This window comes from Ochlerotatus camptorhynchus, unplaced genomic scaffold (genome assembly GCF_037179485.1).
Source record: "Ochlerotatus camptorhynchus isolate MF236.1 unplaced genomic scaffold, CSIRO-AGI_Acam_v1.1 ptg000130l, whole genome shotgun sequence".
NCBI lineage: Eukaryota > Metazoa > Arthropoda > Insecta > Diptera > Culicidae > Ochlerotatus > Ochlerotatus camptorhynchus.
In genome coordinates, this window is record NW_027040620.1 from 3,860,992 (window position 1) to 3,933,080 (window position 72,089).

At 37.6% G+C, this 72,089-nt stretch overlaps 2 protein-coding genes across 2 annotated transcripts in view; one reads left to right on the forward strand and one right to left on the reverse strand.

The window, feature by feature from the left end:
* The first annotated feature begins 3,340 nt into the window (after nt 1–3,340).
* Nucleotides 3,341–34,640, forward strand: LOC135700242 (UNC93-like protein). The gene is made up of 9 exons (XM_065220686.1): nt 3,341–3,609; nt 30,377–30,427; nt 30,501–30,617; nt 30,680–31,085; nt 31,152–31,383; nt 31,447–31,748; nt 31,804–31,935; nt 31,995–32,191; nt 32,817–34,640. Exons 2-9 carry the CDS (start codon nt 30,401–30,403, stop codon nt 32,940–32,942), a joined length of 1,539 nt encoding a protein of 512 aa, XP_065076758.1. The 5' UTR covers nt 3,341–3,609; nt 30,377–30,400; the 3' UTR covers nt 32,943–34,640.
* An 11,749-nt stretch (nt 34,641–46,389) lies between these two features.
* Nucleotides 46,390–72,089, reverse strand: part of LOC135700241 (acetylcholine receptor subunit alpha-like) — a 513,136-nt gene continuing 487,436 nt past the window's right edge. Inside the window, exons 9-11 of the mRNA XM_065220685.1 lie at nt 69,543–69,671; nt 56,601–57,270; nt 46,390–48,218 (exon numbers count right to left, since the gene is read on the reverse strand). Coding sequence (XP_065076757.1) covers nt 48,018–48,218; nt 56,601–57,270; nt 69,543–69,671 — 1,000 coding nt within the window. The 3' untranslated portion in view covers nt 46,390–48,017. The remainder of the gene's footprint in view (nt 48,219–56,600; nt 57,271–69,542; nt 69,672–72,089) is intronic.

The window sequence follows — 72,089 nt, forward strand, 5'->3', positions numbered from 1 at the left end:
TCAGTCCGTTGATTTCGGTCAGACAAATAGTGTTCGATCCATTTATATGCAGTACTCGTAATTCCAAAGCGCTTGATTACTCTTAAAACTAAGGTCATAGAAAAACAGCATAAATTGTATTTTTACGTTTACATGGTGTCATTTATTTTTCTGATATGAAATTCTACACAGTTTCACAAGAATGACCTTCCGGATATCCCGATTGTTCTAGTATCAACAAAGAGTTGCTATTTAAATACTCGTTAGTTCTAAAATTGTCGTAAATGTGTGCAACATGTTGATGAGATTTTTAATCATTCAAGCAAATTTTTGTATGGGAACATCTAAGGATCCTATCCAGCACGTTGGTCCGATTTCACGGAGCACTGGAAGACTCGTCAGAAGTCAACTTTGCCACTAGGTGCCCGTACAACCAAGTGAAACAGGTACATGTAGATCCATCAACTTCATCATTTTTGGGCTTCCCACTGGAACATCTGGACGTACTGCGGCCGATCGTTGCATGTTTCGTAGGGTCGATGTCCCTTACGCAGATTTTTGGCCCGATTGAATAAATCCAATCAATAGTTAAGAATACAGTCACTCATAAATGCTACTTGAAGTAGAACACTGCGTGACGGGACACCGCGACCTAAAAATATCATATTTTTTACTTTAAGTCTAGTGTAATGGAAATTTTTCGGTTAGTAAAAATGTTTTGATATTACTAAGATAGCTTAAAAGATGATTTTCAAGTTTTGTCTAATGTTAAACCTCAATTGAAAGTGATTACAACACAGTAAATCAGCAATGTAGTTGAAAAGTCGCGGTGATGAACTTCTTGGAATGGGTCCGATTGGCGATAACCTCAAACTTCATACTTAAGCATGATAGGGTTAAACGCCACTTTCTCGTACTCTACTTCGAATCGTCATACCATACTTAGCTGATAGCAAGATTGCACTTGGGGATTTTTTCTATCGGACAAAATTGGCCGAAGGGTTTTAGAATTTTATAAAATTTTGCCCATGTCAGGGGCAGGCATGGAAAATAATTTTCATTAATTTCGTGCATTCATTTACATTAATTTGCCTCTAACTTTTTTCATCAATTTAATTCCGTTAAACGATGTATAAAGCTCTCGTAGGTTGTGTTATTCGTTACAATACGTATCTTTTATGCAAGGTGAGCTAGAGATAGAGCGGTTATTGTTTTTCAGTGAATGTAATTAACATTCAATGATTTTCCATACCTGATTAGGGGTGTTCAATTTAACCAGAAAATTTGAGTTGAAGTTTCAAATTTTCCTAGACATCACTTGTTTTGAAATTTCATAATTCATGAACCAAGTATCGTAGAAAGAAAATACAGAAATGATATGGAAATTATCTTAGCAATCCATTAAAATATACCGTAATTCTCCGAAGACCTGAAGATTTGAAAATCCGGACATTTCAGTTTATAATTAAATATTACATCTACTTCACATCATAATAAACATGTGTATTAATTTTGAGCGATACCACAAGACCATATGCACATTTACGTTGAATGTCCAGATTTATGGACTTAGTGTCTGGGTTGGGCTGCTGTACGATAATCTGAAAAAAAAAATTTACTCTGAAGAAATATCACAGTGGTGGGAAAATCCAAAGATAAACAGGATAAACCATTTTCAGAGTAATAAAAATTTCCACAAAAAATTCTCATTTGAAAATCTGCAAACGTTCATTCCTCAGATTTATTTTTACCATATCTGCAAAAGTTTATAAAATTCTATGACCCTTCGGCTCATTTTGCCCGATAATAAAAGAAAACCCCGAGTTCCAATATTGTTATCAGCTAAGTACGGTGCTGGGTATGACGAATCGAAGTGGAGCACGAGGAAGTGACACTTAATCGTACACAGCAAAAATAATAACTTTGATATCACATCAAAGTGGATGCACTTCAATCGTGTCAAAAATATGGTGTACTTGCCAAACAGGACAAAATTATCATTAATACAGTGCATGAACTGACATTACGCTGCTTTTACTGCTTTTGTTTATTTTTGTGGCCATAAAAATTACATGAGATTTTCGACACGATTGAAGTGCATCCTCTTGTTATTTTTTGCTGTGTATCATGCTAGCGGTGGTGTAGTGGTATGATTTCCTCTCACTCCAAAGGGCCTGGGTTCAATCCCAGTCGGTGCCGTCGGGATTTTCTGAGGCATCAAATCTCTGATCACGGGAAATATAACCGTTGGTCCCATGATTTGATTTCTAGGTAAGGTCCAGGTGTGGGAGCTGCCTTTCTGATGTATGTAGTATTAGTACTCAGTACGGAAAACAAGATCGACGGAAAACAAATCAAGGGAAAAAAACCTTATCATGCTGAACGTTACTTATTCAAATCCTATTCTCGGTCAAGTCACTAATTGATTTTGTATTTTCAACTGATTGGTCTATATCGTCTAATTTTGATTTCAGTATTTAATCTCAGAGCGTTCAAATAATCAATGATTTATGATTAATCGATAATCATAATCATTAAGCATGAAATTTAAGACATTTACCATAAATCTTTAACCATCGTCACAATGAGACAATAGATTAAGATCTAAAAAGTTCATAGATAGACATTGTGGATAATCACTAATCATTAATCAATTAATGATCTGGTTAATCCCGTTCCTTCCTTAATTTTCACGCCTTTTACGACTCAACTGGAATTTGGTGTTATTTGAGTACTTCCACATATAATATTTAAAGCCATCTAACTGTTAACACCTAAACCTAAATATCACAATCCTACTCTATTTCCAGGAAAATCGAGAAACATTTCAATTCGATAAAATTCTCGGTTTAATCCGAAATCGAACCCGCCACCTATACCATGGTTTGCATTGAAGCCATCCCTTTATCGACTAGGCTAAGGGAGGTTTTCCACTCCTCCGTATTGATTACTATTCATACTTCCGGTTCCGGGAGAATTTTTCGGATACTTTTAGTAAGTTGTCGGAATATGAATTGAAGCAAGCCCCATGACCAACTATCTACCCGCCACACCTGACTGTATCGTATGCCTATGAACCAGAAGATCGCTCTACAGTTCTCCCCCTTGTAATGGCTGCAACGTACGATCGTTACCATAGCCGTATGAACGTGTAAGTGACATAATAAAATATGTGACATGCAGTGATAAATAATTATATTTTCATACACATTTGTCTTCTTTTTTTGTTTCATACATAGGATGGGTGCTCGTTTGATAAAGCAGCTCTAGGAGAGTGATGTGCGAGCGCGGGAATCTGTGCGAAAAAAAAGCTTACCTGCGGAAGACAACGCTATCAGAGATTTCAGTTATTTGTCGTTAGTCGGAGAATGAAGATTCGCTTCTTGGGTGCGCTGAGAACGAAAAACATCACCACCTCCTACTCTCAGTCTGTCTGTCTGTCCGTTGCTACTGTTGGCTTCCGGTGTGGCGCGATAGATGTAAAACAGTGTACTTAACTGATCGAAAGCTCCGAGGGCCACGCGGCGCGGTTTCAAATCTGATCAGTTAATCGACGCGAAAGCTTCTTCTCGAACTGTCCTGTCTCGATCGGGCGCGAAAGTGGTGGAGAATATTTTGTTACCCTAGTTGGTGAGTGGAAAGTATTTAGCTAGTTACTTAAAACGGATTGATGACATTTAGTGGATCAGCCTGGTGGTTTGTTCAATGACGTTGAAGTGTTCAAGTGATCGTGAAGGGAAAATAATTAGTGAAATTGTGCATTTATTTTTTCGATAAATTTTTCATCTGTGGGTTTGTTAGATTTAAAGTATTGCAACTGTATGCTCGTCGACGGTTCACTGTTCAGTGTAAAGTACTTTTGATACCAAAAATTGCAAAAAATGGCTTAAAACTCGAATTTGATAAATACAAATTTGATTGGAAAGTTTCATTTCGGATCCGTTACACCGTAAAATCTGTACAATTATTTGTGATACTATTAAACTTTGACCAGACTGAAGAGTTTGACATTTTATACGACTTGGTGACGTTTTTTGTGGATAATTATTAAAACAAGTTATAAGACGGTAGCCTTGTTCGTTCATGGGGAACAGTACGTACTATTTTATTTCATTAGTTAATTAGCAGATGTTAAGATGTCCATCTTTTTTCTCCCCGGAGTTTAGTAAGAGCAAATTTTACAAAATACTGATGAATATTAATTATTTGCACACGATATTATATTTTTGAAAGATTGAGATTTGATGTCTTACCTATGTTGTTTATAATTTGGTACATACAGCTTGAAAGATTCGTACATTGATAATATCTGTAAATATACAATACTATACAGTCATCTCTGCACAGCTATCAACCTATAGAACCATAACAAAAATTAATTTCATGGCTACTTCGATGGTGATTTCCTATTATTATTCTATGCCTCAATAATTCTAGAACTCAATGCAATGGTCCCTTCAATATCAAGTTGTAGAGAGTTCACTATATTGTGCAAATGCATTTGTTAATTGATTTTCTAAAATCAATTGAATTTAGATCATTACATTAAATCATGTCAACTCCTTCACGTTTAATGTTTTTTTTCGCATATCAAAATATTAATTTTGCTTCACTCCACTCAATCAATCCCAAATCAAGATCTGATCATTCTCCCAAAATTTAAACTAATTTGGTTGCGATCTCACAGTGCACTGGTCCTTTCATTTTTATACGGGGAAAGTAAACCTTTTGTCGTCCTAACCTCTCATCATATATATATTTTTTCTTTTTACTTTATTATATAGATTTTTAGCCGTAGGCTAGTTCATTTCTTATCTTTAATCATAATAATGTATGGATAAACTTGCTCTCTGTATTTATAGGAAACTTACTGAGCTTCAACTTTGCCAAATACCATTTTTTTTAGTTAATTAGTTATTAATAAATAGAAAGATGATATGCTTCTGACATGCTCAATCAACTGCATAGCAGGCAACAGTGGTGTAATCGGCGCAAAGCTCACCCGCTATTTTGAGGATACTCATTTTTGAGTCAAAAACGCCTCAGTCCAATCAAAAGGGAAGTTACTCAAAAATGAATAAACATGCGTTTACTCAAATTTGAGTACACGTGTCTATGGAGGAAACTGGGTAACGGTTACTCAGATGATGACATTTATCAACTGAGTAAACCTTACCCATTTCGATTGAAACGAATGAATGCCCCATGAATGCTTTAATGTATAAATTATTTCGTCCAGGAAGAATATTAAAAAAAAAAACATATTGAAATGATAATTAAGTAACATGAGTGCGATTTACCCAGTCACTGAGTAGTCTCAAAATAGCGTGTAGGGCAAACAAATCCAGACTACTATGTGCAAGATATAGTGATAGCAGTCGATCCATCCTTTCAGAAAGCTATCGACTCTGAAATCAATCTTTGAATAATTTTCTTGACTTTAAACCAAAGAGCGGTCTTCAGGAGTAGCAATTGCAGCTGATAAAATTTCACATCAGCTCAAATAGCAAGCTGTCAGCAAAAGACTCACAGAAAAACAAAACTACCCACCGCTTGGGTTTTTTAAACTCAAATTTGAGTTATTTGACCTCAGCCCGTTTCATTTTCTCTCGCTATTGTTGTCAAAAATAGAACAAAAGATTCGACTCAACCGTCTAGTTCCGTACGAGAAGCCAAAATTGAGTAATATGCGATATACCCAAATTTGAGTTAATTGAACTTAATTTTGGGTAGAAAAAATTGAAAATAACTTAGCGATGGGTAATTTTTTTTGCCGTGCTTAAATGCAAACTACTTTGAGCCGGTTTACCCAAATTTGGCTTATTGTACGGAACATGGGAGATGAGTGAAAAGAACTTAATTTTGGGTTGTTTTGAATTTCTGTGTAGGGCAGTAGGAATGAAAAGTTCATTTTTCTCATAGCAATTTCCATATAGATATTTCAAATGGAAAGTGCAGTATGAGATTGAAACCAAATGTGCTCAAATCTTGCGTGAATTATCATGACTTTATTTGAATCGATTGAGAGTAATCGAGAAAAATTGATATTTTAGCCAACCTAATAAATAGCGATATCTTCAGAATATTATCAAATCGACATGGATTATTTCTTACCAGCCATGGATAAATTAGTGCAGACCAAGATGAATTTTTTATTGAATTAAATTTCAAAACAGGCGTGCTATCATGCGACGGAAAGGGAAAAATAGTAAAAGCAGTGAACTGGCAAAAACTAATCAATACACTTGTTTCTTCCGTTTTGTGTTTTGACATTCCATGCTGTTGTAGAAACGAGTTCAGAAATCAAAGTAGGCTAATAGACAATAAAGGCAATATCGTTCACGGTAACAAAAAAGTATCCAACGGCCAGTTCACTTTTACCTACTTTTGACTAGTTTGTCTCATTTTCTCCTTCTAATGTTGTCAAAATAGAAGGAGCCAAACCACCCAACAGGGGTAGTAAAGTGTGGGAACCCAACGTTGGGTATAACAATATTTACCTACTGTTGGGTACAACTAACTTACTTTTGGTTATAATTCCATACGAACTGCACACAAGTAAATGAAAATTACTTTGACCCGCTTTACCTACTTTTGGGTTCCTGCACAATAGTGCCGAGATGAGTGAAAAGAACTTAATTTTGGGTACTTTTATCTAACCGTGTAAGAGAGCGGAAGGAAAACGGATGAAAAGTAAATAATTATTCTTTTTCATCGATTCTGATCCGGTTTCGAATTCGATAGAAGCCAGGCCAGGATAATCGTTTTGTTAGCGTAAGTAAATTTATATATCCAACCGGTATTATCCTCGGATTAAATCCCGATAAAGAATGTCCGGTTGCTTTGATGTTAAACATGACTCTAAACAAACCTCGTAATATGTGTCATGAAGATGAGATCATCCTAATGAAAGCATGGACGCTGCTTAGATTTACGAGAATACGTAAATTCTACTATATATTTTTAACGATGATTGTGGTCACTACATGGCACTTAAACAACCAGCACCGGTTCCGACGAAGCACCAATGAGAAAATTATCAGTTCCTCGCCTAAATCTTCCATTCGACCTGATTGATGATTTTCCATTCATAAGTGTTTTGACATCACCGAAACCGGTTCTAGTAGGGTCCCAATGAGGTCACTTTCAGTTAAAGTGACTTATTTTGATCTAAATGTGACAGTCGGCCTATCAACCTTCATGATGTGTATTATTATTGTATTGGCATCTTACCAAGGTCCGATGGATGAACTTGCCCATATACGGATATGTTGGAACTGGTTCTAGTGAGGCCCACTTTCAGTTTTTTTTATCCAACTTAATTATTTTTCATACGAACCACATTTGGATACCTCAGAACCGGTTCCGGTAGGGCCCTCTCGTCATTTTCTTACAGAAGTGTTCTGGTATCTTGAGTCAAGATTCTTGACCACATCCGAATGCCTTGGAATCTCTTCCAATAGTGCTCCAATAGTCCTTGAATAGGGAAATTTCATGTTCTCATCTGAATGACTCGTTTGCTTGATCTCCTACTGGAACTTTTCGCCAACTCTCTTCTTAGTGTTCTTAGTTGAGAGCTTTGCAAGTCAGTGCCATGTTTGCATTAGTATTATTGTGTGGCAAGTATAATCATTCTCCCTGCACAGGGATGTCAAGATATTGTTCAACCGGAAAAATTTCAAAAAACCGTCCTGGACCCAGTTACTCTTAGGAAAAGTCTGTACGGTTTTCTAAAGTTTTCTTTAAATTATGAAGTGTCACATAAGCTGTTATTGCTTGAGTTGTATAGTGGTAAGACGGGCATCTTTGCATGGGGTTGGAACTGAATGCAAATAATAATATCTTGTTTCTGAAATATATCAGGCTTTTTCGAAAACATTTGTAGATCTGTCGTCAGAATGAATTCGGAACCTTAATATCCCAAAAAGGGGTCAATTCAAGAAACTAGGTTCTGGTTTTATACGAAGTTTCATTTTCCGGAAATGTTGTTAATATGTTCAAGGCTTTCTAAATGGTGATGGTGAACAAGGAAATGTGAAATTCCTTCACTAATGTCGTTTTCGTTTTTAATACACTACACCGGTGTAGTGTAAGCAGCAAAAAGCGTGAGTCACTGACAGCTCATCATCATTTGTTTGTTAGCAAAGGTGCAACCTGATTTTTTCCGGTGTTCGGCGGTGTAGCTACACCGCAAAAACGAAAACGACATAAGTGGCGTCAGTGTCCAATATGTCCATATGCATTTCCTGTGCCTGTATCTTGATATCCTTTCCATCTAGGAATTTGCTGTTTTCGGAAAACTTGGTCAAATAATCATTGCATTTTGAATGATAAAGAAATAAGTTCTAAATTTTCTCCCTACGTGGCGCTACGACTGAGACTTTCCTGATGATAGGGAAGGAGGAAAATTGTGAACTTATCTGCTTCCATACAGAAGGTTTCAATCACCTGAACATATTTTCAGGAAGCAACAACTTCTTTTTTATCCTTTTTTATTAAAGAGATTTTTGTTTTTTTTTTAATTATTTGAGAGATTTTCAGCCTCGGTCAACTTCTTAGATGAACAGGGCATCATCAAGACGCCAAGTACACATGCACAGTAGAACCGCGTAGTGAGAGGATTCTGAACAAACATGCAAACACTTTAGAAGATCATGGTCAGCTGAACACCTATCCCGAAGATCAAGATCCTATGATATATTTTATTCTGGAAATTTCCAGGCCATCATCATGTGATATTGAATGAGACAGTTTTACCCCTGGGGTGGCTCCGCATGGTTTTTTTTACTGCATTATCTAAACTTCATTTGGTTCGTGACAATACATCATCAAATGAAAAGGATTTTTTTTTGAAAATAATGTAATTAGGAAAAGTACTCTAAAGATCAATATCAACTGAATTCATCGTGGAAATTTCATGTAGTTTTGTATTAATTTTACTTTAAGTTTAAAGTGGCCTTCTTACCCCATCGTCCCCTCCCAGTAAATTTGCAAATCTCTTGGTCAAATTATTAATATACAATACAAAACAATCAATGAGACATGTCATGCATATGTGCAAATATATCTAAAAGAGTGGTTCAAAATATCGAATTTACTCCACCAAGCTAATCGACTTCAAATCCGGGTAATTTTCCCAAAATTTGAGCTCATTTGGATGCGAACTCATACTGCACTGCCCAAGTAAGTATCAAGCCCGTTAATCACCCTTTTTGCAATATAAAGCTGACATACAGTTGATATAAACTTTGGAAACCCTATATTAACTTTATATTGGGGACTTTGGTGGCCCATTGAAGAGATATGGAAATTACTATGGAAAAAGTAAACTTTTGTTCTCATCGTTCCAGCCCTTTGGTGTAAGGATCTGAGAAAAAGTTTGTGAAGTTCTCCCAACTGCAACTTTGATGAAGACCGCATTTGGATTGAACTTCAGGATAATTGATTAATACTTAATTATGAAGATGATATTCTTCTGACATAAACTGCTCAGCAGGCAACATTAGTGTACTTAACGCGAAGAATAGGGCAAAGACATCCACATGGCCAATGAGATCAATCCAAATTTGAGTTTAGTTTACTCATAATCGCAAAAAGTGCAGAAACTCACCAATGAGTAAATTTGCCTCATGTTTTTCTATGTTTTTCCAGGAAAAATTCCCGAATATGAGAAAAGTATAGATTGGATTCTCTCAGTAAATTGGTATTATTCCTAGAATGAATAAATTTTTTGTCAATTTTCCTCACAAATCCCCCGCATACCGGTGCCGTCGACACATAGTTATTTCTCGATTGAGCTAATTTTGTGCAGATTAACTTTTAGTATCAACCATAAACTTTCAGAAAATATGATCAATTGGTAGCAGGACAGACGAGAAAAAGCGTTGGTTGGACGGAACCACCCACTACACTATTTGGGCGATTCCTGTATGTGGTTTTTTCAAAAGATTCGTAATATTCATGCGTCACACCTTATTTTTCACTAAATCATCGTGCATTGTTCATCAATCAAACCTGAAATAATAGACATTACCCAAATTATATTTTATAGATAATTTTCAGATTGTATATTCTCGCATATTACATTCATTAGCATTATGACGTGGCTAGGATTTCCTAGAAATAGCAAACGTCAATCGTATATGGTAGACAGAGAACAGTAGCAATCAAAATTAGATGTCTATCTATGTCTGACAGCAATGACAAAGCAAACAGATGCTGGCATATTATCAGAGTATGTCACGACAAGAGATTCATTCATCTGATACAACTCAGTGATAACCATCACCATGATTCCAACGTATTTGGTTGCAATTGATAAGCATCCGTTATCTTTGAACTCGTTTACGGTAGCTTGATTAAGTTTGTATGGGAATGCTCCGGTAAAAGGTAGTTAAATCTCAACAAATGCAGAAGATACCCTGCATTTTGCAATTGATTAGACTAGTTCGAGTTTTTTTGTTTGTGAAACTTCCATTTGTGAGTCACAAAATTTTACTGAAAAACAATTGTCTTTTTGAAGGACGGAAAAGATTACTCAACTATTTCAATTTGTATACGACTAGCAGAGCTATAGAGGTTAACGTTTATGAGATTACATTTGTTGAATGTCTGTAAATAATATTATTTTGATAAATTGTTTTACGAGCTGTGATAAACAAACGTTTCCATTTAATTCAAAATAAAACTCGTTCACTTACTTAGTCGTCTATTTCTTGCTCGTTTATCCAAAAGCAGATGAATAATTTTGAACATAATTCTGCACATGCAATTCATTATTTTTAATAAACATTGCTTTAGTGTGTTCGATGAATTATTCAGTTTATAATTATCATTGAGGTCGTTTAAATAATTTTAATTAAATGATTATTTTCTCAGGAGCTCAACCAAAGAGCAACAAAAACAAACGACTGTTGACTAGACTTACAGCTTTTAACCTTGTTGTCGTTTAGTTATATTACTCATTCATATATTATACTCTTATACGGAGTCATCTCATGTGACTTGACCTCAGGTATAAGGAACTGATATGCTTAGAAATCTGATAAGACTTCATCGGTAACAAAACTCACGAAAACTACCCGTGTCCGTGCATTTTGTGTTGTTCACATTTAAATGCACCAACCAGACGATTCCTATGTTTACATCCATTCAGCAGTAGTAGGCTTCGGAAGGTTTCATCAATGGATTTGTAGCAGTACATGTACGAACAGTTCAGAACATACTTAGGTAATCAAGCTGCGTGCCTTTTATTTTCGCAAACAGATTTGTAATGAAACCGGTGCGCGGTGGCGTTGCCGGCTCACGTCAAGGCCGAAGAGGAAAGACCGGGCAGAAATATCGGAAAGTTACCCATGAGCCCAGGTAAAACGGTAAACGACAATCGATGAAGCGCAATCTTTCTCTTAGTCAGCATGACAGTCGTTAAGGGGGGGGAGGTTCATTTCCGTACTGTTTTGGTTATGCATAGCTCGTGCAGAGACGATGCAGCGTGCGTGCGATGAGAACAAAACAAAAAAGCTTGTTACAGAAATCGCTTGATTGCACTGATATGACCAAGTTATTTCACATTCAGTCGCCACGCTGAGTCAATTACCGTTCTTTGTGAAGATCGCGTGATACATTTCGTGACCTTTCTCACAGTGCAGACTTTTCCGGTTGTTCGTGGGCAGAAATTAAGGTGGCAGCTTATAATCGTTTTCGAAAACGTGCATTAATGGTATGTTTGTTTTTATTCTATTTAGTGTTCATTATCAGAATATAAATGAGATAAACTGTTTGAGGAAATTGACGAGCAATTCTGGAGTCCTTTTTGAGTAGGTACTATGTCCATTTGTAGATCAAAAACGAATTAACTTGATTCGCTTTCTACTGCGAACTGAGCAGTTAATTTTCAATATAATACCGCACTGGGCGTGGTAGAAAGCGAATCAAGTTAATCTATTGTTAGATCGAGAATCGAGAATTATTTTAAAATGTGAAAAAGTCATTAACATAATTGTAGATGCTTAACGTCAAATAACGAACTTAAAGTGGTCATTTTATATCAGATTGAGGAGATGATCTCCTCATCTATCATATAAAATGACCACTGATATTTGACTCAACTGCGCGCATGAAGTAATACAAACATGATTGGTTAATGTGAAAAATGATGCTATGTTTTAGGTTACAGTCATCATTTGCGGGTTTTCTTGGTGTGGTACTTTTTATATAAGGGTTCGCTAATTGGGTGAATTCCCTACTGAAATGCCTGTCGACCATGAGTTATCCTTATAATGCCATCACCCGTTTTTTTTTGTTAAAAATAAAAATAAATAATTTTTCTTATATGGTTAATATCCCTAATGTCGGCCTCAATATTGGGCCCATACATAAATTGCAAAGAAAAGCATTTTTTGGCAATTATTTACTTGCAATCTAAAATATCCATTTATATTGTCAAGATGACGCATTGTTACAAGACAAATTGAATGACAGGTCATTTTTATCGATGGGTCCAATCTTTAGATCTATGACCCAACATTAGAGCCATTTCCCTTATCTGGCAACAACCAATATCTGCAACTTATTCCCTGCTGTAAATTCTGCAAACCATCACTCTGCAAACCATCAGAACTTTACGTTTTCCTCCAATTATCAATTTTTTAGTACGATAATTACTGTAAAACATAGTGAAGTTGATAATTGAGGCGAGGTTGATCAGTCTGAATCGTGCTCTCTTGTCGTGTGGATTTATTTACTTTTTGCTGAAAGAAGTGTTCCTACTACCTAAAACTACAACTAATTTAAACAGCACTTTTCAGTGCTCAATATACCAGTAAATTTTCTTCCTTGTTCGACTCTTATTTATCTTCGTTCCTCTTCCTTGTTTAGACCCTACCCGAGGCAATCCTGCTTGGATATCGATTTGGAAAATTCCTCTTCAATCTTTCTGATTCTTATAGTAATCTACTTGGAAGTCGATTTGAATAAAAGTTTTACTGCCTCCATAGCGCCTAAGCGCAAAATTAAAGGGCAATCTCGTGATCCCCCTTCTGGTGAAATTAATTTGAGCAATCAATTTGATTTCCTCATGGATGATGAGTATGATTCATCATCCAGGAAAAATTCTAGTAAACTTTTCCGGCTTAGTGCCAAGATGATTCCTCCTATTGTGATAACCACTTCAGATTTCCATGCTCTTCGCACGGAAGTTTTGAACTTCGTGAAATTTAAGTTTTCACTACAAATTCGCCGTCGGGGTGAATGCCGTGTATTGGCCGAAGCCTTGGACGGATACAAAGGTCTTCTCAAGCAAGGTTGCAAATACTCATTTCAGCTAAAACAATGTTTTTTTTTTAAATTATGAAATAATTAGATGCTATGATCATATTTTGAATTGGTACGATACAAGAAGAAGTTGCAAAGAATGTGTTTGACATATTAAACCTGTTTATTTCACTTCATGAGAGTCACAATCAGCGATTTTTCACACACTCACTCACTTACTCAGCGATCAGCAAATCACTGATAGTGACTCATAGAAAGCTAAATTTACAGGTTTTATGTTTCAAATGTATACTATGTAACCTCTTCTTGTAGGTTACAAGTAAAACATGTCATCATACCATCTTTTGAAATGAGTATTTGCAACCTTGTTCTCAAGTACCTTACTGAGAAGCAGCATATTTTTTTTACTTACGACACCAAAACTGAACGAGCGGTGCCGGTGGTGTAGTGGTAAGCGTGATTACCTCTCACCCCAGCAGGCCTGGGTTTAATCCCAGTTGGCACCGCCGGGATGTTCTGAGGCATAACATCTCTGATCACGCCTTACTTCGGAAGGGAAGTAAAGCCGTTGGTCCCCGGTTCATGAGTTGATGGGTCGATAGGTAGGGTCCAGGTGTGGGAGCTGCCTTCCTGGCGTCGGTAGCATTGGTGCCCAGCACAGAAAACAAGATCGACGGAAAACAAATCAAGGAAAAAAAAAACCAAAACTGAACGTGTGTTGGAGGCAATCACGCTTACCACTACACCACCGGCGCCGCTTTTCACGCTACGGGATTTCTAATGATTTTTTTTAGTTCACTTCAAGTCTAGTGAACTAAACAACCTTAAGGCCTTAGAAAAAGCTAGCAAAACCTCCAAAACCTCACCCAGTGCCGTAAGTGCCAGGGATGGGGTCACGGAACTAAAATTTGCTACATGCCAGCTAAATGCATGAATTGTGGTGATTCCTCTCACGCAAAGGACGACTGTCCTGTGAAGGAAGATCCTATCATATTTAAATGTTCAAATTGCGGTGAAAAGCACAAATCCATTATTTGGGAATATAAGACTCGCAAAACGATTCTACAATCCCGTTCTAAGCGACAGGTAGGAAACGCTCCACGGTAAAAATGTATCTGATGTTAACAACGGCCAGCGAGGAACAGATTCTACATTCGTATCTGTAGGTACAAATATCACCCCTGCTGCAAATTCTTCATCTATACCTGCTCCCCTCGCTGCTAACAAAGTTCAGTGAGTAAATGGAGTTACCTATGCTGTTATTGTAGTGGATATAAATCAAAATACTTGGAAATTTTGATAGTTTTGACTTAGCATTACTGTTCCTAAAATGGATTTTTTTTTACAGAAATCATTAATTGACATGATTATTGATAGGCCAGCAAAAGAATTTTCTTAGGGGTGACCTTCAGAAACTTACCCGTCATAAGTCTAAATTCTCCATTATTGCTGATTTTAATGCAAAAAAACCGCTCATGCAATAATGCTCAAATGGTTATATTCTGTTTGTTGATTGTTCTGCAGGTTATTACACTATTCAATATCCAAACAGCCCAACATGCTTTTCTTCAGCAAGAAATCCCTCAACTGATTCATGTCAACTTTGTAGCCAATTGGTTACCCATGCTGACTTCGGTTCTGATAACCTTCCAGTAACTTTTAAAATATCCCAAGAAATAATTTCTAATCCGAACAGCTCTACTTTCAATTATTTACCATAGAGCTGATTGGGAGCATTCGATCCAAACATTCCTTTGCAAACCAAAGATGATGTTAATTATGCACTTGAATCTCTGACTTTTTATAGTTGAAGCAAGATGAAGCAGCTCTGCGAGGTTAAATTCGATTCAATTATAATAGACGATGATCTTCAGCTCTTGATCTGTCTTAAAAATGTCCGTAGGAGGCAATATCACATAAAACGCAATCCTGCCATGAAATTTATCTGGCGGGATTTGCAAAAACAAATTTAAAAACGATTATCTGTCCTGGGGAACAAAACTTTTGAAATTAATGTTTTGAAATTAGACTCGAGTTCCAAACCTTTTTGAAAACTCACAAAATTTTAAAAAAAAAACCTCAAAAGCCTATTCCAGCGCTTAAAGAAGGTGGAAACATTTTAATCACGATTCGAAAAAAAGCTCAGAAACTTGCTAAGCAATTCGAGAATTCCCATAATTTCAGTTTGGGTCTTACTAGTACTATTGAGAATCAGGTTTCTCGGGATTATTTGAATATTTTCTCTCGAGAAAGTATTTTTGATGATTCCTGGGGGACTGATTTCGACGAAGAAAGATCTATAACTAAAAAGTTTCATAATATGAAAGCTCCAGGTGATGATGGAATTTTCAATATCCTCATAAAAAACTCCCAGAGAGTACCTTGTCTTTTTGGTTAAATTATTTAACAGATGTTTCCATTTGGCATACTTTCCTAATAAATGGAAAAATGACAAAGTTGTTGCAATTTTGAAGTCGGATGAAAATCCAGCTGAAGCTTCTAGCTACCGTCCAATAAGTTTACTTTCTGCAATAAGTAAACTTTTTGAAAAGATATGTTGGTGCTTCACATCAATACGAACTCATTTTTTGCAGATGAGCAGTTTGGATTTCGCCAACTACTCATCAAATCTTAAGAGTTACCAATTTAATTCTTTCAACAAATCTGAAGACTGCTCAACTGGAGTTGCTCTTCTAGACATAGAAACAGCATTCGACAGTGTTTGGCATGAAGGTTTGATTGCTAAATTGAAAAAGTTTAATTTTCCACTCTATATTATGAAATAAGTTCAAAATTATTTAACTGACAGAACGGTGCAGGTAAATTATCAAAATTCCAAATCTGAACTACTACCTGTTTAGAGCAAAATTCCGTCCCTACCTGCTGATTTGAAAGGTGCAGAAGACTCAATCGCTATTTTCACCCGTTTTTCTGTAAAAATTGTATTGGCCAGATTACGAGTGTCTTTCCTGGCAATCTCTAACCCGGCCGATTAATTCATTGTTCCGTCCTAGTTTTTTCAGAGCCAGTTTGCGCTGCTCATGTATTCTGATCTCCCGATAGATTCTGTCAGTTTCCCCCGATTGTTTCTGGTTATTCTTTAGAAGTTATTTTAAACAAATTCGATAGATATCCCTTAAAAAAGATGACATATACCATTGAAACGTTGGGAGCAGAGGAAAAGCATCGTTCTACTCGCTAAAAGACTGAAAGCCGATAAAATTTATTTAGAAATAGTCCACCATTCGATAGCATTACTTTAGTTTTTTAAACCTATCAAAAGGTTTTTTTTAGAGGCCGAAACGTGATTTTTGGTCAAATTCGTGAGATTTGTTTCCCTAGAATGGTTCATGGATGGTAGAAAACACTTAATACAACTATTAAAACAAATGTTCAAAACTTCAACCCAAACTGTTGAGCAATGGTAAGTTTGGATGTTTTGAAACCTTAAATTCAACAATGGCATCGCTCAAACAAAAGCACCGTCCTAGTAGGAACATAATAAGCAAGGAAGAATTTTATTTATTGAAGAATATTAGTTCTGCTGCATTCGTAATGCTGTCTTAAATCGTATGAGAGCTACAAAAGCTTTCATAGCATCCATGAGAATTATAACACAATTCATTTTATGTTTAATGTTTTGAAAGCTATCATAACATCAGTAAAAAATAAATAAAAACTAAGAGAAGAGCGAAATTCGCAATAGTTCGTCGCAGTGCAGAAAATGACGCCGTTAAAAGCTGGCATCAAAATTCCCGTTAATCTTACGATTTTTTCTCCACCTGGTACAAATTGCCCGGAATCACAAGCAATAATTTCCTCATACACTCAAATGCCTGTCGCAGATGCCAGTTGCGCGTCATCGTTGTTCAAGATGCGGTTCCATTATTTTGTCATAAGCAAAAGTTTGTCCCACGCTTTTTTTTCCTCCGCCCAATGAACTGTAAGTGTGCAACAACTGAATGAAACACATGAACAAACGGCATGTTGGGAACATTACCGCGTATCGGTTATCACGTGTATTGCTTATGTACGCCCGGAAATGCTAATTATACATGATACGCGGAGACAATACATCTATCACATTGACAGTGCAATGTAAATCAGCAAATTCAGGCAGCCTGTCAGAGCGTTGGTCGCGGAAAAAGAGTGCAACAGAATAAAGCGCCGAACATGAGCGAATTTCCATATCGCTGCCATCACTTGTATGATATGGCGAGCATGGATTTTCATTGAGAAAAACTCTCGCGTGATCTGCTCTGCCATCGCTGACTGATGCACTGAGTAATAGCTAATAGTGTACAGATATGCTTTGTTTGGGAAGTGTACGCGAATGAAGTGATTACAAATTCAAAAATGATGCTGCATGTTGTGGAATTGTTAGTTAGTTAGTTTTCTTTATTATCAAGACTTTCAGTCCTGTGGCTTAACCTACACACTTAGAAATTACTAATTTTAAACGTGACAGAATCCATCTTTGACATAAAAGATGAGACGTAAACAATCATGTCATGTAATATTAAGTGCTCCGAGACTGAAAAGTTCGTTGCTCGACGAAATCTACGTTTGATTGCTTTAAATTTATTATTTTTTTCACGCCTGATATGTTTTAAATTTATGTCAAAATTGGCGCTCGTATATAGCACCTAAATTTACATGAATTTTTCTAAGTGTGTAACTAATTAGGAATAACCTTTTTTTTGAAAATTACATTTCGTAGCAAACGCTTTTACAAGTATTTCCAATTAAAGCAACGAAATGGTTTGTGTTCATTCATTTGTGCTTAGCGGCGCCGGTGGTGGAGTGGTAAGCGTAATTGCCTCTCACCCCAAAGGCCTGGGTTTAATCCCAGTCGGCGCCTCCGGGATGTTCTGAGGCATAACATCCTTCGGAAGGGAAGTAAAGCCGTTGGTCCCCGGTTCATGAGTTGACGGGTCGATAGGTGGTAGGGTCCAGGTGTGAGAGCTGCCTTCCTGGCGTCGGTAGCATTGGTGCTCAGCACGGAAAACAAGATCGACGGAAAACAAATCAAAGAAAAAAAAAAATCATTTCTGCTTGAGTATTTGCGTTAAATGATACATCTAGTGTCATGCGATGGAAAGTACTGCTAATAAAGTTTCTTTGAAATGTATTTTTTAAAGATTATTACTAAATCCAGTTGCCTTTGAAAGTTACTTAGGGTAGGTGTACCAGCTATGGCCATACGTTCCTATTATGGTATTTTCTATTTATGAACTATAATTGGAGCACATCATAATAGGACTGAATAGCCATTACTGGTACATCTATCTTAGAAAGTTTAACACTCCGAACACGATGCCTCCTTTAAAATGTGTAACGGAAAATTGACAGTGTTTGAAAAATCCTTGTTCAGCAATTTATAGATAGATTTTAAATCTATTGAACCTAATAAATCTTTAAAGTTTGTAGATCTAAATGGCGTCAATAGATTTGTCAATTTGTCAGTAAATGGGTGAGCGATGGTTTTTTTTTAAACATTCCAATTTTGCCGTTACCCGAGGCATCGTGTTCAGAGTGTTAATATGAAATTTATTTACCTCTACGGTAGCGTTCCTCAATCTATGGATTGCGACTCACTAGTGACCGGTCACGGTTCACTGGCAGCACATAACATATGTGGAACTGCATGCAAAATAACTTTCTAAAAGTTGACCCCTTTTTATGTTGCCTCAGTGGTATAAGTGGTATAGTTGGCCATCGATCTGTCAAAACAAAATTGTCGGGATTTCGACACTGTGCGTTCATAAGGACCAATGTCGGAAACGTAAACAATGGCTTCTTCCGTATATTTCTTGTAGTTCAAAGTCATTCCATGTAACCCATTAATTCCATCGGATATGTGGAGTCTCCCTCTACACAGTTTACATTTGGTTGACTTGAGTGGTTTTTCATTCTCGGAAAATTTGCAGAAAAAGTTTACGTTTGCGACATTAGCTCTTATGAAAGAAAAGCAGATACATGGTTGCATGCTCAGTAAGCATTGACGTTGACGACGACCCTGCAACTCGTTACTCCTTGGTAAAATCCCATAAAATATGTGCATGAAATCTAACAGACTTTGTCTTATCTCTTCACTCCACCATAGAACCAGCGAGCCACCATCTCTTCACAAAAAGCTTGAAAGTATCTTATGCGATTTTCATAGGAGTGAAAAGATAAGGAAATGTCCACCAGGTTTCACGCACAGACTGACGATTGTGGATGGGATTTTACCATAAGAGTAAAGAGATATAGAGTGAAGGCGAATTGTAAATTGCCAGAGTAATGCGTGATGTCAATCAAACAAGGTCTGGCCCAACTGACTTATTGGTATTACACAGTTGAATGTGGAAGGTGGTATTCGTATTTCACCTAAGAGTTTATCTTTTTACACGAAACAGCTGTTGCCTATGATGTCAAGACTGCTGTTCGCAGTATGGAATGTTGTGCTGACGTAACGTCATCATTCGCTTGCGCAGCAATGTTTACAACATTTCTGCTTCTAACACCAGCAAGCTGCCTGCTGTTACAGACCTTGTATGATTGACATCGGATAATGCGGTCTTTCTTTTTTCGACCAGCTCTACAGGGGGCTTATCAAAGGTTTTTTTTTTAACTAGCATTTTCAAGCCGGTCAAGAGCGTTATTAACCAGTAATATTGCATATTTACAGATGCAATATTTTTTAGTCTCTTTGACCTGATTGAATTCCATTCGATTCATTGCGTAAATTGTGATAGTTGAATGTAATTGAATGCAAACAATTCGAAGATTTTATGTTTGCGTTGAATAGGTGTAATTAAACATTTTATTTGAATAATATTGTTCACTGTGCTATTAGTAAGTCAACTAATGAGGGTCATGAAATATTTTGTTGACAGTTATAAAAAGTTGAAATTTTTCTAAGAAATCTAGAAACATAACTAGGATATGTGTACCAGTTTTAGGCCCTAGTGGTCGTCAAATTCACCAAATCTTAAATTTCACATTTTAAAATTCTTTCTAAATTTGTTTCGATACAAGGTAAGAACATATGTTTTGGCAGAAATCTACGCAAATAAAGCCATTAAAATTTATTTCAAATATGGCCCTAGGGCAAAAAACTGGACCACTAGTGCCAATACTGGTACACTTACCTTATGTAAAATAGATTCAAACGATTACGTTCGCTTGTAAATAGTGCTTATTGTTACTAGGAAATATAGCTGTTCCCTTCCTTTGCCTTTTCGATCAATCTTTCACCGTTTTTAGTGCAAAATAATTGGAGTAGATCCTTTGCTCAAAACATTTTCAATTGGCCGAAGCCTCGGCCGCAGCTGAGAATCATATGGAGGATTGAATCCTTAGATATTACAGGTATCGATAAGCACTCAATTTGATTTATCATTCTGCTTGCGAAATTCTTGCGAATGGAACGATGGTCAGCTCAAAACACTGCATAATTTCCGCATAAAACAGGACACTTGTTGCAAAATGATGCTGCTTCTATTTGGACTTCAAAGTGTATGCAGTTAACTCCTCATTTTCGGGGTCGTATTTTTCCTCCTACGAATCCAAAATAAAATCAAAGATTGATGCAATTGGCTAAAATACATTTAAAAAAAAATTTAATGAAAAAAAAATGGTCCATACATTTTTCTTCTAAGTATACATTAAGATTAGAAGAATTATTGGCGTGGAATTTCCCCACTTCTTTGCCATAGCTACAGAAGAACAATACGTATGGTTTACAATGACATTTCAGGATTAATCGTAGGGTGGCACGTCATTACATACAAAATCAGCGAAAAATTTAAACTTTTTAGATTGCAAACGATAATATATTTGTTTGCTGTGTGACGCAGGGTGAGGAGCTAGCTATTTAGTTATAAATAAAGGACGTAAATAGTTAAGGAAAAACCAAGACATAAGTTCAAAAGTTCTAAGAAGACAGATAATTATAACCCACGCTAAAATTATTTTAATAGAATTTGTAACGTGCCAGTGCGGTGTTACTCCCAGCACTGATGAGACCCCCGTCTCCAAGCCTCAGGGTCGGCACACGCTCGTGATTATTCCGCAAACCAAGAAAACACTCAAAGTTCACTTAAGACAAACTCCCACTTTATTCGTTTTGACGACACTCACTTCACGGACGGTCTCCCACTTCCTTAGATGTCTACTCCTACCTTGTGCTAGCACTACTCTTCTTTTGTCTTCGGGGCCCCTTTAACTGCCACTGCCGTCGTCGTCGTTCCTCTCCTTCCTCTGGTACCGCATCACCTTCTTGGGCCAGGGGTGGACGCCTCACATGTCCCGTACGCCCCTCGAGTATGGTGACGGACTCGAGGTTTCAGCGAACCACAAGGGTAAGTTGACTTGCCTGGATTGGTGGCGCACACTGTAACTGAGGGATCAGATTCTCGAGCTGCGATTCGGACACACTGGCGTGGTCGATTCCGGAAAAATACGTTGTATTCACAAATGTTACGGCAAAACCGCGAGGTCCTGGCTGTCCAATGGTATGTGGCAACTTCCTCTACAACTTCTTCAAACTTCCAACTTAGCTCACTTTAGCACTTTAGCTTTAGTTTTCACCTTCAAACTATTAATTTTTAGCTTTGACTTTCGCTATGTGACCATAGTCTATAATGATCACCAGGCTTATGACTGTGCCTCTTGGTGGACGATGACCCCGAACCATGACCGTTGAACCGTCGTACGTGCCACGAATTCTCCACGCAATGGCCCGATTACGCCACCCCTATGGACGTCCATTCATGACTGCACACAGCGTGCTCTGGTGGTGGCTAGTGGCATTGTTCTACAGTTTATAGGGAAGTGTCTCCTACTGGCTGCGTTCGTGAGGATTCTGGGATGTTTTACCTTTTACGAACATTTAAACTTTTTCTTGAAATTTAATAACTAAATATACGAAAACTATACGCGATTAATCTCACCAATCTTGGACGCAACCCTTACACTTGTTACTAATTGACTACCCCCTTGATCCCCTTTCTCATTTTACAGCTGGTATAATTAATTTAACAGATCGATGTCTTTCTATACCACTTGAAATCACTGAAATGGGATCTATTCCGATTATCTACACAGAAAAACAAAACTACCCACCGCTTGGGTTTTTTAAACTCAAATTTGAGTTATTTGACCTCTGCCCGTTTCATTTCCTCTCGCTATTGTTGTCAAAAATAGAACGAAAGATTCGACTCAACCGTCTAGTTCCGTACAAGAAGCCAAAATTGAGTAATATGCGATATACCCAAATTTGAGTTAATTGAACTTAATTTTGGGTAGAAAAAATTGAAAATAACTTAGCGATGGGTAATTTTTTTTGCCGTGCTTAAATGCAAACTACTTTGAGCCGGTTTACCCAAATTTGGCTTATCGTACGGAACATGGGAGATGAGTGAAAAGAACTTAATTTTGGGTTGTTTTGAATTTCTGTGTAGTTCCACATATGTTATGTGCTGGCAGTCCGTAGATGGGTCGCAGGGTTTTATACAACTTGGTCATAGGGTTTTGAAAGTCTTTGTAAAACTTATCTTATCTATACAGTTAGTGCCTCTACTGTCACCTACAATTTCCGGAAAGCTGATCACAATAGTATCGCTGAGGTCTTATCAAGCATCGATTGGGAAGATGTGTTCGATAGCACCGACGTGGCAATTGTCGCACGGACTTTTGCTTATGTTCTGTCATATGTTATCGATAGGCATGTGCCAAAAACGAGAGTCTTCGTAAGATGAAATTCATCAAGAGAGCTGCGTTTAGACAGTTTACTATATACCACACTAGATCACTTCGAGACTATTACGTGAGGATACACTAAGTAGTATCTCTATGAAGACCAACATGGATTCGTTTCCAACCGATCAATGACTACTTACCTGCTATAACCTCGTACGTTACGAGAAGCCTAGTTGGGCGACATCAGCCCGATGTAATCTACACCGACCTATCAGCAGCATTTGACAGCATTTGGTTCCAGTCGTATATTATCGAGCACCAACTTTGCGTGTCTATCGAGGATTGCAATTCGATCGCTTTCCTAGCAACTTCAGGTATTCCTCAAGAAAGGCACCTTGGACCAATAATTTTCCTAATTTATTTCAACGATCTGAACTTTGTACTAGAGACACCTCGTTTGTCTTTCGCTAATGATCTTAAGATTTTTGTCAAGATTCAAACGCATGCTGACGCTATGTTTCTACAAAATCTGATTGATAGATTCGGTGACTGGTTGGACTAGAACCGTATGACAGTCATTTGAAGGCGAACCAGCCACAGGCTGAAAGCCTCCTAAATAAAGTTAAATCAACCAATCCGTATGACAGTAAACCCTAACAAGTGCTCACCTTCCCTCGCAAAAAAAGAGCCCTTAAAGTTCAATTACACACTCCTGGGTATTTCAATTGAACGAGTTAATCACGCGAAGGACCTGGGTATTATCCTGAACTCACAACTAACGTTCGAACAGAACATTTCATTCATGGTAGACAAAGCCTCGAGATCTTTGGGGTTAATTTTAAGGATATCTAAGGATTTCACTGACGTGTACTGCCTTAAATCGTTATACTGTTTCCTAGTACGATCGTTATTAGAATATTGTGCAGCTGTTTGGAACCCTTTTTTATCATAATGGAGTTGAGCGAATCGACTCAGTTCAACGCAGATTCATTCACTACGCACTTCGGCAATTACCGTGGCATGATCCTTTTAGCCTGCCTCCATATGAGGAACGTTGTTAATACACCTAGAACCTCTCAACACTCGTCGTGACACTCTAAGAGCTATGTTTGTTGGTGACGTTCTGCAGAATCGAGTTGATTGCCCAGTTGTATTGGATCAAATGAACATCAATGCACAGCCTAGGTCCTGGCGAAACAATCAGATGCTTCGCTTACCAATTATTAGAACTAACTACGGCATGCATAGCGCTATCGTCAGTCTTCAAAGATCATTCAACAGAGTTGCATCTGTGTTTGACTTTCACAAGTCACGTGAGTTACTGCGACGAAAATTCACAGCTCTATTGTCAGTAATTATTGTTAACTAACCATCATTGAGCCACGAGCCTGTTGATGCAGTAATTTAATAAAAATAAATAAATAACTAAATTACGTCACGAGTGGCTTATTTTGATCGGCACTTAAGCACTGCATACATTAATTTGATCTATATTCACTAAGTTTACCTATCCCTCCTTATATAGTGCTACCTTTGACACTGTTACATAACTTATTTTGGTAAGTGAAGTGCGACCGACACATTACGATATTTTTGGATGATCCATTACTAAAAATATGTACTTCAAGCACATATTTATATGATAAATCCAATATGGGTTCCACTTGTCCCGGTGAATGGGAAAAATGAGGCCTGTTGTGTTGTTTATTTATTTATTTTTAGATTGTTTTCATATTGAATGTTTGGTTTTTTATGTGTGTAAACTTGTGAAGGAATGCCAACACATAATTACTGTGCTTTTAAAATTTGAAAATAATAATAATTGTACATTACACAAACTTTAGGACCCACTTGCCCTGGTGTACTTTAATACTTTGATTTAATATTTAGACGGTTGGTGTCTTCGGTGAAGATTTTGTGCTAAAAAACTCCCACCTTTTGGTACATGTCAACATTAGGGTGGTCCTCAATTTAACGTGTATTTAAAAACAATCTTTAATATTTCTGAAAACGGAGACGTATATGTGACCGGCACAAAAAAAAAATCCATCCGCTCAAATATAAGTTAAAAGGCTATTATGCCTATTTATCATATTAAATCTTTTTCTAAAACGTGTTTTAAATTTACTCTAGCATTATTTTTTTTTAATTTCACAGCACTTTATTGAAAAAAAAAAAAAAATAAAACACTTTTTCCAGTGAACTGTAAATTAAATAGAAAAGTATACTCTGCATCCGGTATGACGTAAAAAAAGATCCACTGCGAAAGAAATATTAAGTCGTCTGAATTACATTAACACACCTCTCGTAATTCATAGTTTTGACATTTCATTGTTTATATGCATAAAATAAGTCTGTAGAACTCTGACGGTGACCTGCTGTGCTAAGGGCAAGTATTTTTGAAGCAGCAAAAATAGGTGGAATGAAAATTTCTCTGCAGGTCCTCATCGTGCGTGTTTGAAAAACGTATCGGATCGCAAAATAGCCGAAAAGTATGGGATAAGTCGTGGTGCAGTTCAGAAGATCTATTTGAAGTATAAATTGCTTGCTGATTAATATGGAAGAGGACAACAAAGAAAAAGTGATCCACGAACAGACATAATCCGTGAGATTAAGAAAAATCCACGCATCACCATCCGCGCAGTGATGAAGAAAGAATGAATCTGTCGATTTCTGATCGAACCATTTTGGCGACGCATTGCAGCCATTTTGCCAAAATGAAGAGCCATTTTGCTCGGAAGCTACCATTTACCAGGCCAACAAGAGAAAATGGCTGATCTTCGCAAGGAATCACATTAACAAGCCTCTGTAATTCTGGAAACGTGTTATCTGGTTGGATTAATCAAAGTTCGAGGTGTTCAACAAGAAACGACATCTAAGAATATTTATTTATTTATTACACCATCTTCGACTTAGTCGTATAATAAAACTTATTATTATTATTAACTTATTATTTTTAACTTATAATTATCTTTAATCCTATTACTAAACACATTTTTAGACACATTCAAATCGAACTCATCGCTAACGTCATTGAATGCTCGAAGACACGAGTCGAATGGATTATTATGGCCGTAGTTTGTCCTATGATAAGGAACCGCTAGGAGTGGCGAGTGGCGGAAGCGTCTGAGTGGAGCATTCAGTGGAATCTGTTCGAGAAGTGCAGGACAATCGATGGATCCTTTGATGAGGTCAAAGACAAACAAGCGTTGCATGCTGACTCGCCTGACAGAAAGAGGTTCGAGTTTAATCAGCTGGCATCGATCGACATAGGGAGGAAGATTTTTCTGGATCGTTCCAAGGAAGTTGACGAAGAGCGAATCTTATGAACCTTTTCTGCACACGTTCGATCGTCAGAGTCTGTGTTACGTAATACGGCGACCAAACTGGTGCAGCGTACTCCAGGATACTGCGCACCAACGAACAGTAGAGTGTTTTTATAGCATATACATCGGTGAAGTCAGAAGCGTGTCGACGGATGAATCCTAATACCGAAAAATCTTTGGCTGATATAATCCCTACATGATCGTTAAACCTCAGTTTTGGATCGATGGTGACTCCCAGATCGCAGATCGAATTTACCCGTTCGAGTGTCTCTGCGTCCATATAGTACTGATGGTGAGTTTGACCAATACAGCGAGTGAAAGATATTATCTTGCACTTCTTGCTGTTAACGCGCATGCCGTTGTCACCGCACCAGATAAGCATGACGTTTATAACCTCCTGCAAAGCGTCACAGTCTAAAGACGAGGCAATGATGCGATACACTTTGAGATCATCGGCAAAGGAAAGTTTGAATGATGAAAGTAGTATGCACAGGTCGTTATTAAAAATGTTGAAGATTAGAGGACCGAGAACGCTACCTTGCGGTACACCAGACATGATGTTGAATGAATAGGATCGTGCAGAGTTAACAGCCTCATAAGCATTTCGATTCGATAAGTACGACAAAAGCCACTCTGTTATCCAATCGGGGAATCCTATCTACCTCATTTTATGAGTGACTAGAATGTGCGGTACAGTATCGAACGCTTTAGCAAAATCAAAATACACCGCGTCTATTTGCCTTCTTTGTTCAATTTCACGAGACAGTTTACATCAGACACATCAGATTTGTTGTTGTAGACCGGTGTTTCATGAACCCGTGCTGGCTCTCCGAGATAATCGAGGAAGAGGCATTAAATATACAAGACCTTGTGGACCAACTTTTCCAAAACCTTGCTTAGGCAGCAAAGTTTAGACACCCCACGATAATTATCCACGCGATTACAGCTGCCAGATTTATGGATTGGTACTATCGATGCCGTTTTCCACGCAGTTGGAAAAGTCCTGTCCTGCAGCGAACGGTTGAACAATCGAGCGATTGGAGATGTTAGTGTGGACGAACATTTTTTTCAATAATAGTGGAGGAATGCCGTCTGTCCCAGGCCCTTTGTTCGTTTCTACATCTTCAAGAGATTTTTGAATTTCCTCTGAAGAAAACTGGAGGACAGGAAGCGTGATGTTATGTGTAATAATATGGGCAAAGCTGTCATGTCGAAGTACAGGTGACACATTAGTGAACACACTCTTGAAGAACGTCGCAAACAGGTCAGCAGCTTCAGCGTTGGTGCAAGCATGAGTTCCGTCGTATTGAACGTTACATGGAATCCGGGTGGAAGATTTCTGTTTCCTAACAAAATCCCAGAAAGAAGCAAGGTTTTGTTTCACACAAGATTCAATTCCCGATACATAGTTTCTATATGACGAGAAAAGAAGTTCCTTGTACGACGCTTCCACTTCGCGGAGGTTAACTTTGTCGCTATCAGTCCTTGTTAAGAAGAACCATTTGCGTGATTTCCTGAGATTATTGATGATGAGATGTCTCAGCTCGGTAGTCCACCATGGTTTGCTGAGAACTGAGGTAATGGGTCGCCTTTTCCGAGGTACATGCTCGATAAAAACTTCGTACAGCTTTTCATAAAAAACTGCAAGTGTTTCGTCCACTGTTCTGTTTTGCAGTAGAAGATCCCAGTCGATACCAGCAAACGCGTTGTTTAGGATGGCGGAAAAGCGATGAGGCGCTAGAAGAGACATCTCCAACCAACCATGACACATTGCGGAGGAAATGTTATGGTTTGGGCTGTTTCTCATGGTTTTCCGTACACACTTAATCTAGCTCGGTAAAATCTCCAACAGCCAAATACCTCGGCATTTATTTTTGCTGATATCTCTTCAAAATATCTGTTTGTCAGCTGATATCTCAGCAAAATGTTATTTGTTAGCTGAGTCTCGGCAAATGTTTTACTGAATCTCAGCAAAATATATTGCAGAACTGCTCGGCTGTTGGAATCTCGGCGAAAAGATTTAAGTGTGTAGAGAATCTGACCCAAATTCATGACATAATGACCGCAGATGGGTACATCGATATTTTTTTTTTGAAAATTTGAAGTCCATTGTATGGATTGAATGTATGAGTTAGGTAAAAATGTGCGCGTTTGAATAGTACTGTCGCATTAATGGCCCTTCGCTCATTTTCAACTTCTATTCAATTTTCATACTGCCGTACTCTAGCGGAAACATCTATCTACCCTCTTCAGACCTTTCTGTAGGTAATAAATTATCACACTAAAGCTTCATGTTAGATATCATTTCCAACCAACTGCAAAAAAAAACAAACTTTTTTTGAGGCGTTAAGCGTTTAGAGATGAAGTGAGATAAAAACATATTTTTTTAAAAGACATGCTAAAAGCAAGCCGCTTTGTTGTGCAAAGTTGTAGAGGGCATTTCTTTAAAAAAAAATTTACTGAAGATGGTGACTTTCTAGCTGATGTAGTTGCAAAGATAGGGTTATGATCTAATTTTCGGCCTACTCACAACTCGCACGTTTCCTCTCTTTTTCGAGCGGATATTTTCCGAAATTGGAGTGTTTTTTCTAAAGACTTCTAAATTTATTTATCTTTCCATATGCATTTGGGATTTGATAAGGATTCACAAATTAGCAGCGCCGGTGGTATAGTGGTAAGCGTGATTGCCTCTCACCCCAAAAGGCCTGTGTTCAATCCCAGTCAGCGCCACCGGGATTTTCTGAGGCTTAACATCTCTGATCCCGCCTTCCTTCAAAAGGGAAGTAAAGCCGTTGGTCCCCGGTTCATGAGTCGATGGGTGGATAGGTAGAGTCCAGGTGTGGTATCTGGCGTCGGTAGCATTGGTACTCAGTACAGAAAACAAGATCGACGGAAAACAAATCAAGGAAAAACAAAAAGGTGTCACAAATTGATAATATTTTGTTAAAATACTTCACTGCTCCATCAATTCAAAATTTTGTCTACAGATTTTGATCTCGTACAAATACTTAGGAACGTCATCGGATTTACTTCCTCATACGGATGAAGGCCAAAATGATATGAAAAAATGATTCATTCGTTAGGTGATCCTAACTTATTATTCACAGTTCTTGATTGAGAGCTTTCAAAGTCTACACAGTTTTTGCATTTGTAATTTGTATGGCAATTACAATGATACTCTATGTCCAAAGAAGTCGAAAAATTTTCCAACCCAAAAAATGCCTTTACCTAACCGGGAGAAACATGCAATCACCTCCAGCATGGTCCGGTCGAGGGAATCTTTCGGGTTGGAAATTTTCTCAACTTCCCTGGGCATAGCCACACGATATACAAATTCATGCATTGGTATTGGCATCGAACATTACCAACATTAAGAACACTAAGTTGAGAGTACGCAATAAGCTAATATGCGCTAAGCAGTAAGCTTGAAATGCGAATAATAAGAAGAAGATGGTATTGCTGTATGGCTGCCAGCCATTAACAGCAATCGACTTTTCATACAAGTGTTTAGTATTTCAATAGGGTAGAGAACTACTTCAGCCTAATCGCCCATTTTGGGCCTATGGAGCAGAAAACTTCAAATAAATTCTTGATTTCAGAGTTAACAAGTCAGTTATGCGTTTGGTACGATACTTTAGTTAATAAGCTACGGAACGAAGTCAATTAGAACGCGTGATATGAAGGTTTGCACCCATTATTCCCAAAACCAAAAGAAACGCTCCGACCGAATCAATTTTTATCTTCATCCGATAGGCCGAAGTGAATTCATTGGCGTTTCAATGCGTTAGGCCGAGTTTAAAATCAAGCAACAGTGTTAGACTTTTGCCAATATTTCAACGATTGGTTTCTCTTTATCAAATCTTACGGTACATACGGAAAGGCAAATAAATTTGGAAGCCATCAGTAATAATAACATTCCGTTTGGTGCTAAACTGCGCTAGATTAGGAAAGACTAAGGGCGGGTTGTGCTTAATAGACCATTCTTCCCTTTCTGGGTATAGCCTGTTTTATTTTAGTTATACCAATTTACAGTGCTGTGTTTATACTTTACAAATGTTAAGAACCCTATTTAACAGACATAAATTTAATAAAAATTTCAATTTATTTTGCAGATGTAATAAAATACCCGCTCCAAAATGCATGGAGGATTCGATCCAGACAAGGTTTGTTGCACTGTCTTTAATCATGAATTGTTATTTTACAATAAATATTTTTGATTTTGTTTTTATTTTCCAGAACGACACCGTTTCCTTGCGAGATAAAGTCACCGTAAATACGAGTGAAAAATGGCGTATTTTGAAAAATATCACCACAGTGTCGATCGCTTTCATGGTGCAATTTACGGCGTTTCAAGTAAGCCATATTTTTTTTTCGTTGTGTTGTGAGTTTCACCATGTTACGTTCTACTTAAACAGGGAACGGCAAACCTTCAATCGTCGATCAACGCAAAGGATGGGCTGGGAACAGTGTCGCTTAGCGCGATCTATGCTGCGCTCGTGGTATCCTGCATTTTCCTACCCACGTTGGTGATTAGGAAGCTAACTGTCAAATGGACTCTCTGTGTGAGCATGCTATGCTATGCTCCGTATATTGCCGCTCAGTTTTATCCCACATTCTACACGCTTGTCCCCGCTGGTATACTGGTCGGTCTAGGTGCTGCGCCTATGTGGGCCAGTAAAGCCACATATCTGACCCAGCTTGGACAGGTTTATGCCAAGCTGACAGAACAATCAGTGGAAGCTATCATTGTGCGGTTCTTCGGATTCTTCTTCCTGGCCTGGCAAACTGCGGAGCTGTGGGGAAATTTAATCTCTAGCTTGGGTTAGTTAATTGCTCATACCAAACAAGGCAGCAGTTTCAATCAAAGTCACTGTTTATTTTTTCTAGTTCTTTCCAGTGGAGCTCATGGAGGTACTCCAGTGCATAGTGGTAATGATACGAATTTAAATGATCATGCATTGGCCAAGTGTGGGGCCAACTTTTGCGTTGTTGAAACCGACGATAATGCCAACTTGCAGCGACCTCCAGACCATGAAATCTACGAAATCTCCGCTATCTATCTGTCTTGCATCGTTGCAGCCGTCATTATTATTGCCTTGTTTATGGATCCTCTTTCTCGGTAGGTTTCGCAGAATGTGTCAAAAAATGAGATAAATTTTAACATGTCCTTTCTCGACCCAAGGTATGGTGAGAGGCGACGTGGTTCAATCTCCGCAATTGAAGTTTCTGGTGTACAACTACTGTCGGCTACGTTCAAGCAGCTTAAGAAAATTAACCAGCAGCTGCTGATTCTGATTACGGTGTTCATCGGCATGGAGCAAGCCTTCATTGGAGCTGAATTCACCCAGGCCTATGTGTCATGTGCTCTTGGAATTCATCAAATCGGTTATGTAATGATTTGCTTCGGTGTGGTCAACGCCATTTGTTCAATCATCTTCGGATCGATTATGAAATATATTGGTCGTATTCCAATTATTATGATGGGTAACTTTCTAAATTTACATGCACGCTGGTAACAAATTAACACACTACTTTATAGGCGCCCTCGTTCACGGTGGAGTTATCCTCTACTGCCTCTTTTGGAAGCCTCATCCGGATCATGCAATTGTATTCTACGCCATTTCTGGCCTGTGGGGAGTTGGAGATGCTGTGTGGCAAACCCAAATCAATGGTATTAAATTACGCTTATTCATTTGTTATAAATATATATAACCGACATTTTATTTCAAGGTATTTATGGAGCCCTCTTCCGACGAAACAAGGAAGCCGCCTTCTCCAACTATCGTTTATGGGAATCTGCTGGTTTCGTTATTGCCTACGCTTACTCCACACAGCTGTGCGCTCGAATGAAGCTCTACGTTCTTTTAGCGATTCTTTCTCTTGGCATGGTAGGGTATGCCATTGTGGAAATCCGGCAGATAGCCAAGGTAAGTAGCAAGTTTTATAACTTTAAAAGCTTTCAGTACAATACTACCAGGGCGTGTGAACTGAAAATTAAGGCTTTATTGATTTATAACCGATTCCACGTCAAAACGGTCGGTCACTGAGCTCAGGTGACATACAGGTGGAGAAGACAATTATGGCTCAAGACTAATTTTTGAAAAATGCCTATATGTTTTCACATACACATTATTAACAAAATGTAGTGGGTTGTCGACAAAAATTGGCTAAGAAAGAGTTGTAGAGAACTAATTAGGCTTTATGAAAAAAAAATAACTGAAAAAAAAATCGGTTTTTACTAAAAAATATATCCAAGATAAGCCTGAAGAATCACATAACTAAAAAAAACCTATTATTGTTTTTTTTAAAGTTTTTTTTGTAAAAATTTCAATAAAATCCGGACGTTTTGAAAACAACAGCAGGACGAACAAACTTTTAATATTTTTTTTTACCGAGAGCATATTTGATTATTTATAACAAAAACTTTGATTATATATTACAAAAAGTACAGTTTGGTGACGGAATAAAATAATGCATATTTCTCATTAAAATCCTATCATTAGCAACCACATATCGCAGCATCTCATGATACCCACCTTCTCTTAATAACAGGAACGTCGCCTCAAGAAGCTGGACGAAACACCCAAGCAGCAACAGACCGAGGCAGAGCGCAAAGAAATCGAGGATGATGACGAAAAGGATGAACTGGAAGAGGACATTGTTGTCACACATCTGTAAATCCGAACATTCACCATGAATCTGATGCCACAGTGTTTTTTTGTATAACTTGATACTTCTGTTGAAGTGTCGTTGAATGATTCCTATTTAGAATTAATGAGTTCTTATTTAAAACATCAAAAATGAAAACGCACAGAATAGTTAACGTGTTGTCAAGGAAGGTTGACATGCTTTAAATCTAGAACACTCCAGTTTTAGTTGTAGATGTTGATGAATCTGTAAATTATTATTTCCATCAGAAGCAACATAATCACTTTATTGCACTATGAATAATGTATTGTATCAGGAAGGTTAGTTCAAAAAAATGTGAACAGATGTTTTTTTTTTTGTTAAAGTTTGACATTGGCTTCAATGTCATCATCATCAACGCACTTCAATGTCGTTTTCGTGTAGTGACGTCAAACAAGCCAAGAAGTCATCGACAGCTCAGTATCATTTGTTTTTAAGCAAACCTACATTCGATGTTTACAGTTATCATTCGCTCGTTGCTCGGGTGCTTTTTAGTTGGGAGTTTGGTAATTGGGTGACGTCCCAACTAAAAAGTAATTATCCTTCAGAAAATTGTATCAAACTAGCCTTGACATTTCATTGTTGGTACTTAAAATGATCTAGTGAGCTGTTTTCGGGTGATAAACGTGAGTTTAACAATTTCAAAACCGTCCTAATTGTCGAATGCCATTCGGTAGATGGGATGAGATTGTGCCCCAGCCAGCGAATGATGACTGTACGTTAGGGTGTTTCATTTTGAAAAAAGTGATGAATTTTTGATAGGCCACCCTCCAGTTCGATTCATAGCCCCAAAATATGAACCTGTGCAAAAAATGGTAAAGATTGATGAAGGTTTAGAGGTCGCGCCAATGATTTGGATTTTGTATGGAGATTTTGGTGAATTAGTATGGGAAATTATTGATTTTCGTTTACATTGCTCTAACTTTGGTAGTAGTTGTCCAAACGTTGAAAAAAAAAAATATATGGTTGTCATGACAATGATCAACAAGCCTGTTGTTGTTGCGATGAAATTGGCGTTGTTGCCTTGTACATATTCATCTGTCAATTTACCCTATTTTGCCATTTTTTCACATTTTTATAATTCTTGATACGCTGCAAAACTGAGCGTAGCAACTGTAGGCTTTTTGTTTATTGCCATAGCAATAACATACTAAATTTTTTCGACATTTGGACAAGTAGAAGCAAAGTTATAGCGATATAAGCGATTTTTTAAATTCTTCCATAGTAATTCCCATACAAATTTCAAATCATTGGCGCGACCTCTAAACCTTCATCAATCTTTACCAATTTTTGCACAGGTTCATATTTTGGGGCTATGAATCGAACTGGAGGGTGGCCCATCAGAAATTCATCACTTTTTTCAGAATGAAGCACCCTACTGTACGTGTGTATCAGTATACCGGTGTAGTGCACGCTAAAACGAAACCGACATAAGAATGGTCATTCATTTAGAGTTTATTTATCACCACTGCTTCGAATTATTTGAAATAGACACAGAGACTTCATGCTTTCGATTATACGAATAGATCTCATTCAAGCAGGTTTCCATTGCAAAATCAGTTGATTGTGACTAAATTTTAAGCAGTAGGTAATTTCTTATGAAATTTTTACAAAATTTTGTAAGTCCAGATCGCCAACGATGTTATTACTAGAGAAAAATGTAAATATAGTGATTCTATACACATTAAATACCGTTTTAATAACTTAAAAAGATAGTTTTTCACTCACTACGTTGAAATTGCAATAATCTAACATTCGAATCCATTGGTGTTTCATTGACTACTTAAGAGTTTTTTTTTTGCATTCCTGAAATTATCGTTGTCCTCATCGAAGGTTTTACGACAGATTCACGTAAGATATCTTCTCAACACAATAATTGCACACAAAATCAACTTTGTTCAATCAAAACAAAAATACTAGCCCATCTGGTGGCTGATGGCACAAGCTTCTAAAAATTCTACTACAGTGAACCACATTATTTCAATTGATTTCTTTTTTATTTCAATTGATTTAGTCGTCTGTCACTTCGTTTGTGCTTTAACTGTAGGACTTTACGCTAATCTGCACGCCGTGAAAACTAAAAAAAAATGGTCAAACGTCATTTAGCACATGGAATAGAGAAAAGCGAAATGGAACGATGCAAAACGGAAAGCAGAATCAAAACAAAACAGCTAATAAGGCTACCATAAATTCGTTTTTCTAATGTTCGTAGGGTTACTAGAAGTTGATAATAAAAAATCAATGCCATTAATATGCACGAAATGTCGTTCGAATTAAAGGGGGTCCACGGTAACTCTACACTCACTTGACGAAACATGGATTTTGTTGTTGCTTCTGAGTGTTCAGCTCCCGTTTGACAGTTCACACTGGCTCCCAAGTGACAATCACATTGAGTGAGTCCGAAGTACACAGGTTTCTCCATACTTTTTTTTGTCAAAATTTGCCTTTGACTTATAAATGTCAACGTTGAGAGCATTTTTTCCTTTAATTAACATCGGTCTATGTTCCGCAATCTAGTGCCAATCACCGACGGACATCGAATGTACAGAAAGGAAGCTTCCACACCTGCGTAGGATATCGCACCCATTTAAACACATATGGGCCGGGACCAACCGATTTACTTCCTTTCCTAAGGAAGACATGACCAGACCCATTGGGGTGAGAAAGTAGTCACGCTTACCACCACACCACCGGCACCGGCTTGTTGAGAGCATTTATACTATTATATAATGAGCATGTTATTACCATCAAGGTAACTCTAAGACCAGAATGTCACGAAGAAACGAGCTCGACTTTTTGGCACATCTCTGGTGTTATCTTCGGTCCCAAGCTAATCGATTCACGCCTCGAAACATAGGAAAATCCACTAACCCCTCATTTTATCTGTCAAACTTTCATAGCAAATCAAAACAAATATAGTGTAGTACTGGAATTTATACTAGAATGGGATACGTTAATCAATTTGCTTGGGACCAATAGGCTAGTCAAGTAGTGAGCCATTATAAAATCGTTAGTTTCGTATTGATTGTTGTTATTACTCCACGAGATTTTTCACTTCATGAAAGAATAGTTTGGAAAACATTAAATATCTTATTGAAACCATTCGATGATGTGAATGTAATTTAAAAGCTCTCTTGACCAGTGCTGCAAAATCTCGGCAAACATGGCGATATTCAAAATTCTGATTTGGCCACTCATTTGAGCTAACAGTTATTGTCAAGAAAAACCATGTAAATTATCCGTGACAATGCTGTTAACGACGAACATGGGCAGTTTTTTTATTTGCAAAATTTGTAACGAAATTAAAACATTTTAAGGAGGGTTTTTAATTTTTTATATGACTTATTGGTTTTTATGTTCAAAAGTATATTTGCCAACCCCAAACGTATCAATATATTGACGCGAAGGGGAATTATTGACAATAATATTTATGATGTGAATTATAATATTGTCAATATCAAGTAATTGACGTCAATATAGAATTATCATATTGTCAATTGTCAATAAAAGCAATCGTGTAGTGTCCACTTGATGCGTCGCTTATCTTCTAGCTGATCAAGATTTTCGATCTCTTATTTGAAGTCAACAAGAATTCTAATGGAGTACTTTTCAAATTGTAAACAAGTACTGTAAATAATCACGGTATTGTCGATTACAATTATCGTGGATCAATATTGGAAGAACACAACAAATATACCATAAAAAGTAAACTCTTGTTGAGACTAAACATGAGTACCAGCGAAGACTCACTGTCAGTAAACTAATCCACTCAGATTTATTTCACAATAACTTCCTCCACACGCCACATTAGCCTTGAAGACAAAAACCGATACCAGCATCGAATGAAAAATGATGCATCTTTGACTCCAGTCAAGCACTAGTCTTCTGAAGGGGAGGACAGACAGAAACAATCATATAGTTTTACTTTACAGATTCATTTATTTTCCTCTTTTTTCTTAGACTCATTTTTTCCTCCATTTTCTCATTTACAATAAAATCACTTATCATTTTTCCGCTCGCATACATTTTTTACTGCGTTGTTGCTCTCGCACAACTGTCGCCCAATTTCAGCTGGGAAATAAGTTTTTCGTTCTTTTGTTTTCATCTTTATCTTCTTCCTACACGTGGCATCGCACGACGGCCGGAAGTGGTTCTTCGAGCAGCTAGATGATGAATTTGAGCCAGGCAGTAGTAGAACCTCATGCTTCGTGCATGATGGCTATAGGTAGGTGGTAGAAGATCCTTCGTATGTCTATGCCTACATGTGTGTGTGTATAATACCTAGTACCCAGTCGTTTTCGTTTTTTTTGCATCATCAATCATCATCACTGTCTCGACTGCAGATTGGCCTTCCTGTGGCTTCCCATTACCTACTTGTCCTTTCAAAGCAACGTTGCTTCCAGGACCCGTAGGGTGGATCACAGCCGGATGAGCACCACCCGACGGACGTGCGATGATAGCGTTAATAACAGTAATAAAAACTAACGGACCAGCTTTCTGTTTTGAGTGTGTCATCTGTGGCTTCAATTTGCTGTACCGGTCTTAAACTCTTTTCGGCTCTCTACCCAGTATTAAATGGTTTAAGTTTCTCAAAATCGGCCTCGCGTACTCGAGTAAAATTGTACAAAAATGCTCTTAAAAGAAATCTCGTCTACCTTAAAAGTAAAACGATCGATTTTTTCTTCTATATTCTCTTGTTGTCTTTTTTGTTGTTGTTGCTGCTGTTGTTTTAGTTGTTGTTTACTGTTTTGAATTATGTTTGGAATGTTTTCGCCTAAGTCGATATCTGTTATATCTTTTTACACTTTTCTGTTTTTTTTTGTTTCTCTATACCTATGTATATAAACGTATTTTCTTCCCTTTTTCATTGTTATAGTACTCTTTTCATTTGTTTGCTTTCAAAAAATAAAATATTTGAATAGTTCTATTTTTTTTGTTTCCGTTTGAAGTTAACCTTTTATTTCAATTTTGTTCTTAGTGTTTGACGACTCTCATCCATCATCGTTTCTTTCTTTTGACTAAAAAAATCATGCGGTTATTTGTTGCTTGTTCCTAGCTCATGCAATTGTTTAGTTTACCTATTAAAATGTTTGTGATCTGCTTCGTTCGTTAAGATGTGAAAGGTCTAAGAAAAGGTATGTACGTGTTTGTGATCTAAATGGGTGATGAGTGTGTTTGTGAAAAATATTTCCTCAATGTTAAGGATAGCTAAGTGTGACAGTTTACTTGAATGGGTGAGCCACCGTGAAAAATCGTGCCAAGAGTGAAAGATTAAGGTAGTAGAGCAATAGATTTCTTTTCTTTTAGCTAGAATGGTTTTAACTCGTGTACCTAACACAGTGTTGGTTTTGTTTTTGGGACTCATTAATTTTCTGTCGTTAACAGTTATACATATGACTAATTTCACGCTTCATACTTGTGTGAGTGACGATGAGTGAGTCCATATCGAATGTCAATAATGGTTGTTTTTTTACTATTCAACTGTGGTCAAGAACGTTTTACTTGTTTTCACAAGACGACATGAAACGTTTCGACTTTGAGCACGCAGAACTGTTCTGCGACGACAATGTGGTTGCAATTTGTGTGCGTTTTATAAACATTTAAGTCTCTTAAACTCTTAGTGAGCGTCGAATTACCGTTGTAGCGTGAGAAAAAGGATATTCCGATGATGTGTTGATAAATGACAACATGATTGATCTGGAAGCATGGACAAAATAAGTCTATGTATGTTTTATTTAATGCACTTGATACTTCTCTAGTTTCTTGGGATGGCTTTAATTGAACATATCCCAAGTAACCATCAAGCCCGGTAATGAAAAAAGTGCAACATAATGCTAATATAAAGCTAATATAAAAACTGAAAGTCGTATATCAGCCATCTGTTGCAAAAAGGGCCCTTATCGGGCTATTAACGGGCTTGGTGGTTAGTTGGGATCACTCTTGTGTACCATTCTACTGCCGCTGATACACTTGTATGACAAACTATGAACATGACCATTATTTGTATAATAATTTATGAGCACATCCATGGTCACACTTGTATAGTTTTTGTATAGTTGTTATATAGTGTTCATAATTATTATACAAATAATGCTCATCCAAGTGTATTCGCGGCATGCAGATCATATAAAGATTGTTTTCTATAAATATAGCGCATATTCCACCAAACTGAACAAACAAAAAAAGTGTCTTTTGTGACAACACATTCCGGGTGACTCAAGGGAAGTGGCCAGATTGACGGCTATATGGTGGATACAGGACCACATTGGCCAAATCCAAAAATTTAATCGAAGTTGTCTTGAACCTAAACCCATCACAAGACATATCAAATCATACCGTCAAACCGAGCCACGAAATTAATATTCAGCAAGTATTTCCGAGGTGTTCGCAGGGAAGTGAATCTGGCACCAGACCATAGTTCTCTCGGAACGAATAAGTTATGGTTGCATCATCGAAACCAGTGGACTGATTCCAGAATGACTTATTAATGTCTTACAGAATTGTTACTGGCCACACACGGGAATACTCCGAATGTCACGAATGCAGTAGCCAGAACCTGAATTGAATTCAAAACTCATGTCAAATACGTATTATACACAGTAAGTAACCGCCAAAATCACCCACATCTACTCAGTAGGGGAGAGTGGACACACTTGATCCCCAGCCCAATAATTCATGTTAAAAACATTTTTTAACATGTAATGAAGATCCTAGAGTCTATTCGTTAGCAATATGTTTATTAAAAATTATTGCATGTGCACTATTTTGTTTTGTCTTGTGACCGAACATCACTTTTTTTGTATTGGGGTTACTTTGATAATTCTCGATGAATGTAGAAAAGCATGCGTGAATCTCAAACAATTAAGTTCAAGAAATATGAATCTTTGAATGAGTATATAGTCATAAATGCCATGGGCAATAAGAAGACAACAGTCAATTTGTGATGGCTGTATCAGAAATACTTTAAATAAGTGATTGTTTGAATTCCTTTTCAATCTGGCGAAACTCCATACGATATCAAAGGTAATAATGGAAACAGTATTTGAAATTCAGAAAAAATCCAGAGAGTAAATTTAATCATTATATTCAACTATCAAAGTTACGCGCATTATCAAAGATCGGATTGTTGCCTCTTGCCATCTAATGTGGCGTCCGTGGTGATGATTGTCTGAGCCTTAGCAAATTGCAGTTGAAGGCTTCCCACCCCTTTTTTCACCTCGTAGGATCTCTTCGGATACCGCAAGAACCCCCCCCCCCCCCCACAAAAGGACCGGCTACAATGCTCAACCTGGTGTTGGATTTTTTTTTCCGTGCTGAGCACCAATGCTATCGACGCCAGGGTTACAGCTCCCACACCTGGGCTCTACATATCGACTCATAAACTCATGAACCAGGGAACAAACGGCATGATCAGAGATGTTATGCCTCAAAACATCTCGGCGGCACCGACTGGGATTGAACCCAGGCCTGCTGGGGTGAGAGGTAATCACGCTTACCTCTACACCACCGGCACCACTAATGTCGATGTCAGGGAAAATGAGAGGGAAAGGGAATTGCTGCCAAAACACGAAGCTATAAGGATGCTCTACAACCAGGGACATCAAATTAAATTTCTTAGAGCTGCTTAGTTCCGCCACCATGTGCCAAAACCCGGATGAATTCAAATCCCGTCTGGTACGTCTAAAGTCCGAGAGCTGTGAACCAAATGTTCTCTTCTGCACTATTTACTTTAACGATTCTGATGACAGAACTTCGGCCTACTTCGGTTGATGTTTACTCTCTAATGAGTGAGCTAGCCTGGATATGTAAGCCGTGCGTAAGACCATCAGAAGAGAAGAACAAGCTACTAGCAATTGGCAAATCAAAGTTGGCACTCGTGGAGAATAGAAGAACTATGAGAGTGATGACGGTTTCAAAATTTTACACGGTGAGGTATACGAGTGCAATCTTTAAATGCTTTTATTTTGCAAATGGAGCATTTTATTTAAATCTGGTTAATGCTACTTTAGTAGAAAACTTAAGGACTACTTAATAGACATATAATATAGAAAAAATAATTTCTTTTCAGATTTTTAGGTGTAGACATAGATTTCAGCTTTTCTACAACTGTAGCAGCAACCAGATTAGAGAATGCTCCATTTGCAAAATAAAAGCATTTTGAGATTGCACTCGTATACCTCCCCGTGGAAAATTTTGAAACCATCATCATTTTCATAGTTCTTCTATTCTCCACGAGTGCCAACTTTGATTTGCCAATAGGTGAATCCAACAGAAACTAAGCGATTGTTTCAGCCTCTGGTGGTGAATAGAGGAACCCTCAAAAGAGTGATGAGGGTGGAATATTTCACCGCGAAGCATAGGAAGAGGAAAATACTTTCCCTTTCCCTGATTAATTTATCCCCCCCAGGTGCTTTAAATCATCATCCACGTGGAATATTTTGTTTTCTGTATCGGGTTTGCAGTGATCCAGCTGGTGCTTCCATATATTTTTGATGAGAAAAAGTAAGATTTATAAAATTGTCCCAGCGGTTATGATCTTCCAGATTTTTAATATGTGGTTATTTCAGCTGTAAATCAGTTCAGATCTATAGATAATAGAAAAATAAGACCACTCCCGATGGAAATTTGCAAGTTGTGCAATAAAATGTACATTATTTTGAGTTTTGAAAATCGTCATTTTGATGTAAACAAATGGATTGGATGACATTTTCTCTCAAAATCGGCTAGCGCACTCTACATTGATGGTGCATGAAAAAGCCTATCACCTATATTCTGCGAGTCGTGTGACTCTCTGTAACTAATGAGGTGACAAAAGTCAAGTCGTGTGAGGCGATTCTCGGTGCAAATCAAATGGACGAATGGACGTGACTTTTGTCACCTCACTAGTGACTAATGGCGCGGATACACTTGTATGACCAACTATGAGCATGAGCCTTATAGTACGTTCAGACTACAGAGTTATAACATGTTATAGCGCTATCTTGATGGTGGTTTCTGTGTTGCAATTATTTGACAACCATTATAACATGTTATAACTCTCCAGTCTGTACAGCGTTTTAAGTGCTGTCCAGACTGAGCAGTTATAACATGTTTTAACGGTTGTCAAATAATCGCAACACAGGAATCACCATCAAGATAGCGCTATAACATATTATAACTCTGTAGTCTGAACAAGGCATTATTTGTATATAATTTGTAAAGTCGTGCTCATCCATGGCTACACTGTATAGTTTTTGTATAGTTCTCATAATTATTATACAAATAATGCTCATGCTTATAGTTTGTCATACAAGTGTATCCGTGGCATAAGAGTCACATAACCTGCAGAATAGGCCTAAATATATTTTGGTGAGATCGTTCCAAATCATTTTTGATATTCATATGTAGACAAACGCAACTAATTTATGCTTCTTACTGCGCCCTGGGATCAAAAGCATATTTTTTTGATTCTGTACTTATAAATGCACATCAAAAATCCATTTGATATGCGTTCATCTTTCGAGTTGGAATTGTTTTTGACTTCCTTTGGGCATAGCTTGTGCTTGCCATGCAATAGGCCAAACAGGAAAAAATAATAAACATGCTCACCTTGACGGGGCCGGTGGTTGAGTAGTAAGCTTTCTCATCCCAGTGTCCCTGGGTTCATTCCCTGCCGAGGTCATTGAGGTTTTTCTCCGCGAAAAAATCTCTGGTCACGTCTTCCTTTGGAAAGGAAGTGTGTTGATGGGTTTGATAGGTTTCAGGCGTAAAATTCATCTCCCTGGCCGTCAGTGGTTGATCACTAATTTGCAATCGACGCTCGTCGGTGATTGACACTCGATTGCGGAACAGAGATCGACGTTTAATAAATGATTAAACAAGAGATTTTCATTATAATAGATGTTTTCGTTTAAGTTTGGTGCCAGAAGGCGAATTAAATTTAGTTTGACATGTTGTGGTTGTTCAATTGCAGCTTTATCTTGTTAGTAGGTGTGTTTGTTTTGCTAGTTTTACCGAGAATGTAACACCAATTGAATGTTTTCTTCGAACGTCAAAATGTGTGCGTTTGAAGAAGTTACGAGCTTTTGGCTACCGCAGATGGAGACATACAATTGTAAAGAAAAATGGGTTGTTGTTACCAGCGCCACATCTGAACAGTGTCTTAGAAGGTGTTAAATTTTGATGAAATTTTTATAATGTGTATCAAGGATAAATTTTGGAAAGGAGATACGTCATGTTGGGGAAACTTTACCCTGCCTGATGGTGGTGTTTATTTACGTCCTTTTGAAAATGCATCTTTGATACATTATGCTACACAGCCATTGTATTATATTTCACACTATAAGCAATAATGAGGACTGGGGACGAAGTGGTACAAGCTGCCGTGACAACAATGTGACGTATACGCCTCTATGGCCAATTTACACTTTTTGCATTTTAATATTCAGTCCGTTAATTAGCCTCAGATAGCCTAGTCAGTAAAGGCACGGTATTTCCAAGCCGGAAGTGGAGAGTTTGGTCCAGAGCATATAGTAATATGGTAATATTGAGTTTTACACACAATATTTAAATTCATGCACTGGGTGGTATAGAAAGCCCTCAATTAATAACTGTGGAAGTGCGTCAATAACACTAAATTAAGAGCCGGCCGAGGAGCCGGTAAAAATGCTCACAAAAAGGCAGCCTAAAATATCAAGAATAAGAAGACAAAGAATACCTAACAGCACCTACTGAACCAGTACTGTAAATTCTCAAAATCAATTGAACATTTTGGATGAGCAGCTATTCGCTATCAAAGAGGACCTCCTTCGAATGGGTGATATCAGTTGCTTAGTCATTTGACAAAGGCATGGATCATTCTCATTTGTGAGATGCTTGATATCATTCAATTGAGTGTAACCTACACATAAACGGAGCTCTGGTCGACATTCGGGCGCAAAAGCTAAGCCAACCCGACACCAACCTGACTTCTACCAAACTTCAACTCGATGTTGACCCGACATAAACTCAAAATTGACACGACAACAACACGACATTGGGTTGACATCGACCTTAAATTTGCCTTACATTTTTTTCCTTGATTTGTTTTCCGTCGATCTTGTTTTCCGTGCTGAGCACCAATGCTACCAACGCCAGGGAGGCAGCTACCACACCTGGACCCTACACCTATCGACCCATCATCAACTCATGAACCGGGCACCAACGGATTTATTTCCCTTCCGAAGGAAGGTGTGATCAGAGATGTTATGTCTCAGAACATCCCGGCGGTGCCGACTGGGATTGAACCCAGGCCTGCTGGGGTGAGAGGTAATCACGCTTACCACTACACCACCGGCGCCGCTAAAATTTGCCTTACATTGTTCGGGACCACTTTGCTGAGTTTCTTCCATACTCCACTGTCGTATATCAAATCAGTGCTAACATTTGAAAACGGCACAAAAGCCATTTGTAAACAAATGGTTTGTGGGCCCATTACTCACTACTTGAAGTACACCCACGCGACACAACAGCAACATCGGGTAGGGAAAATTTTCCCCTTCCTGACGATGCTGTTGGTTTGCGTGGGCGTTCTTCGGGTAGCGAGTAAATGGCCCACAAACCATTTGTTTACAAATGGCTTTTGTGCCGTTTTCAAATGTTAGCACTGAAATGATAGTGAGTGACTCAGTTGACAGTGACGATGAGCTTCAAATGAGAAAGGGGCTCTTCAAATTATGGTCATGTGAGAGTTCGTTTTCACAGAATTGATTGAACGTTTTTTTTTCCTTGATTTGTTTTCCGTCGATCTTGTTTTCCGTGATGAGCACCAATGCTACCGACGCCAGGGAGGCAGCTCCCTCACCTGCACCCTACCTATCCATCAACTCATGAACCGGGGAGCAACGGCTTTACTTCCCTTCCAAAGGAAGGCGTGATCTGAGATGTTATGCGTCAGGATATCCCGGCGGCGCCGACTGGGATTGAACCCAGGCCTGCTGGGGTGAGAGGCAATCACGCTTACGACTACATCACCGGCGCCGCTGATTGAATGGTTGTATTGGTTCATATTCAATCGAATGATATGAAAATTATCAGCACTGTACTGGTTTACCGAGGTGAAGCAATCGGTTAAGTTGTCTTAGTAAAAACACAGTACTTCACCTTTCCTGTGCCTCATTGCCTATTGACCTCAAAAAAAAACTTGAGTCTTAACCATTATTCATCATAGGGATGTTTATTCTACGATCGGCCTTTGTTGCAGAATTGACCAATGTACAGAATGAACTCATGAAAAAATTTGAAGCTTGAGCGGTACCGTGTTTACTAAAAAATTATACATGACTTAATTTTCGCGTATCTTTAGAATAGGCCCAATCAACTTTTATAAACAACTTGTTAGGGCCTTTTCAGGTGAACCGAAGAACGTTCACTCAATCCAAGACTACTATAGGGAAGGGGAAAATTTACCGATAGATTTGTTGGTTTGCGTGGGTGTACTTCGATTCGCCTGAAAAGGCCCTAACAAGTTGTTTTTAAAAGTTGCTTGGGCCTATTCTAAAGTTACGCTCAAATTTAATTTTTTTTTCGTGAGTTCATAAGTGAGTGAGTCGGTTTTCCCACCTTTTGTTTCGGTGTTCCGCCTTCGTGTCTTTTTTGTTTCTTGCGGCTAGTGTAAGGGAGAACAGCCCATAACGCAACCCTGGGGTAAAATGCTCACTTATAGAAAAACAACAAAAATACATTTTCTGGGTAAAGGATTGTTTGGTATAGCTGGAGGTTTCACAAATAATTCCTGATAATGAAATCATATATTGACCTACGAATTGCTTAAAAGATTGCATTTTGTGCAAAAAATGAAGCAGTTGTTAAGATCATCGACTAAAAATTAAGCTTGTAACAGCATAAATCGCAAAAAGATGGTACGAATTCACGTTTCGTATATTTTTTAGATATTTTACTTTATGAATAACAGTTTTACACTCTATTTATGATGAAACATAAAGGAATGAGCATTTAAATACCTCATACCTATTCTCTATTTGCAGGTAATGGTTTGTCTCTATCATGCGGTGCAATTTACCCCAATGTTGTGCTGCGTTTTGGCCATTGTTGTCGTCAGTTTTGCTCCAATGTTGTAGTGCATATTGCACCATAAATCAGACGTTTTGCCCCGCTATCAGTTTGGAATCGATTGAAAAAATTCCTTGAAAGTTATGAACAAACATCGTTTTGTAGTTCGCGTTATTTCGCGGTTCGACAGCATTTTGTTGTAAAGGCGTTCTCGGTTGGGACCAAGGTGGCTACATATAGGTGTTAATGTGTCAAATTCGTGATTCAGTCATGTTGGATTTTTGTATGGGACAGCGACCGAGTTTGTTTACAATTTGCTCTAAAACCGCATTTTCCCCCCCCGTGACCTCCTCGCCTATATAGTGACAAAGCTGTATCACCATTTATATACCCACCATGGTTGGGACAGTGCTATAAACGAGATGTTTTTTTTATTGATAACCGCGAATGACAAACAAGGAGCTTGCCTAGGCCTGATTTAGAACCACCATGTTTTGACATCTGGAAGTGTGTTTACAGTACCATTATCCATTTGATATCGATAGTGTTTACATGTGGGCTTATTGTATGTAAAAGTGGCCTCGGAATAGGCGTGACTCACCAGACATTCTGAAATCAGTTGCTGGATCTGCAATACAGCTATACCTTTTAAACCCCCGGACTAAAGCTGTTTGCAATTATCATTACTGTACAAACATGTCCAAACTGCGATGAAACTTAAATCTGTCCTACGGCAGTAATAGGAACTGGAATTAGATCCCGTTTCACTAGAGTAAAATGATCCTTTGCAGCTTTAACTTTCTGTTAATGATGCATTCCTTACTCAAGCTCTTCAACAAGTTTGGAACAACTTGCCACTACATACCATCAGGCAGAATTCTATCGTGATCCTGGCATCCAGTCTTATCACATCAAATGTAGCTATTATTTGATATTCATCAAATCATGTTTTTTTTTTATCCTGTGCACAGAAAAAATGCTCTTACTTACATCTCTGATCTTGAAAAGATGTTTTTCATTTGGGTTTCAGTCCATTTTGGCTGGAGTAGAGAAAACTTAGCAAATTATGCAATGAAGTAAATACCTTCAAAGATATGTGCAGAATGCGTCCGAGCACCCCTTGAAGTGCTTGTGAGTAAATGATTTATATATGGCCTGAGAGTACATGTGCTTATTCAATATTTGAATTTGATTCAAATTTAGATACTTAATCGAATAATTGACAATTGACGCAGATTCTTGCGTTGTCCTTCATATTTGTCGACAATACTTGAAATAAATAGCCGTTATTCTTGTTTTACAATAAGTCCACATCATATAAATAAAACACATTGTCTCACAGTCCTTGGCTTTTTGATTGATGAATTTAATTCCATGACTAGCTGAATTTACTATTTCTGGTATTAACTTTTTTGAAACCTTTGGTATACATGTCATACGTTTAAAATAATCTCATTTGGAAAACCAAACGGTTTAAATTTTATGGCAGCATCCTTTCTCCACACGCTACAACCTGCTCGTTACGATGACAACAATTTGTTTTTTATTTCGTTCTCAACAATGACCTAAGTACAACATTTCAACTTTTCCCTAAGTTTTTTTTTCTTCTCGCGAATAGAAAAAAATCTAGACGATCTCAATTAGTCGCTCGAAAAATCTCTACATCAAGTTTAAAACGTTAATAAAATTTTAAACAGTTCAGTCCTCTTAATAAACAACGGAAACAAGACTCTTTCCCCATTCGTTTCCCTCGTTCTCGTCTATTTCTCACGTTTTGTGTTCGTTTTCAACATGGAACCACTTGAGAGGAATTAAAAAATACTTTATAAACTTCCTCTTGTCTGCCACGTGGCTGAATCTTTTTGCCCTAGTTTGTTTTATTTCTCCGTTGCTTCAGTTTGATATAGATGTGTTCCACCGGGTATCCAATTTCTTTTTTCTAACAAACGAAACAGTAGAAAATCGGAAGGGACGCTTCCCTCGGTGCGTTCGGTCCATGATAACGACGACGGAACTGCCGCCGGGTGGCGTAGTTGATTATAACACAGGTTTGGCAATGTACGGTTTCGCAGTCGTTGTTGCAATCTCCGACATCTTGATATCGATCGGCACTCGGGTGTCGTAGAGTGTGGGCGCCTGCAGGATGATCCCGGCCGTCCCGAATACTACCGCTATGGTGAAGATCCATAGGAACAATCGATCCAGCACCATGGCCACAAACTTCCAGTCTTCCTTTACCTGTGGAGTGAGACCAAAGAGGGCATGGGATTAGTGATAAAGGATTTAAAAGTATGGAATCTAAATATTGCGCATTTCACACCAAACTGGACAAATAAGCGCGTTTGCACTTATTAAAAAGTGTTAATAGTGCGATTTTCCACCTAATCGTCTTGACTTCTGCAGCAGTTGAATGTCAATATCAGACGCGTAAATTTACGTTATTATTATTTTTTCAATATCCCTGCTTCTCGCACAAACTACGGCGCTAATTAGCCGTTAACTAGCATGTGCAAGATTTTCAACAAATGTTATAACTGCTTTGATTTTAATATCTCCCGTGTTAGGCTTAAGACAGAAATTTTTTACTCGAAAACTTTAATTTTAAATAAAATCTTTAAAACGATTTGTCTCAAAAAATGATTTTTTGTATTTTTTTAATTTGTTGATATATGTTAGGGAACAAAAACAGCCATCTATTGCACTGGAGAAATGATGGACAAAAAAGTTTTGATTTTTATTTACACTCAAGTTTATGGAAAAACATCCAAAACTTGGTCAAATTACTTTTTTACAATAAAAAATCAATCAAGGTTTTTTTACCGTTTTCGCACCGTTTTCAAGATGTAGTGGTTTGAAAGTAGATATTTTTAAAATGTCTTTGGTAGTTTTGGCCATTTTTAAATGTATTTCGTAGTTCTCCAGTTCCGACAATATTTTTTTTGGAAAGATCAGAAAATTTAACAATAATAATGCTCTTGGTGGCTCATGAATATATCAAATGTCTTCTAAAATATAAAAAATAAAACAATGCGACCTTTTTTCATGCACCTAATAGGTATAAACTTGTTGCTATAATGTTAACATGCTACCTATTGCTAAGCAATTCATGGTACCAAGTGGGTTGGTTTTGAATTACCTACGTCCATATATAAGCCAAATCTGACACGTAATCAACATTAGAATATAATTCGCTGTGTATCTGTGAAAGTGACCTGTAATTCAGGAATTCAGAAGACGAAGTGGCAGTTAAAATGAATACTTTTCATTATTAGTACATACACGTGTTTAAAAAAAATTGCTCGAAAAATTGCCGAAATCTCACGGATACCAATATACAGAAGTTGGTTGATCTGGGTTTTGCGGAACAGAACCAACTTAACAGAAGATTAAAAATTCGTGATTCTAGTCGTATACAGCTTTCGAAACGTACCGAACTATCAAGCCACCGAGGGCATTTTCATTGTAAAATTTTCTAATCTTTCGGAAAAAATATTTTCGGAACTTTTTTTTTTCTTTATTAGAGAGATTTTTAGCCATAGGCTAGTTCATCTCTTATTTTCGGAACTGAAGTACCGCGAAATACATTTAAAAATGGCCAAAAACTACCAACATTTCAACAGCTATAAAACGAGTGCCCTAAATAGCTTTTAAAAGTCTTTAGAAGATGACTTTCATGAGAAAAATGAAATAAAGAAGTTTTCGACAAGTTGCTAAGTTGCTTGAAATTAGTTCAGCTATAACTTTGCCGAAAAATGTATACCTTCGTTTCTTCAAACAAAAAAGTTAGATTTTATTGATAATAAGAACCACCCTAGAATTCATTGTCGTAAAAATGAGGGCCTAACTTTAAGGAACAACTTTGATAAAGGAATATCTATAAAGCAAGATTATGTTGAAAATGGTAGGTTTGATCCACGGTCAGGTCTAGATATTTTTTAGTGGAATCATCTCCCAACATTCCTGAGCATAACTTGTCACACCATATGCGAATATAAACATGATACTGTCCAATATAGTATGTCATAGGTATCAGAAAACGTTATTTTCGGTGGCTGTATTGAGTTTGTCCCACCTTCTACTTTGGTTTCATTACGCCCCTACTGGGACTTAACGCCCGCCCTACCCGAAGAAGTTTTGAAAGGAATATTTTCGAGGCACTTCAAGCTTGATTTGCTGCAAAAAGGTTATACGACGAAAATATTGAAAACCATTTGAAATCCTTATCAAAACTATAATAAAAGCCATTTGGCATCAATACTTGTGCCATTTGCCTTTTTTTTTGCTTTATTATAGAGACTTTCAGTCTTTAGCTGGTTTGTCTCATTTGCCTTTGACGCTTGCTAACCGCACTGAAAATAAAGCATCAATCAAGATAAAAAAGGATACATAAATATCATCAGATCTTGCCAAGTTCATTGTTCAAAAATGAATCTTTCGAAAAACTTCTTAAATTTACTCATCTAATGTGAAAGGATTTCCAAAATTATCGAAGCAGTTCTCATTTTGTGGTCTGTTTTTAGGTGACAGATTAAATTTAATGTGGAATGTGCTCCGAAAGATCGAAACAAATAAGCCTTCGGAAATCGTTGATTTTACATATCATTTTTAATTTAGGAAACAACGTATAGTTATGTTTATGTTTGTTTATCAATCATTGCGTCCAGCCGAGATAATTTAATGATTTTCGGAATCTCTATTACTACTCATCGTTGAATTTATGAGATTAAAGTTATTTTCAAGTTATTTGAAAAACGAAATAAAAAAAAAACAAAAGTTATAATAGCAATATGGCGGTGGCATTTAAAATTATTTTCCATAGGCCAATTGTGAAAAAGCTATTTTGCTTTCATGAAATCGCTAACAAATACAAAACGTTTTAATTTGGCTTTAATGAAGATAATTTGCAGACTGAACTGTATTTATCTGAGGCCATTTTGCTTGATCCTATTCCGTTTAGTTTTATGACGGCATTGATGGTACCTGGAAAAAGTTAAACGTCACAATTGGATCTACAAGTTGCGTGGCATCCTCGATAAGGGCGATTATCATCCATTGGAAGCAGTTAATCAGGAAGTGTATCTGCATAACTTGGAACAGGTGGAAGCTCAAGCGTTCCGAAAAAGTTTCCCTTCTCCCGGATGATCCGAGGAAATTAATGTGCGCTTGCTTGGATTTTTTGGAACAGTTGACCCTTTCACCGAATGAAGCCACTGCTATGGTTCGGAAGGCAATCAGTTTCCAGCTGACTGACAGTTTCTGAAGTTTCCTGTCGGCAGTTTTCCGCATGTTATTCGAATTATCAACAAAACGCGATTTCTGGAGAAGGTTGGTCTGTGTTTATTCAGATCGTGTCGCAAACGCCATTGACAATATTTTGGGTATTCCCATCAATTTTAAGCGTCTAATTTGACGGCTTCCAGTGCTTCGTGAACCGCATTCACTCACGCTTCTTAGTCGGCTGTTCTGTCATTGCTGACCGGTTCAGTCATAGCTGCTGGGCCTCCCAGGAAGTTCTGGAATTGGAGTCCTTTTCCTTTCCGTCGACAGCATCGCTACAATTATTCCTCCTACTATCGCTAGTATTATTATTCGACTGCCCTTCGGCATTTCCTTGTGATTCTTCGTTTAAAAGCTCCAATCGATTTATTTTTTCTCTGTCTCTAGGTGGATCCACATTTTTAGTTTAATTTGTAAACAGTAGTGAGTTTTGTGATACACTGCATTGATACCAAAAAGCAGCATAATTGCTTTTATAATGATAAAATACCTTTATGGAGTATTTTGTCGTGGCATCAATGCAGAAAAAATACAGGGATAGAGTGCTGCTTTAAATTCATTTTTAAAACCAGACCCGTTTGACTTTATCGTCAGACTTTAAAAGGTTTTTGAAAACAGCAAAATGCTGAACTACTGCACTTTTAAATGCTGCATTTAAACTAAAATTTTGCTTATTGCTATTAAATATAAACAACAATAAATCAGTGTGAAAGCCAGAAGGCTGCTAAACTGTTACTTAGGGTGTACCATGTTTGCATTAGGATAGTTTTGTGGCAAGTACAATCATACTCTATGTCCAGGGAAGTCGAGCAAATTTACAACCCAAAAAGTTCCTAAGCTGGATCGGGAATCGAACACAGCCGCCTCCAGCATGGTGTTGTTTTATACTGCGCCTTTACCGAGTGATCTTAGGGACGCCCATCATAAATTTAAAATTTTGATATCACCAAAATTTCAAAAGCTCATACAAATCATCTTACTCCATTCTGCCTTCCGCATATTCAGAGCCCATTTTACTCATATTATTTGATTGAATGGGTACCATTAGTAGTTCATTTGTTCCATCTACACAACAGCAGCGATGAAGTCGTAAAACCGTCACAAATCATCACTGGATAATACATTAGGTGGTTTCTGTTTTTATTCCGCACCAATTAATTAACGACGGCTCTCCCACACCGTGTCACCAACCCGTAAATAACGTCATAAAAACTTTGACAACGAAATTGTCCACGATAAAAAATGATATCCTTGCTGGCATATCTCAGAGGATTGCCGAATGTAATATAAACCCAAAACTCATCTACCGCCAACAATCAGCCTGGCCAGCCGGTAAGAAAATGATACAATGTCGTAGAAAGGTCAGCACTAATTGTTATACATTAGCCTGTTCACACTGTCACGATTAGAAGGCGGAAAATAATGACATTAAAATTATTTCCCCATAAAATCAGTCTTAAGCTGAGTGAAACTTTCTCCTAATCAACAGCAACGTTCGGTGTTTTCGTCTTATGGAGATACATTTTATTCTCTCTCAGATGTGTTGTGAATCATGTGCGTGTGTGTGCTTTAGCATCGCATCACGCATCTGGATATAGGTTTAAGCAGACGATCCTAAAGACGTACAACATCTAACGAGGGAGCGTCTGCTCCCAGCTGAACATTCCGTAAACAAGACACTTATCATTTAAACAAACTTTGGGAAAGAGGTTCCCAAGTGTTGGAGTAATTTCATGCATCCCTTTATCGTTAGACACGCAGATCTTTCTTCGTATCTCTCTAGTGAGCATTTGTGCGACTTTCCTCTGACCGGATGCTGGATTTGTGCCTGCTGTCTGCGCGATGTAGCAAATGATATTCGTTTGGCAGAAGAAGAATATTCTAAACGTTGCATGAAATTGTAACTGACTTAGTAAAACTTTACTGAAATATGGATAGCTAACAAAATGGTACATCCAATCGAGATAATTATGTAAGATTCTATTACAGATTTGCATAAAAACAACACAGATTTTGTAATGTTTCACCGTATTCTGTCGTCGGATGGTTTTTTAGATAATTTTGTCATTTTAAACGCTGGCCAGACTGAGCAGTTATAACACGTTATAAGACTATCTTGATGATAACACAGATGTTACAAATAATAATAAATTTAATGAACATTTCAAGTGACCTATTGTTGGTTGTTAGTCTAGTCGAGTACACCATGAACAACATTTGCAGTAGCCCAACAACACCTGGTAGATAACCTTTTCGTGGTGCGTTACTGGCATTAAGATCTATCACCGAAGCCTTGTCCGAACTACTTCAAACTAGGGGAACAGGACTGTTTTGTAATCAAAGGAACACATCTTAGTCCTTTTTTACTTGTTATGCCAAGACTTGGCTTTGTCCACCAAATATGATCTTGAAACAAGGAAAAAATCAGCTAGGCAGTTATTTTTCATCTACGTGATTCTTAATCTTTTATTTGCTGCACCAGTTTGAAGTGGTTAAGACTAGGATTCTGATACGTGGTCATTATCGGTGTTATAGCTTGATTTTGTTGAGAAGGAATCCGGTTTTGACTGACAAAGGGGCGCGCTAACACTTCGAAGGGTATAAAGAGCAGGATCTTACAATTAGAGTTGGATCCTAGCGATAAGCGCAAGAATGACAAGTGTAAAAAATCGGATTCTTCATACGGCATGCACTAAACAAAGGACACGGGGTAAACCACAATAGATCAAATAAGTGGTCCAGAACAGGAAAAAAAAAACATTTGAAGTTAGTTGATAACCATCAAAATTTAATGTTCAGTCGCCATTAAGGTTCAATTTACTTTGATGCTCTTTGGAAAATTTCAAAAGTAGTTTTTTTCGACGTCTTATTTTAGATTGCAAAAAGCTCGCGTCATTTTGTGTAAAATATCAAAAGGAATCGAATAGTGCGAGCTTTTTGCAATCTGAAATAATGCGTCGGAAAAAACTGCTTTTGAAATTTTCCAAAGAGCATCAAAGTAAATTGAACCTTAAGGTGACTAAATCATGATCCTGCACCTTCATCATAATACTACTTGTTCTTTATGCAATTCTGAAGCTTTGTTCAAAATTTGAGCCAAATCGTTCAACTTTTATCCATTTGAAGCTATTTTTTCCTAGTTGAAACTTAAAATGTATGTGCAACGGAATCGATAGATGGCATATTTTCTATATACTCATGATGATATGCTATTTAGAAAAAAAAACACGGATCTCTAGGTCTACTTTCAGGAATTGACAATTTTGCTGGTGAATTCGAATTTCCGTAGAGCCATCTCTTACGGGTTTTCCCGTCCCAACTGGCTAGCCACAGGTACAATCGGATCCCTGTAAATTTTGCTCAAAAGTAGATAGTCACACCTTTCAAATAGTGTTTGTTTAATCTAGAAATTAATTCCAAAAAGATAAGATCAGCTATCTAAATTTTTGATCATCCCCCTGAATAATTTCCCGAGGAGTAATAATTGAAAGTTTTCCGTGAGCAGTGAAACCGTTTGATGCCTACTTTATTTAACATTGTACATCAGGGCGAATTGAAAACTGTGGAAAAATCTGGACAAATCATAAAAAGTCTGATCTAGACAAGACGATGCCTGGATGGTCCTATAAAATCTGGAAGATTCCACATAACACTGGAAGGTTGGCAACGCTGATTTTTGAACCGTGACAATTTTTTTTTTGGTTTTCGTTAAACGTCGCTGACCAAACTGACGCTGTTCTGAGATGACTACGTTGGTCATGACAAGAGAGGATAAACAATAGTTGGGTAAAGAATACCATTGCCTGACAATGCTTTCGGTGACGTGGGGCCTTTTTGTTTTTTTATGGTTTATTTTCCAGTTTTCATACTGTCAGCAGGCGCTAGTCTGATTAAGTTTGGTAATTCCTTGAAATCCTAGTTCTTAACGGGATATCTTTGGAATTTTATGCAAAATAGAATATACTGGAATTACCAACCCCCCCCCCCCATTACACGTGACGGAATCCATCTTTGACATAAAGGATCAGACGTAAACAAATAGTGTTAAGTGCTCCGAGTCTAAACAGTTTAAAGTTTTTATGTCAAAATTGACGCTCTTATATGTCAGTCTTATAGCACCTAACTTTACATGATGTTTTCTAAGTGTGCTTTTTACAAATTCCAAAATAACGGGTATCACTATTATAGGAATAAATAATCCTTATTCCTCTTTCAATACTATCGTTTCATTCAAAAACCGATATAAATACCAACGGAAAATTGAAAATAAAATTCCTGCAAACTTAGAAAAATTCATGTGTTCTCTGAGAGTGACATATATGACCGTCAATTTTGACATAAATTTTAATCCTAACAGGCACGAAATATAGCATAATCAATCGTACTTTTCGTCGAGCAACGAACTTTTCAGTCTCGGAGCACTTGACATGACATGTTTGTTTACGTTTCATTTTTTATGTCAAAGATGGATTTCATCATCCGTTATTTTTAAGTATGTATGTTAGGGAATGATTGCAATTCGAATCTTTCCTCAACTTTAAATGGGCAACTTATTTGGCTCCCGTGTTCCATTGCTGTGAAGCAAAGTGAAATTCTTAGCTTTCGATGGTATGTTGCTCGGTTCGGGAAGCCCAATGTCTCTGCTGTGGGAATGTGGGATTTTGAAGCGTTGAGACGTTTCAGCACTGCCGGTCCTTTTCTCCGCCTGTGTAAACAATACAGATTAGAAATGCGGCCGGGAGCTGGAACCGAATGATTTGAATAATACCATTCTGTTACCTATCCATCTACAGTAGGAAGGAGTGTTCGTTTATTGCGTAGGTCGCAGTTTAATAAATACGAGCAAACCCAGAGAACTTTAAAGATAATGGGGGTCCAAATGTAAATGATAAAAATTTACGAATGACTGGTAATGGCAAACCAGTTGATTGTTGGTAGATATGCAATGGATTTTTATGTTGATTTTTTCATCAATAACATTATGATGCTTGGATTCTACGTAAGTAGTGTGCTTTTATAACCATGAGTATATCTTTACCAATAGCTCGAGAAAAGATGTTTAATCATTGTATCACATTGATAAAAATCTCTTTTAAAACGGTTATGCTGACAACGTGTGTTCGGCATGATTTTATAATAAATAGGGATAAAAATTACTACTAGTGCCGAAACTGCCAATTAGAATCCAATTTAGAAATCAGGAGCGCTTACTACTCCTGCATCTATAATGCAAAATTCGTGTTTGCCTTCACATCAAAATTGACATTCAACGACAAGTTAACCATCAAAGAGCCAGCCTGTCGTTCCGTGCTATGCCGGTACCTATATCATGCATGCACTTACCCTCGTACTCTCCTCTTCCTTCCGCGTGTGGTCAGCGATGTACGTGACTCCGTCCATCGCCTTGTGCAACTCGGGACATGAGAGCCATCGATTTCGCGTGGACTTGTCCTTGCCGTCAGTGCCGCTGCCGCCACCGCCGCTCCCACCTAGACCACTGTCCGTGGTGTTGATAATCGGCACCGTCGGAACGGCTGTTGACGAGTCAATGGCACCACCTACACTGTTATTGTTCGTTAATTGAACGCTACTATCTAACCCAGTTCGTCCATCGTTGAGGAAAAGATTATTACAACAGCTTAGATTACTCCTAGTAGTAGTGTTTGTTGCAGTGTTAATTATCACATTTGTGCTAGTTTTGCTTGTTCCACCAACACCTCCAGCCAGGCTGGTCTGGAAGGTACTGTGGGGATCAAGGAGGGCCGCACCGGCACTCGACAGGCCACCGGTTGTTGATTGGTGCGGATTTGGGACGGCCGTGCTGGCCGTTGACAGGAGATTTAAATTTATCGGCGACATCGGGGAATTGTGATGGTTGTGATCTTGATAGGGCAGTGCTAAGTCATCCATTAGATCCATCCCACGCATACCGTGATGATGGTGATGATGATGGCCGCCTCCATGATGATGTGGATGATGCGTTGGGCTACCATGCAGGCGGCAGGTGTTTATGCTGGAAGAAAGCAGTAATGCGATGAATTAGAATCGATGTTTTATCATTTGAAATCCAGCAAACGTTTGGGAAAACAATCAGTGGCGGAACATTAACACTCTGTTTGACATGAAACATGCAATCCTTTGGGGAAAGGATGTAGGGTTGCATTGGCAATTGAAACGGAACACATCATAGAAATGGTTCGAAAAGCAATGCCATTAATATTCATTGTGTAGGTACTGGAATAATAAGGGAACATGGTTATATTTTTTCTATTGGAACATTTTTGTTGGCAACACATAACACTGAAAAACGACATCTAAACAAACGAGTAAAGATATAAGGAGAAGTAGTTAATTCTTTATTATTCCTCCTACGGTATGCGATAAATATTGCACATAAGGCACAAACGCAATGTCTGCAGAAGCGGATATGTAGAGTAGTTTTGTCTGGCGATTCAAATGATACCGAGATATCGCATCTTGTCTGTTTTCACGCACTTACTTACTCGATAATAAAATCGTTAATTGTGACTTCCTGAAAGCGGAATGGACAGGTTTTATGTGTCGAACACATACCTTACATCTTCTTGAAACTTACAAGTACAAAATATCATCGTAACGTATAATGATTGCATAATTCCGAAAAAAAAACATTTATTTACAGCGATTTTGCAGCAACCTTGGTCTTATCACAATCAAGTTGGATCTAAACTAGTTTTCTATCCGACAACTACACTAGTACAGTTTGGGTTTTTCCACCGGCAAAGCCGCATCATTGCGTTTGGACTAAATGCGGACTTTACAGTATTCAACTTTTCTTGTCTGATGTTGAATGCAAGCAAGGTTACTTTGACTAATTTGGCTGTAAAAAATATTTTTTGGAATTATGAAATCATTAGGCCGAGGGCTAATGATTTCACTATTTTGAAAAACATTTGTTATAGCAAAATGAGTCAGAGCAACCTTATCTACAAGTACGTATACAGTAAACAAAATACAAGAAGCTATCAAGGATAAGGAATACATTAGTTGAATTGAAAGGAATTCACTAGTTCTTCTTTCTTAGGGTCCATTAAGACGCCCATCTATAAACAGGAATCTTAAAATAGGGACGCTGAAGTTCTGATCACGAAAAAGACAATATATAAAACATTTTTTTTAACATAACTACAACAACAGAATGATTTTATGATATTTGATTATGTTATTTACAATGAATTTTGAACTGAGATACGAGATGAAGATGGGTTTGTTTTTGAACTGGAAGGTGTCTGTTTTCTTATGACTTTGTAGAGGATCGTTTCTATCTATCTGACGGTTCAATCAGGTGAAGCTTTCTCCAATATTCAAGTTAAAAAGAGCTAACGTTTTAATACAAATTCGATGTCTCTTATGATGTTTACGTCAAAGTTTATTAGAAATGCAAATTTTTCTGAAATTGGATCACATTGGATGCTTTGAAATTTTTGAAAGTCAAGATTTTGGAACAATTTTAATTTTTGTACTTAACATTTTTGTTATTTTTTTGATTTGTATAGAAATGGATTGATAATTTTTTTTTAGAAAACTGTACATTTAGAACTTTTTTTTCCGAACATTAAAAAGATTCTTTTCCCAAATACCTTACTTTTAAAAATTATGTTTTTTTTTGTAGAAAAACAGTTAAATTTTCCACAAGTCGTCCAAACGATGAGAGATGGGCACTTTTAAAGGTTAAAAGTTTTTCATGTATGATATGAAAAACAATACTACCGAGAAAAAAGATTGCTCTGAGTTTCACTGAAACCTCAAACACTCAAAATAATCGACATTTCGACAAATACCTATGAAAGTTCATAACTATTTAACTACTGGACCGATTTTCGATCTTCAGCAAATGAAAGGTTTTTAAAAGGGATATCTGGAAAAATATAAAACTGAAGGTAAAATGAGTTTTAATATACTAAAACAAACAAAAAGTCTTTTTTTTTATAGATTTCACAGTGCCGAGACCAAAGAGATCCTAGATTTTTATATATTTTTTAAAGCTCATGCTTTTTTACTAAACATATCAAACATCCAGGAAAGCTTTTTTTTTTCGTTTATGAGTTATATATTTTTTTAAATGGTGTTCACATGAGGTGTGAACAGGTCATATTGATTCGGATTAAAAAATGAATAGGAGAAATGTATGTAATGTCGGGCTAAGTGCCCCTAATTTGGGTCCATACTTAAATTCAGCAATCGACTAAATTTTCAAAAGCGACCAAAAATATCCATAAGTACTGTCCTAATGACGCGTTATTCTAGATAAAATTGATAAATAGCAGATTTTTAGCGATGGGCCCAATCTTAGATCGTTAGGCCAACATTAGAGTGATTTCCCCTATAAGAAAGGTTTTTTTTTTATCAAATTTGAATGTTTTATAGTCAAATCGTATGTTAGAATCTTAATTTTAAGTTTCTGGCAGATATTACCGCTATCGACCCGGTTGGCCGCTAGGAATCGACGCTGGAAGAAGCCATGTTTGGTCACAGCAGGTTATTCATAAAACATCACAAATCTATACATATAAGAAAAAGATAAGAAAGTAAGAGGCAATGTCTGTTTGAGTACAAAACTATTAATTTTCGGCTTTAAGGAACCAATCCCGGATGTTCCGGATACCAGTTTTGGTGGCTACACTCAACTTTCTCATTATACTAAACATGCGACGCTTCTAGTCACATCATATTGATGCGTATGAAATTATGTTGTAGAAATATTTTACAAATATTGCTGATTATAAACTAGGCCCAAAACTTGGCTAATCAAGAAACATATCCTTTTCCAGTAATAAATCCCAATTTCAATGACACAAAAAGTAAGGCTTTACTACTCAACCAGTTCCAACCCAGTGCGAAACCGAACTTTTTGTCAGTGCGAACCTCAACCTGAGCTAGGTTTTAAAAACAAACAGCAAACTGACGTATGTCAAAAAACAAGCAGACCCAATCTTGATACCCGATCCAGGTTGGAACTGAATAATAAACGAATTCGCTATAAAAAGGAGTCAGAAACAAGCTGCATACGTCAAACTGAGAGCTTGGAATCTATATATTAGCCTACTGTGAGCAAAATTGGCGTTTTTTTATCATGTAAGTTGTTATTGCCAGTTCAGAGAAAAATTAGCATTTGGCATCAGATTTGACAACCAAAATTGACAATCGTCACTGACAGCTACTTTTGGGATTTTCGAACACTGAACCAAAATCGTTGAAAACCTTGTTCGCATGACAGCACATACAATATGAAAAGAAACATTTAAAACAACAATTCAGGTGGAAGTTCGCAAGATAAATTGAAGAAATCTTGAAATATTTGAATAGAAAAATAAATTAAAACTGCTTTTCAGCGGATTGGCAAAAGATGATGCTTCAACCAACCTATGGACTACTACACTATTTCATTTCATGAGGACAAGATGGATCGATCTGTCTTCAATCGAGGCTTCGAAGAATGATAGTTATTATCCGGTTGTGTTTATGTTTGACAGCTGCGGATGTTGCTTCTGCTTATTTGTGAAATATCGATGCATGTTAAGATATATGTGAATCAGCAATATTTGTGACGAAAGAGACGATGAACCCTGAAATTTACGTTACTTCAGTAAAATTGAGTGTTTGAATCGACGTTTGCGGCCCATGATCCGTCAACATGATGGCCCTGTCAATGCACTACTCGAAACACGGTAGCTAGGTACAAAGCAAACAATGTGCAATACGTGCCAAAAGAGATGAATCCTCCAAATTGTCCGGAGTCCCGGCCAATCGAAACTTTTTAGGCCCTTTCTAAGAGATATATACGAAAGCAGTTTAATGCAGCGAATTCAATCAAAGAATTTTGAAAAGACTGGACAAAGTTGGAAAAAATCGTCGCCAAGGAATCTGTGCTGAAGCTCCTGGGCAGTGTCAGATCAAAAGCTCGCTCATTGGCATACGATTAAAGGAGCTTTGGATTATTTTCATCCAATTGAAAGAGAATACTATAGAGAACATATCTATCAAATAGGTCCAGGTTTTGGAGGTGTCTCCCTGGCTTCGGTAGCATTGGTGCTCAGCACGGAAAATAAGATCGACGGAAAACCAATTAACATAAAGTTGTTTTATTCCAATAATAAGCTGAGCTTATACTTTCTGGGACACCCTATACAATTGGTCTGTTACAGAAAGTGCATAGTGTAATGAATAACCTATATAGCTGTACTGTTATCAAACATATACATATGCCTTCTTCCTGTATCAATTCGTGCTGACCAACTGGGTAAAAATCGGTGATATCGTTCAGAAACTGAAAATTATGACTCTAAAAATCAATTTGACTATGAAAACATACAGATTTGATCAAAAGAACCTTTCTCAAAATTATTTGAAATCCGGGTCAATATGACCCGTAAACACCTCAATGTTAGGGGCTGTTCATAAACTACGTAGACAGTTTAGAGAGGGGGATTGTCAAGTTTCCACGGTCCATAAAAATTTAAAAACATTGTGTATGGATAGTTGTCTAAGCATTGAAGGGGGGGGGGGGGGATGCAAGAATCTAAAAAAAAAACTGTACGTAGTTAATGAACAGTCCTTACCGGTTTTTTTCCAATCAGAATTGTCCAAAATTTAAAAAATTGTCTCCACAAAGGATGGAAAGTTAAGATAATTCAAACTTCTAGAATTTTTTTTCATTTTGATCCCAACATCTAAAGAAGGTTAAGTAGGCAAGGCAGGTAGGTTTTTTTCAAGGCAGACATGGATAATTAGTTGTTAGAAAATATTGTTTTCCTTCAAAAGTGTTTCGTTTTGAAAAAAGGTTTTCCAATCATTCAGGCCACCAACCACCCCAAAATATGAGCCTGTGCAAAAAATGGTATAAATTGATCAAGAAGTTAAGTTAATGACATTTGTATGTAGGTTAATACGAATTACACACTCAGAATGTATTGTCGTGTTCGGTAATTTTTTACCGAAATCTCGACAGCTGAACGTTTGTTAAAGCTTTGCCCTTCATTTTAAAGCCTATTTTGCACAAAACATAATTCAAAATTCATGTTAAAATGATCAAATATTTTAATTGTCCAAGCAACCAAAATTTTTGGCATTTCACAATAAAATAAACTTTCATGTTCCATAAAGTTCATATAAAGTTCAAAAAAAAAAAAAAACTTTCTGGCTGCTTTAGAAGCTAAAGGTCACGAGGAACTTCAGGCTCCAAAACGTTCCGATGTGTACTCTTAACAACTTGATAAATAATAATTGTTATGTCCATACTGTGCATCATTAACCAATCAAAATATTAAAAGAATAAAATATGAAAGCATTTCCTGGATTCGAACCAGTGTATTCTGGCAAGCGATCTATGAACGTTAACCACTGTGCCACGGGAAAACACCAATTTGAAATACTTCAAGGTGTTATGTATTGTGTTCAAGACAGTCAGCCAGCACTGAAAACTCCAACAGTAGTCGGAACAGCTCTAATACTAATACTTATAAATCTTTAACACTAAAAAATGGTGTAGTAGCTATAGAAACAACTTTCATAAAATTGTGTACTAAATATAAAACTGTGTGGTGTAGAGGACAAGTCCTTTTTTGGCTTATTTTCTGAAAGTGTCGTTGAAGTTCCGCCAGGAGCTGCTTAGAAAGCTATTCTATTATGGTACCGGAACTTGCAAGTTCTTATGACGACTTAAAAATGAGGCTGCTTAGAATGCTATATACCACCTTCAACCAAGCTGCATAAATATCAACTGGTATGGTGAGGAAAACTTAACCATCTCTTTTCTTCCTTCATTTCAATACAACAGCAAATGTGATGTCACACTATCTAGTGGATAAGAATGTAGCAGACAAAACATAAGCACTGCCAGACTGCGCTGTATGCAAGTTTGTTTACACCCCTGAGCGGGAAAGTGTATAACAGGCTACGTGCACTGCTGCCATCAACCCTGTTAGTGTTGAATTCAAGCTTCTGTGACTTTTTTAATTGGACCGGTAAAATGTTTAAAATGGTCATTTATGTTTTATTTAATCAGTTTTTGATATTTATCCACCATTAAATACATCCACTCATCTATGTTAATAAGGCAGACTTCGCAATTAATTTTTTTAATAAACTTAAATTCATTGCTAGAGGCAATACATCTGGCACCGCTGTTTCAATGATACTTTCACGATTGCTAGCAATGCAGTAAAGTAGAAATGGTTTTCTTTGTGATGAATTTTGTTCACCAAGAGTTTTGTGAAGCAGTTGTTTTGAGTTTCGTGTATTCGATTGCGTTTAATTGTGCTATACTTCGAAGAACACAAGTAAGTAAATACAGTGAATGTGTTTTCCCCAGGAAATTTTCGTGTTTTACCCACGAAATACATGTTTTAAATTTTCGTATTCATAACATATGAATGTATGTGTAAACTAATGATGATGATTTTATGATATTTAAAAAAGAAGAAGAACACAAAATTACTTACCCTTTGTAGAACCTTAAGCCTTAAATAGCCTTTAATCAGACATTTTGGTTACTTTGGTGTAGTGGAGAAGTCGTTTTAAAATAGCTAGAAAACGAATTAAATAACCCATATTTTACCCAACAGTTCAGCTATTGAGATTTCGGTGAAAATTATCGAAGTTGGCGATGATTTTTAAGTGTATACTAATGACCTGAGGGAGAGTCGCGAAGAGAGAAAAATGGAACGTCAAATGCAGCCAGACGGCTACTGCCATTGGGAGCCAAGCAATTTTATGATGCTTTTTCTTACAGGTGAACAAGAATACACAAGGCGGTATTGAAATCTTGCGTAAAACAATTTATGACAAACTGTTGTTTCCACCTATTTTTTCAATGGGACACCGTTTCTTTTTAATTCATTCAAAATTCACACAAATCAATATTGAAAGATACCATCAATTAAGGTTTTGTCAAAACATCATAGCGTAATAAAAAACCAAACAGAAAAGTACAGTTTCTCATTGCACGCTGAATAATCTCAAACAATCACTACACGCTCAAAGCAAAACACGCGATTTTGCTACACCTGTTTTGATTTGATTTCAATGGCATACATTTTCATGACAAGCAGAACAAGTATGCAATGAATTCCGTGTGTGCTATCTGCTTCTCCCTCCCAGCTAATGACCGTTCCGATAATTATAAATACAGTCAAGAATCCTTATTGCCGGGGTAACGGGGGCGTGAATAAGGAACCGCGAATAAGGATACCCACAGCTTATGGGATTTTCACTAATGGGGGCTGTAGTGGATTATCTCATTTGTTTTAATACATAAAGCTATACTGTCTTCGACAAAGTTGCTGTACTGGGTTAGCCCAACAAGCCTGTGCCATTGGATTCGGGTTAAATTGAGAACTACGCCGTTAGAGGCGCTTCACTTTTATGTTACTTATGACGGGCGCTATAATATATGGATCAAATTTCCAACATAGAATATTTCGTGACCAAGTCCTTTCGGATGGTGGCCATATTAGTTCAGAACTTTCTCACTACGCAGCGCTAGTGTGCATGTGCAATTCTTATATAAACTGTATCTCGAGAGCCTGGCCATATAGAAAGTTGCTGTTTTCAGCAAAGTTGTACAGGTGAGCAAGTCCTTTCGGATGATGTTCATATTAGTTCAGAACACGCTCACTACGCGGCGCTAGTGTGAAAGTGAATTTTCTGTATAAGCTGTATCTCGAGAACCTGGCCATATAGAAGGTTACTGTCTTGAGAAAAGTTGTTCAGGTCACTAAGTCTTTTCGGATGATCGTCATATTATTTCAGAACCCTCACACTACGCGGCGCTAGTGTGCACATGAACTTTCTTAATATGTTATGACTCCAAAGCTTGTCCATATAAGATGTTGCTGTGCAATGTGAGAACAGGAACCGGAAAAGGGATGACGTGTAGAGGCTGGAAATCGATGTCAGATGCCATTTTGGAATCCAAGATGGCGGCCATCGGTTCAAGAAAAACTGTCAAATACCGTACAATATGGATATTTTTGGAAAGGGGATGACGTGTAGAGGCCGGAAATCGTTGCCAGACGTCATTTTGGAATCCAAGATGGCGGCCATCGGGTCAAGAAAAACTGTCAAATACCCTATAATACGGGTATTTCCGGAAAGGGAACGACGTGTAGAGGCCGGAAATCGATGCCAGACGCCATTTTGGAATCCAAGATAGCGACCATCGGGTCAAGAAAAACTGTCAAATACCCTACAATATGGGTATTTCCGGATAGGGAACGACGTGTAGAGGCCGGAAATCGATGTCAGACGCCATTCTGGAATCCAAGATGGTTGCCATCGGTTCAAGAAAAAACTGTCAAATACCCTACAACATGGGTATTTTCGGATAGGAGATGACATGTAGAGACCGGAAATCGATGTCAGATGCCATTTTGTAATCCAAGATGGCGGCCATCGGGTCAAGAAAAACTGTCAAATACCCTACAGTATGGGTATTTCCGGACGTGTAGAGGCCGGAAACCGATGCCAGACGCCATTTTAAAAACCAAGATGGCGGCCATCGGTTTTAAGAAAAACTGTCAAATATCCTACAATGTAGGAATTTCCGAAAAGGGACGACGTGAAAGGTCAGATATACATTCCAGACGCTATTTTGGAATCCAATATGGCGGCATTCATGTCGTCCATTTTCGGAAATTCTCACATTGTAGTGTATTTGACAGTTTTTCTTAAACTGATGGCCACCATCTTGGATTCCAAAATGGCATCTTGCATCGATTTCCGGTCTCTACACGTCGTTTCCTTTCCGGAAATACTCATATTGTAGAGTATTTGACAGTTTTTCTTGACCCGATGACCACCATCTTGGATCCCAAAATGTCGTCTGGCATCTATTTCCGGCCTCTACACGTCGTCTCCTTCCAAAAATATCCATATTGTAGGGTATTTAACAGTTTTTCTTGAACCTATGGTCGCCATCTTGGATTACAAAATGGCATCTGACATCGATTTCCGGTCTCTACACGTCATCTCCTATCCGAAAATACCCATGTTGTTGGGTATTTTACAGTTTTTCTTGAACCGATGGCAACCATCTTGGATTCCAGAATGGCGTCTGACATCGATTTTCGGTCTCTACACGTCGTTCCTTATCCGGAAATACCCATATGGTAAGGTATTTGACAGTTTTTCTTGACTAGATGGTCGCCATCTTGGATTCCAAAATGGCGTCTGGCATCGATTTCTGGCCTCTACACGTCGTTCCCTCTCTGGAAATACCCGTATTATAGGGTATTTGACAGTTTTTTTTGACCCTATGGCCGCCATCTTGGATTCCAAAATGACGTCTGGCATCGATTTCCGGCCTCTACACGTCGTCCCCATTCCAAAAATATCCATATTGTAGGGTATTTGACAGTTTTTCTTGAACCGATGGCCGCCATCTTGGATTCCAAAATGGCATCTGACATCGATTTCCGGCCTCTACACGTCATCCCTTTTCCGGTTCCTGTTCTCACATTGCACAACATCTTATATGGACAAGCTTTGGAGACATAACATATTAAGGAAGTTCATGTGTACACTAGCGCCGCGTAGTGTGAGAGTTCTGAAATAATATGACAATCATCCGAAAGGACTTAGTCATCTGAACAACTTTGCTGAAGACAGTAACCTTCTATATGGCCAGGTTCTCGAGATACAGCTTATACAGGAAACTTGCACACTAGCGCCGCGTAGTGAGCGTGTTTTGAACTAATATGACCATCATCCGAAAGGACTTGATCACCTGCACAACTTTGCTGAAGACAGTAACCTTCTATATGGCCAGGTGCTCGAGATACAGCTTATACAGGAAATTCACTTTCACACTAGCGCCGGGTAGTGAGCGTGTTCTGAACTAATATGAACATCATCCGAAAGGACTTGCTCACCTGCACAACTTTGCTGAAAACAGCAATTTTCTATATGGCCAGGCTCTCGAGATACAGTTTATATAAGAATTGCACATGCACACTAGCGCTGCGTAGTGAGAGAGTTCTGAACTAATATGGCCACCATCCGAAAGGACTTGGTCACCTGAACAACTTTGCTGAAGACAGTAACTTTCTATATGGTCAGGATCACGAAATATTCTATGTTGGAAATTTGATCCATATATTATAGCGCCCGTCATAAGTAACATAAAAGTGAAGCGCCTCTAACGGCGTAGTTCTCAATTTAACCCGAATCCAATGGCACAGGCTTGTTGGGCTAACCCAGTACAGCAACTTTGTCGAAGACAGTATAGCTTTATGTATTGAAACAAATGAGATAATCCACTACAGCCCCCATTAGTGAAAATCCCATAAGCTGTGGGTATCCTTATTCGCGGATAGCCCGGCAATAAGGATCCGGCAATAAGAGATACCGGCAATAAGGAATCCGGCAATAAGGATTCCTGACTGTACACTAACGATAAATTTGGCAGGCGATATGCCAGTGTAGAAAAATTTCTCGACCATTTACAACGACAGACATAATGAATTGCAAAGTTTACGTGAAAGAATGTCTGCAAAACAGATTTCTACTCATGATAATGCTGCATGGCAGCATGACAAACCTGTATGATGGCCTGATCTTGCTTCCTACCACTATTCAAAGGATTTCCTAGAGTGGTACAATAATCATAAAGTCAAACACACTTAGTTTTTTCTACCTAGCTCGGCTGTGCAAATCTCTGCAAAAATAAGTTTAACTGAGATCTTAGCAAAAGTGACATTTGATTGGTCAGTCTCCGAAAATGCTTAGCTGAATCTGAGCAAAGAAATGAAATGTTTGCTAAGATCTCAGTAAAACTTTTTTTTGCCAAGATTTGCACAGCCGAGCTCGGTAGAAAAAAAAACTAAGTGTACATATGTGCCAAAAGAGATGAATTCGTCAAATTTCCCTGAGGCTCGCCCTATCGAAACTTTCTGGGCTTTGACAAAGGCAAAGCTTAAGAAACATGTTAAACCAGCGGATACAGTTGAAAAATTCAAGAAAAACTGCACGTAACGAAAATCATTTTATGAATAATCAGAAATAGAAATTTGCCAAAAAGTATAAGGAGATTTCTATCCGTGTGGTCTAAAGTGGTAAAAATGGAAGGCGAAGGTAATGTGTAAAAGCTTAAAAGCAGTGTCCATGGAAATAACTTTTCTCGGTTACTCTCAATAAAATCCTGCAGATTGAATTAAAGTGTGAAATAAAATATGATAATAAACAAAATTTGAAAATAAAGTGGCCTAAACCTTTACACTAGTTTTATATAATTCATTAACAAAGTGTATTTATAGTTAACGGAACAGTCTATATGCGATATTGTTGAACTTTACTACTATCGTTCAATCTTTGATTCAAGCTGTCAGTATTCTATCTAAATGTTAAATGTGGTTACCATGGCAACAATCAACAGCCTGTCGTTGTTGTAGTAAAGTTGGTAATGTTGTCAGACACATATTCAATTATCAATTAACTATTTTATATCTTTTTTTTTATATTTTTATATATTTTTTGGCGCTTACAAACAAACCGTACTAAAAAAAACTTATCATCATTACCATAGCAACCACACGTTACATTTGAACAGCTTTTGAACAACTAGAATCAAAGTTAGCGAGTGAGCTTTTTTTTACTCTTTATTTAGGACATTTTTATCCGTAGGTTAGTTCATCTCCGTCAAGCGAGTGAGCGACATTTGTGAAATTTACACTGCTGCCATAGTAATCCCCAAACAAACTTCCATCTTGCAATGTTGACTTGACTTGTAAGTAATTGAATTGTTTTTTAAAGAATATAAAATCGTTGTTAAGCCAAACATACGCACACACACGTGATACGTTTAAAATACTTGAGCGTTCCTATTAAAACCGATTGTACCGGTAAAATTTTATTTTTATTATAGGTATTAGGAATCGCACAAAATTAACGTAAGCTTGAGTTACTCGATTTGTACAGCAGAAGGACATTTACGTTAGGGGGACGGGTTAGGGTCGTGCAACAATCACAATTCGGACCATGCAGCGACTTGGCTTGCAGCGGAACTTCATCCTTAGCAGCTGAGCAGTGTGCCCCAGCGGGAACATTGATACCATCGGATGGGAATGAGGAACATTATGAACGATACAAGGCATGTAGGCGAAGGGATGAACGCATGAAGGCATCAAGCGCGGCCAGGCTATAGCCAGTAATCCAAACATCGAACAATCAACACAGAATCTTTTTTGTTTTTCTTTCTTAGATGGGTTTGCTACCGATGGTGTGCGAGGTATGGACTCCGGTGAAACCTACCTGTCGCTGGAATCGAGGAAATGATGATCGAGCAGCACCGAGGGATCAAACGCAATCGTCGGCGGCAGCGGTGGGATGTTGTCACCCATTCCAGTGCACGAACGCAACATAAATCTTTGTGAAGCAGCACTGCGACGGCGGCGATTTGAAACCGTTTTTTTTGGGCGGTTGTTGATGATGGTGAGCGTGACAGCGAGCGTCGAAAATGGAAATTGAGAGGACGAGTGCAAATTGCGGATGGAACGGTCATTGTTCATTTTGACGTGTTGCCGCAAACCGGAGAAATGCGAGGAATGGCCGGAACACCGTCCGAGAAAGGATAAGAGATCCGTGCATCCGTGGGATTTAGGCAAAGGATGGATTTGACGATTGTCGTGCCATAATCATTTGTTCGATGATTAGTGAGGATGTGTTGATGGTGGTGTTGTTGGCGTTATGATTTATGCCCGAGTATGTTGAATATTGGCATTGGGGAAACGTGTGGTTTTAACGGAACCGTGAAAGTCGTGCACATTTTGTCACGATGTATGACACGAAGTGAAATAAATAGAGATTTAGTTAGAAGGAGATAAATACTAGTGATGCATAGAGTAAAATTTATGGTTCAATAGATGTTGATGTATGATAAAAGTAAACTTCAATATGTTCAGCTTAAAGAGAGAGAGTTGGTTAGAACAGGACTGATGTGTATTAGTTATGACAAATTATACTGATGAAATGAAAAACGTTGATTTCAAGAGCGTCTCGGTGAAAACTATATAAACAGAAATATAGTGGTTAACTCAATATTATTTAGCTTTTCTTGATCTGATTGTAGTCTTTCCGACTTAACTAAATAATAGGGCATAATTAGTGTGTAAACATTTCTTGATGCTCCCGATTTCGGTAACTGTGGGAAATGAGTATTTCAATGAGGGCTAAAGCTGAGATATATTTGAGAAAATGTTTACCCTTTACCCAGTTTACCCTTTCGAAACCTCGTGGTCATGTATGTCTACCTCCTATAATTTACTATGAAAAATGATCAGATGATCGATAACTACATTTATTTAGCAAAGTTTTACTTTTTGGTGTTACTGATCCATGAAAAATATGAATGGACTAACTTATGGCTTATAGCTCCAAAACCTCATGAATCTTCGACGTGAAATTTAGAATTATTTTCCATAAAACTAGCAAATTTATCAATCTTTCTTCGATGAGATAGCTATAGGAAAGATCTGTACAACTGATAAGCACATGAGTCTACCGAAGTAACCAGCAAGCCCGTTAATTGTGCGCTAATTGCCTATTTTGTAATAGGGGAAAACCGGGTAGTTAAAATGCATGTGGTAGTAAATAATGTCCGATTTCTTTAACTCTCTCAAATTTCAACGAATTTCTTCAGTGGTATTATGTGATTTAATCATCATATTAAAACAGACGAGATCCTTAAATGTTTGCCAAAATTATCAAAATCGGATGTTTCTTATTGCCCCATGCATATCTTACAAACCTAAACTATAAAGTTACCATAGGGTTTCTGAGCATTATGTAAGATGTATTTCAGACAAATATTGCAAAGAAGGGTAATTAGCGGGCTTGTAGTAACTTGGGTATCGTAGTCTATCCAAAATCTTCTAAACTCATATCTGATCTAGTATTGTCTTATCAATAATCTCACCATAAAAAAATATTCAGCCAAGTTTATAGGACTATGATACATAACTTTGAAAGCAATATATATTTCCGCTGCTGGTTCTAAATACCATTTTTCTCACAGATAACAAGCCCTTTCCGTGGTACTCATAGATTTTCTCCAATATGGGGAAAAAAGTAGATGCGGAAATTTTTTCCGCTTTAACCATAATATAAATGAGGATAAGCGCCGTAGTGTTTGAATAATCGAGCAACATCGAAAAATCATTATATATTCTCATATTCAAAGCTACCAAGCCCTAACATTTGTACGTCGGTGGCGACCATGTATATATTAGAGCTGGGACTTCAACTATCCGGATACTTCAATTTATTTCAATAAAATTACTCTCAGACAAATGAATAATAGTTGAATTGATATTCAGTATATAGAATATCATGCCCAATATTGAAATAAAATAAATTGAGAAAACGTTGAGATGGTTATCAGGCGGATAGTAACTATCCGGATATCCAGATAGTGAAATTTAAAATTTATTCTCCCTTTAACAGTTTTCTTTGTTGCTGTTCTAAATATTTGTCAAAAAGCTGTTGTTTAGGTGCCCATCCCAAGTAACATTGCAGGTTTTATTGCGGTTTTATAGCATTCTACATGTATAAATCATGGTCTACAGAACCCTCATAAAACCAAAATTGTTATTTGGGATGTTGCCTGATGTGGAATGGCAAATCTGTTAATTGCCAAAATTTAATAAAATGGAAAAATAAAAATATCCGGATAATCCGAGTTCCAGCACTAGTATATATAACTACCGGCAGGAGTCCATACGAAAATGCTGATAAGACATAAAACAGGAACATTACTACTGCTTAATTAATTTTGGTATCCATGACAGATACGTATTTCGA

Coding starts and splice junctions, on each gene's coding strand:
- LOC135700242 (XM_065220686.1), top strand. CDS start 30,401: ATGCATGGAGGATTCGATCCAGACAAG. Junction 30,428..30,500: donor GAGGATTCGATCCAGACAAG/GTTTGTTGCACT, acceptor TTTATTTTCCAG/AACGACACCGTTTCCTTGCG. Junction 31,384..31,446: donor TTTATGGATCCTCTTTCTCG/GTAGGTTTCGCA, acceptor TCTCGACCCAAG/GTATGGTGAGAGGCGACGTG.